Below are 72,089 nucleotides of genomic sequence, written 5' to 3'. Positions count from 1 at the left end.
AATTTCTTAATGTTCTTTTTTGGAGTAATACAAGCTCTTTTCAATATCCCTAGAAATAAACTTGAATAAATTACTTGAGCTGGGCCATCTTCCTTGGAGGATTCAGCATAGTTTAATTGAACAACCCAATAGTCAAATGTCCCTCCATTTCCACTCTACAGCCTTGTGTACCTTGGTTGTGTCTCTGAGGAGAGAGAGGCTGTTCTAGCAGAGAACAGCCAGCCAGCATACAGGAAGCCGTCCAACTGTAAATAAAGAGGCCTTAAAAGCTAATTCCTTCTCAGTCACTCTCCTGAGGAAGGAACCACACTGGCCAAGTCCAATCGCAAATCCAATGGATAACAATTATTACACATTCAAAGACACACTTCCCAAAGAAAAGTATAAAACGGTGGGCGTAAAGTAAATACCAACATTATAAAATAGCATTTTGGGTTAAAATGATATGTCCTAGCACTGAATGGTGGAAGTGAGTCACTATGAGTGACAACAGGAGACTGAATTGTCAGGTGTCACTAACGATTTACATCAAAGTCCATTCAGTGTTGAAATACTTGGGTTTCAACTTGGATCTTCTATGGTTTCAAAATGGAGGTGCTTTTGAATCTTTTGTACAAACTTTGAACAAAGGTTTTGAAGGAATTGACATTAAAAGTCCTCTTGTGTAAGTTATTTTCTTGTATAACAGGCATCCAATAATAAACAAACAACTTTTTGGAGAAACCTTTCCCCCACGCCACCACCTCATGGTATAAATATTAATTCACTACCTAATTAAAGATGGTTGTTGCACCATTTTTCAGAAAAACCTATTATGAGTTCTCACCTCCAGTGTGGTACAGTACTTAGTGTAACGATTGTCGTAAGGAGTGGACCAAAACGCAGCGGGAAAATGTATACTCATCTTCTTTTTTTATTTGAAGAAGGAAAAACTAAATAAACACGTATACAAAACAAACGACTCCAAACAGTCCCGTCAGTTGCAACAAACACTAAACCAGGAAATAACTACCCACAAACCCCCATAGAACAAACACCCCTATAAATAGGACCTTCAATCTGAGGCAACAAAAAGCAGCTGCCTCCAATTGAAGGTAAACCCAATAAACACCACATAGAAATAGACCAACTAGAAATAACATAGAAATACACTAACATAGAACATAACCCAAACAACCCCAAAACAAACACCCCCTGCCACGCCCTGACCAAACTACAATAACAAACAGCCCCTTTACTGGTCAGGACGTGACACTTAGGGGGATCTTGGAAATACTGCATTGAGCAGATTCAAGCAGTCAGTACAGCCATCGGCATAAATGAATCCAGATTTAAAAGAAAGCCATTGAAAATGATCCTGTCAAAACATGAATCAACTGTAACAATGCCAAACTAAGCCCCTCTGCATATGGTTGCATAACTGAACACTCTCCATACATACTAGGTTTAGTCAGGACAGCAAGAACAGTGCAGTACCAAAACATCCCAATTCTGTCACGGTTGTCGTCGGTGAAGGAGGACCAAAACGCAGCAGGCATGCGGTTGTTCATTTTGAACATTTATTAAATCAAAAGAACACTCCAAAACAACAAAACGAAACGAACTACAGACAGTCTGGCAAGGCACAAGGCTAAACTCAGAACAATCTCCCACCAGTGACAAACACAAACACACCCTCATATATGGGACTCTCAATCAAAGGCAAAAGGGAAAACACCTGCCTTCAATTGAGAATCCCAATCCCAATTAACCAACCATAGAAAAACACTTACTAGACTACACATAGAAATACATAAACATAGACCATAAACCAAAAACCCGGAAATTCTAAATCAAACACCCTTTTACCAAAACACCACCCTGAACCACATAAAACAAATACCCTCTGCCACGTCCTGACCAAACTACAATACCAATTAACCCTTATACTGGCCAGGACGTGACAGTACCCCCCCCCTTAAAGGTGCTAACCCGGGAAGCACCTTAACAAAAATAACCCCAAACAACAAAATAAAAATTCCCCCCTACTAAAGGGAGGGAAGGGAGGGTGGCTGCCGTCAACGACGGCACTGTGCTACACCCCCCCTCCCCAACCCACCTATATCTGGAGGTGGCTCCGGCTCTGGCCGTTCCTGGCAGCTCGGGGCAGTCTGGCAGCTCGGGGCAGTCTGGCAGCTCGGGGCAGTCTGGCCGCTCTGGCAGCTCGGGGCAGTCTGGCCGCTCTGGCAGCTCGGGGCAGTCTGGCCGCTCTGGCAGCTCGGGGCAGTCTGGCCGCTCTGGCAGCTCGGGGCAGTCTGGCCGCTCTGGCAGCTCGGGGCAGTCTGGCCGCTCTGGCAGCTCGGGGCAGTCTGGCCGCTCTGGCAGCTCGGGGCAGTCTGGCCGCTCTGGCAGCTCGGGGCAGTCTGGCCACTCTGGCAGCTCGGGGCAGTCTGGCCACTCTGGCAGCTCGGGGCAGTCTGGCCACTCTGGCAGCTCGGGGCAGTCTGGCCACTCTGGCAGCTCGGGGCAGTCTGGCCACTCTGGCAGCTCGGGTGACTGTTGACTGGCGGGCAGCTCTGGGGACTGTTGACTGGCGAGGCTGGGTTTACGCACTTGAAACCTGGTGCGTGGTGCTGGTACTGGGCGTACAGGACTGGGGACACGCACCACTAACCTGGTGCGGGGAGCAGGAACGGGCCGGACAGGACTGGGGACACGCACCACTAACCTGGTGCGGGGAGCAGGAACGGGCCGGGCCGGACTGGGGACACGCACTGCTGACCTGGTGCGGGGAGCAGGGACGGGCCGGACAGGACTGGGGACACGCACCACTAACTTGGTGCGGGGAGCAGGAACGGGCCGGACAGGACTGGGGACACGCACCACTAACCTGGTGTGGGGAGCAGGAACGGGCCAGACAGGACTGTGAACACGTACTGGTGACCTGAAGCGTGGAGCCGGTTTAGCCACTCGTCCTGGCTGGATGCCCATCCTAGCATGGCATGTGCTGGGCATGTCCACCGGACGCACCGGGCTGTGCGGACGCACTGGCGACACAACGCGCAACTCCACATACCATGGCTCCTCCTCCAGATCTTCCCTCTGCAGGTCCTCAATCAACTGTCTCATCTTCGTCTCCTCCTCCGCCGTCATCCCCCACGAGAGCAGTGGCCTGGGCTCTTCCTCTGCCCTTCCGGACCACCCCATTAGCCCCCCCCCCAAAAAAATTATTGGGCGTGTCTTCCGGGCCTCCTTGACCGCCGCCTGCGACTCCGTCCACCGGCTGGCTTTACCTCCTCGACCTGGGAATCCTTCCGCCAGGGTCCTTTCCCCGACTTGATCTCCTCCCAGGTCCAGAACTCCTTCCCCTCGCAAGCCCATCTCTCGCGCTCCTTTCTCTGCTGCTTGGTCCATTGTTGGTGGGAGATTCTGTCACGGTTGTCGTCGGTGAAGGAGGACCAAAACGCAGCAGGCATGCGGTTGTTCATTTTGAACATTTATTAAATCAAAAGAACACTCCAAAACAACAAAACGAAACGACCTACAGACAGTCTGGCAAGGCACAAGGCTAAACTCAGAACAATCTCCCACCAGTGACAAACACACCCTCATATATGGGACTCTCAATCAAAGGCAAAAGGGAAAACACCTGCCTTCAATTGAGAATCCCAATCCTAATTAACCAACCATAGAAACACACTTACTGGACTACACATAGAAATACATAAACATAGACCATAAACCAAAAACCCGGAAATTCTAAATCAAACACCCTTTTACCAAAACACCACCCTGAACCACATAAAACAAATACCCTCTGCCACGTCCTGACCAAACTACAATACCAATTAACCCTTATACTGGCCAGGACGTGACAAAGAGGGTCTGCCTCTGTCTTCCTCATGGAGCACAATGCAAGTGTCTCGCTTTATGTCTCCAGAGGCCTGGGTTTCAATTAGACGATGCTACAGCACTATGCGTGCACTACGTGTTAACGGAGCTTACCTTTCAAACCCAAGTCCATGTTAATCAGGCATCCAGTGTTGTCTGATCCTAGAGCGTGTAGGCTAAACAATAGGATCACAACACAACAGGAAGTTAAAGGTAAAGTGAAGTGGATGTGGGAATTAGACTGTGGACTTGGCAAGGAACAGTGGAAGCTATCATTAACATAAATGCCTTCCAGTAGCAAGGTGCTCATTACCATGATTGAAAGGGCCAAATATACTGTAGTCCTAATCCAATGCCGAAGGGTAGACAAACAAATCACAGTGCACAGTGCAATTACAGATGCACTTACACGTACAACGCTTCATTATTACTACTAAAACATTAACTATGGACATGAAATCCAAGGCGTTTTCTGACACTTAACATATGATCCTGTGAGAAGCATTAAGTATGCTGCAGTGAGGCTGTGACTGAGAACCATGGCTGCAGGCTGGAGGATGTCAGGGGAATCTGTGGAAAGGTCACAAGCCTGTACTTTCTCTATTTGAGATGAACAGCAATGGAGAAGAAACTCACGTTAGAGAAAAATAAAGTGTGGTTGAGACTGAGGCTTGCAACCTCTTTTGTTTAGTTGTATAGAGCAGTGACAATTGTGTGAGCAATTTCTCTTCCAACTTAGCTATGTATGTGTAAGTACAATTTACTATACTATTGCTGACGATTGAAGGATGACATCCAGCGGGACCTTGCAGCATGCTTCTATACAGGAGTATTTATGTAAAGGGACTAGGCAATACACATACGTACGCAGTCAATACAGTACATGCATACAGTAAATTCATAAATTGCAGTGGCTAAGGAAAATGATGGTTCCGGTTGTTATAAATTTGTTCCTTGTCATCTGGCGCTTCCCTTATAATCCAAATGCAACTTACAGCTAGAGGTTTATAGCCAGAGGAGTCAGCCAGGGTCCACTCACTGAGGATTTCATTTGGATCGGATGAGTAATCACTGAACTTTCACTAGAGTTTTTCCTCCTTGGTCACACTAACTTTAACTTCAATAGCCTTTAACCTGGCCTGACTTAACCCACCAAATTTTCCCAAATTCGAGATATCCTGCAACTATGTAACGGTATGAAACTCCATTGAACATAAAGGGCCAATTTTAGTCCTGTGAGTCCGGGAACCGGTCCAGAATATCCGTAACCCTAAAAGTTAAGAGACATTGTAGCTGTATGGATATGTGCCCCAATAAAGCAGCACAAGTAGACAAGATATTCCGCTTAATAAAATAACTTATGGAGTGGTTTTTGCCTTATGCAGAATATATCAAGCTTAATGTTATAATTTAAATGAAATATATTCTATTTATGAGGAACGGTAGGTGTCATTTTGTATGGCTGAGCAGAAAAGGGAATACTGTTAAACTCCTGCAGTAGTGTAGAGTGTAAGTAAGTCAGTAGGAGGAAAAACTGTTTAGTCATCCAGCGATGCGTCACGACTGTAGTGAGGGTGAGGACTGTATACCTCTTGTGTTTTACACTGTGTTTTAGTGTGTAGGTGGAAGTGGGGAACACATAGTCAAGGTGAAGAACAGTAAGGGAACACTAGTAAACAAATAATAGAGCAACAAAAGTGTGGCTCATATGGTCACATGTCATTTGGTCCCTGCAGTTATTTAATACCAATGAGTAGCATATTGCAAAGTAGGCAGTACATATTATTTTACAATTACAACGGGCCATGAAAATGGTACCTCAGGGCATACCCACTGGGCACACACTGATTGAATCAATGTCGTTTCCACATCAGTTCAATGAAATTACGTTGAACCAATGTGGAATAGACGTTGAATTGACGTCTGTGCCAAGTTGGTGTTTTGTCAACAAGTTATTCAAGTGTTTTTTGCAGATAGCTAATCAGAATATTTTTGGACACAGTGGACATTATTCTACTGTAGAGGCCTTACTGCAGGTACAACTACTGACTCAGTCCTACTGTATACTGTGGTGGGTGTTTTGATGTTTCTGAATCAAATCTTAAGTAGCCCAGAACCATTTGCCTATCTTTTGAAGTCTGTTTATCAGATTCCGCTGAACAAGAAAGTTGCATCCCAACTGATTGTAGAGTTTTAATATTGGTATAGAAAACTGTCTCGGCGCAGAATTAAGCCCTGCAGAAGCTCAGAACTTTGTTACCACAAAGTATCTTTTGACGATAGAGCTTCAAGACACAACTAACTGAGGCCTCTACTTGGAGCCATTGTTTGGGCCTATTGATTTACCAGCACCTTTGATGTAGGTTTTCTCACTTTGAACAGAACACTCCCTCTTGAATCACAAGAGGCCTCCGATTACGAAAAGAAGAGAGTTCTATCCCATACATCATTCCAAATGTGTAGTGGAAAAATGAGAGAAGGTGATACTCGCGACTAGCAACTGGCTGGTGTGGGAGCACAGCATGAGGCCTCAATAAATTGTTTGGATGGATGGCTGTATATTTGCATCTCACAGGAGAGAACCCCAATTTAGCCGTCGAAATCTCCGGGGAAGAGACGTTCCCACAGAAGTCCTGGGGTCACTGATGCCAGGGGGAGACGTTTAATCGACAAAATGAATGTTACTGTGTGAATGAAATTGTCATGTTTGGTTTGTTTTAAGAGTTCATAAAGAGCTACAATTTGTTTTATGTTTTATTGTACTGTAAGCGATATGGATTTATTGTTACAGGGAAACTGTGTTATTCTGTTCGTCGGACGGTGGATAGTTCAAAAGAGGTATCGACACAGGAGTGGAATCCTATCATTTTAATTGAGTTGATTCGATTAGAATCTGAGTGTGTTGTTTCTGCCTTTTGTTTAAATTAGCACAGTGCAAAGAAATGTTCATTCTGGTTTAGTGTGAGTTTCTACCTGAATTTGCTTAAATGGGTAGTGAATTCGCTCATACTTGGAGAACTTGCTTCCAAGCTCCTGTGTGTATCAGACTCACATCGTTTTTTGTTTTAGAGATTATTCTGAACTGAAAACACGTCTAACCACATCAAGTCTTATTTAGTTGATAGTCATTTACTCTGGGTATTCTGTAATGTATCATGTATTTAATGTGCACTGTGATTGTTTGAGTGTTAATTCTTTCATGACTAATAAATTCCATTAGTTGAATTGAGTAAATGCATTCCTCCATGTTCAGAATAATAATTTGATTGACTATATGCTCAGAATTTAGTAAGTCTATTGGTAAATATTATTTATACTACACATAGTACAGTAGGCTTGGGTTCCACCTTGATCTTCCTGGACTACTTGACTCAATAAATTAATGCTAGAACATTGGTCGCCAGGATTAGCTATTTGTATCTAGCCTCTTAATAATTGCAAAACGGTGACACGTGTTCATTCTAGTCATACTGAGAGGTGATGAGAGGCTTGCTACCTTGACTAGATCCTCCAGACACGCACAAGGCCTGTTGCATTTATTCACAAAATAATGCAGTCAGATTGATGAATGTTGTTTATTATTATATTCAATAGAATTCTATAAATGTACACAAATCAAACTGGAAAGAAAGCAGCAGCTCCTGTTTTATTTACCATCGTTTTAATCCTACGACTTCATGAGGACATGTTTAACATGTTTTGCTTCATCCTCATTTGAATGTTCCTTCACTAAAGATGTCCAAATCATTAGGGAGATGTAGTCTTTTCTCCAATAACCATCTGGTTGCCCTTTTCCTTAACTACATGTTATGAGACTGAAAAGCTCCAAGACAGAAGGTACTAGCAGACGGTCCTTTATTCTTTCCTGTCTAACAAACAAAAATTGCCGGCTGTCAGCGAAAGCATCACTCAAACTCTGCAGAAATAAACTACGTACATTATGATTCAAAATGTAACTATTTGTGTTCCAAGCAAAAAGGGACGCATTTCATCAGGGGTGCAATTTTTACTGGAAACGGGGAGGACATGTCCCCCCCACATTCTGAAATTGCACCCCCCCCCAGTTTTATCATTGAAATGTGATACAAAACAGGGCAATGGTGTGCTTCAGGACCATGCGGACACCTCCGAGCGGTCGGGTAGGCTGTTTGGTGTGCTTCACCACTCATAAGCATCTCACATATTTTCTAGTGTAGGTAATAATGCCTAGCTACTGTACCTCCCCACCACATCAATAATGTTCCAGGCTCAAGGTTAATCTAAATAAGCTCATGATCTGTCTTTCAGAGTTTGAGCTCATGCTCAGAGAAGTACTGAAAAAGCCACAGTGTCCAGGAAAAGTTTGCTGTGTATATACAATGTCCTCCCTCTGCAAAAATGTATCTAATTCTCAAGTCTGAGTCAGAAAATGAAATACCACCAGCCCCAAGAAGATTTCAACCCTGCCATGAGGATTCAATCCCCACCGAAACAGATAAGGAAATCCTTCTCACATGAAAAATATCATCTCACATTGCCTTTTACTCCAGTGGCCGATATCCCTACCTGTGGGTTGACTGTAGAGCTTGTAGTTCCATATCTGATCATGTTCCTGGGGATGTACGGTCATGTAGCACAGCAGGTGACCCGCGCCTCACGACAGCTCTGTATGAGATGGCTCCCACAGCTAGGAGAAGGGGGCTGTGACATCCCATCAAAGCCCATCACCCTGACACATCAAAGAGCCAGACCCAGCCTCTCTCTCGCCTCCGTGGCCCCTGGGTGAAGTCACAGGCCTGTATGATGGAGCGATAATCACATCCACCGGTGGTGCACCACAACACTTGGAAGAGAACATTGAAACCAGGGGCTCAAAGAGGGAAATCAAACACATTCACATGACATCTACACAGCCTTTACACCAGCCAGGTATGGGGGGAGGTTGGATCAAACACATTCACATGACATCTACACAGCCTTTACACTAGCCAGGTCTGTAAGGGAGATTGGATCAAACACATTCACATGACATCTCTACGCAGACGACACCATTCTGTATACTTCTGGCCCCTCTTTGGACACTGTGTTAACTAACCTCCAGACAAGCTTCAATGCCATACAACTCTCCTTCCGTGGCCTCCAACTGCTCTTAAACGCAAGTAAAACTAAATGCATGCTGTTCAATCGATCGCTGCCCGCACCTGCTCGCCCATCCAGCATCACTATTCTGGACGGCTCTGACTTAGAATACGTGGACAACTACAAATACCTGGGTATCTGGTTAGACTGTAAACTCTTCTTCCAGACTCACATTAAGCATCTCCAATGCAAAATTACATCTAGAATCGGCTTCCTATATCGCAACAAAGCATCCTTCACTCATGCTGCCAAACATACCCTCGTAAAACTGACCATCCTACCGATCCTCGACTTCGGTGATGTCATCTATAAAATAGCCTCCAACACTCTACTCAACAAACTGGATGCAGTCTATCACAGTGCCATCCGTTTTGTCACCAAAGCCCCATACACTACCCACCATTGCGACCTGTACACTCTCGTTGACTGGCCCTCGCTTCATACTCGTCGCCAAACCCACTGGCTACAGGTTATCTACAAGTCTCTGCTAGGTAAAGCCCCGCCTTATCTCAGCTCACTGGTCACCATAGCAGCACCCACTCGTAGCACGCGCTCCAGCAGGTATATCTCTCTGGTCACCCCCAAAGCCAATTCCTCCTTTGGTCGTCTTTCCTTCCAGTTCTCTGGAACGAACTGCAAAAATCTCTGAAGCTGGAGACTCATATCTCCCTCACTTGCTTTAAGCACCAGCTGTCAGAGCAGCTCACAGATCACTGCACCTGTACATAGCCCATCTGTAAACAGCCCATCTATCTACCTACCTCATCCCCATAGTGTATTCATTTATTAATCTTGCTCCTTTGCACCCCAGTATCTCTACTTGCACATTCATCTTCTTCACATCTACCATTCCAGTGTTTAATTGCTATATTGTAATTCCTTCGCCACCATGGCCTATTTATTGCCTTAACTTACCTCATTTGCACTCACTGTATTTAGACTTTTTGTTTTCTTTTGTTCTACTGTATTATTGACTGTATGTTTTGTTTATTCCATGTGTAACTCTGTGTTGTTGTATGTGTCAAATTGCTATGCTTTATCTTGGCCAGGTCGCAGTTGCAAATGAGAACTTGTTCTCAACTAGCCTACCTGGTTAAATAAAGATGAAATAAAAATAAAAAATAAAAATCTACACAGCCTTTACACCAGCCAGGTCTGGGAGGGAGGTTGGAGGAAGGGGATGATCTGATTGCTATGGGTAGACACAGTTACCTAAAGCAATCAAGCTTAGTGATGCTCTTCTCCCTGGTTATGGTCTAAATATAACAAGCCTCATTGTAGGTTATGGGGATGACTGTAGATATTTAGATCAGAGAAAAATAACACAAGACAATATGTCTACCAAATGGAAATGAATACGTTGACAGGTACAGGCTATCTCTAAAAGTGGAGTGTGTGCGTGTGTTCCGTAGTGCGTGGGTGTTGTACAGTGGGGTCAGAGATAGCGTCGGCCCACTCCATTGTTTTGGAACAGATGCCAAGTGGATTCCTCCCACTTTCTTTTCCCTAAGTTCTCTTGCTTAAACAGTATGTTCTGTTCTGGTTCCATGTTTGTTAATGGATGCTGCACTTATGTTCTTAATGAGCCTGTCTTGCCCCTTAGTCCAGGTACACTGTCCAAGAGTCCAAGAGACTTTTGCCTTATTTCTACAGTGAGTGTGTCCACACACACACACACACACACACACACACACACACACACACACACACACACACACACACACACACACACACACACACACAGTCTTGTACAGCTAACCTTTTGGGGACACTCAATTCAGTCCCATTCAAAATCCTATTTTCCCTTAACCCTAACTCTAACCTTAACCCAAAAACCTAACCTTAATCATTACCCTAAACCTAAACCTAGCTCCTAACCCTAAAACTAACCCTAGCCCCTAACCCTAACCCTAAACCTAATTCTAACCCTAACACTAATTCTAACCTTAACCCTAAACCTCCTAGAAATAGCATTTGACCTTGTTGGGACCAACAAAATGTCTCCAGTTGGTCAAATGTGTGTTTGTTTACTATTCTTGTGGGGACTTCTGGTCCCCACAAGAATAGTTAAACACGTCCGCACACTGAATTTTCAGGACTTTTCGGGGAGTAAAAATGTATTCCCCATACAAAATCCTATTTTCCCCAACCCCAACGCTAACCATAACTCTAACCTTAACCCCAAACCCCTAAACCTAAACGTAACTTCTAACCCTAACCTTAACCCCAAACCCTAAATCTAACCCTTAAAAAAGTCCTGACTTTTCAAAAATGTTCTTGTTTTCCAACCTTGTCAAGACATTCTGGTGACTTGTCAGGACCTTTTGGTCCTGATAATGTAGGAAAAAATATTCACACACAAACACACACAGACACACGCAAATACACACACACAGTTTCAAATAAACAGTAATTAGTCATTTCATGAAACCTTTGTTTTGTCATCATTTCAGGTTATTCAAAGTCATATTGGAGGCCAGCAGATATTTGAAATTCAAGGTTCTGAATGATTAAAAAGCCCAATCCATGAACAGCTTTGGCATTGAACTGTCATGCATTTCTATGGGACCCAAGATTAAACCATGCAGCCTTGTTTACAAGTTCGAACACTGGAACACTGGAATATGAGATGCAATCTACACCTCGATTAGGATGCTAGATATCCTCATTATTATTTTTGTGTAATTATTTCTATAAAGCCTACACTTTCTTGTTCTGAACATCTAACACCAGTGGGGCGGATGTTGCTTCATGACAATGATTGCAACAGCAGCTGCTCACCGATTTGACGGCTCCAACGTGCCAAAAAATCCTCTATGCGGGTGTTTGCTATTCCTGGTAGCTTGATCTGATTGGCCTAGCGTTTGCTTTTAACCCAAGCAGAAATTTGATTAAGCAGAAATTTGATTATGTCAGTGACTTTTGTGATGGGTCTGTTCACTGTTAATAGCTGTGATATCTTCATAATCGCTTGGCAGGCCGTTTCAGGGGAAAACAATCTCCCAATACACTGAAGAAGCTGACTCAGAGATGGTGTTACACTGCTGGGTGGTGAGTATAGCTATTTCTGTTACCAGGGATTCTTACTCAATCGGAAATAATTTAAAAAGGCAACAGTGAATAAGCTGGGAATAATATAGCCAGGATTTGGCTCCTTTCCCTGGTACCCTATGATATTATGTTTTTGGTCAATAATGATGACAGAAGAACTGTATCACCCACATAGTTCTTGGCAGTCATACAATAAATTATGGTTCAATGCATGCTGTATTAACAATACAGACGGTACTAAATTCATACATTGCCTTGGATTTCTATTTCTTGTTTGTAATGTATCATTATTCTCTACCAGCTGCCTGTGCTAAGTAGTGTGTTTGTGCCCAGAGCTTCTGTGCAAGATGAGATTGTTCTACACCAATTACAAATGGTTGCTTAAGTCTGTTTCTCATGATTCGATGCACCTCTAATCCAGTTGTCAGGTAGCATGTGTAAAAATCACAACTATTTTACAGAGCCTTGGGTGAAATCAGGCCTTGCTCACGCAACAGCTTGTGCTGCGTACTCTCACTTCCACTAGCTCTCTCTGTTAGGAAAATAACTCCTAACCACACATACTTACAGAGGACTAAATCAATTAACAAACTAACAAACTCACACACACGCAGACAGTTAGACACAGACACCCACATAAACGTGCACACACGAGGGCACACACACACACACATGGTTCTCTAACAGAAACATACTGTACTGTGCTTTTGACCATATTAGGTTTATTCCCATGAGAACACACATAAAACAGATGACATTCCACCTATGGGAGAAGTTACTTTCTCTAATAATAAAGGATCTTTATGCAAATGGCATAAATATGATGCTACAATGTCACAGTGAAATAAAATACATTGATGGGACAAGTGTTTGGAGAAATGCAAATAAATGTTATAGAAGGGGGGAGAAGGGAGATTTGTCATCTTAGCTATCATCAACATATTGGTTTACAATATCTGTAGAAATTGTTCATTGTAGTTTGCATGCCTAGAAAATACCCTGTATTATTAGTAGTGTATTAAACTTGCTATGTCGAGGGGACAGTTCATTATCATGCAAGCTCTGTCATACACATCCTCAAAAGAAAACTGTAGAAAATGTGACACACGGGACAAGTGACAGAGTCATACACTCTCTCAAGCAGAGACAACAGTAGCTAGCTGAGTCCAGATCAGGACTATGGGTAGAATAAAACTGAATCTGGACATCTGCAAAATATGTTTACGCGACCAATACAATTGCATTTTATTTAGATTTGATTTAAACAGAACTAACCAAAGGTGAAATAAGACGAATAGCACAAATAGCTTGTATTATGTCACAGTGCAGGGAAGAAATACTTATGAGCGTACATATCATTATAAACCTGCTTGTATCATCAGTAGCCTATACTCAACACCATGCACTAAAGTATGCACCAGTCAGAGGCAGGAGGGGGGACAGGGATGGAGGGAAGGGGGGCATATCAGGGTCACAGGACTTGTGCTTATGTATCATGAGTATCAAAATGAGGTACTGCCCGTTCCTCTGGGTCCAATACTGAGGGACTCTCTGGGTCCTGTGTTTTGCTCTAGTATATTCGTCACACGTAATGCGATTAAGCATGACAGTAGAACCGCGAGGGAGATTGGACAAAATACGAGGGGGATTGGACAAAGAGACAGAGCTTGGTCTATAGCGGCTAGCTGAACTGAGCTGAGCTCTACTTCCTGCCTACAGGAACGAAGGAGGGCTAAAGCGCAGCTGCGTACATATCGCCTTCAGTTAAGAGTTTCCATAGTGGAGTACTGTAATAACAAAGCGTGATGGGATTGGAGATAATGATCTGGTCCGCACATATTCTGTCCCTGTGTTCGGAGCAGCAGGGAGCAATGTTGGGAGATATTAGCCAAGAGATGGAATCAATACTCAGTCAAATCAGCGGAATCAACAATCTCTAAATTTAGGATATTGGATCATTTGTAAGCTGTGATATTCGTTCGTCATGGCTACCTGTTCCACTTCAGCTTACACAGTTTATCACTTGAGCTATTACTACTCTAATGGAAATATGTGGTCGCCTCAAATATAAAAAGACAATATGACCAATCTGGAGTATATTATGTGTATTATGTGTTTGTATAATTGTGTGTGTGTGTGTTTGTTGGTGTGTATTTGTGTCTGCAAAACAAATATATACTACAGATTGACACTCTAGAGAATTATTGCATGGGGGGGAGGGTATCTTTTATCTCCAAGCAATGCAATGGAACAAGCTGGCCATTGACTAAATGAGGCATAGTCTTTAGTAACTTTGTCTCTGGTTTGGCTTATCTGAAGTAGTCAGTCCAGTCCGGGCTGGTCTTCCAGAGCTGCAGCCGAGCCGTTGATCTCTCCCCTCTCCCCTTCCTCCCCCTTGTCCACCTCTTTGGTGAGTGGGTTGTGGGTGGACAGGGGTTCCAGGGTGTAGGGTTTGGGGGGCTCGGGCGTCAGCGAAGAGAGCGTGGGGAGCAGCTGGCCCTCTCGTAGTGTAGCGGCTAGCTCTTTAGCGCTGCATGACGGCGTGTTGGTCTCGTAGATGTCGTGGAAGCTGTTGTAGTCCACCTCGTAGAAGCCCTTCTCCAGAGACAGGACCGGGGTGAAACGCCAGCCCCACAACACCTCTTTGTCCAGATAAGAGCTCCGGGCCTGGCAGGTCATCCCTGTTAACACACACAGACACGATCACACGTGCACCCACACAAACGCACATGCACACACAGAAATACACACACACACACACAAACACAGAAAAGGAGAGCCAGATGGAGGGAGGGAGGAAGAGGAATAGTAAATTATTCACAAACAACACTCAACTCCAGAGTCAATAACGGTCTGAGGTCTCAGGATCAACAAACAGAGAGGATCAGTGAGAATAAGATATGAGGAGCATCAGGACTGTGAGGTCCAAGAAGATATATTCCACCTGGGATTCTCTGTGTGTCTATGCTAATGTCCATACCTCTGGAGAATCTGTCTCATAACCTGATAGGAATCCAAAATGTGCTCTACAAAGCATTGTAAGTTAGATCTCACTAACCATACAGCCTGCTGTAGTGTCCAACTTAATTGATGAGGAATACAGTATCTATCCAAATTGAGTATGTAGCATATACTGCCCTACCAAGCAAAAGGGCAGTAACTGCACATTTGGTCAAAAAACATTTTTATACATTTAATACATGCTTTATCATGTGGACAAATATCCTGCCTCCATTGTGTTGTGTTATGGAGAAAATGGGGGAGGGGGTCATCACTTACGTCTGTTACTGCCTTTTTGGTTTCACCGATCTTTGGGCTGCAGTGTCTATGGTTTACCTTGGCATTATTGATTGTTCTTTGCCTATACAAGTATCAAACTATATAAAACTGACAGATATATACAAATAAATCTATGAACACAAGTTCATAAATTGTAATAGAAACGTATTCCAGTGGGTGTACCAAGGTCAAAGGTCATGTCAGAGGTCAGGGTCAATATGAATCAACAAATAAGACAAGAAATAACCACATATCCAGTGATCTGCCTACAACTAACTTGGTTGGACAATAAAAAAACTTTAAAGCCATTTTTATCAGTTCCACTCAATTAGCTGCTCTTTTTCTTGGTAGGGCCGAACACTAGAGGGTCCTCATGGTAATTGACATCACACAGCGTCCTTGATACACAATCAATTGATCTGCGAAGCCAACTGCTTCTTTAGGGAACTGGCATAGGATCATTTTTTCTTGGTGAATCACTGAATAAACATCTCTTGGTCTGTTGGGGAAAACAAAGACCACCTATCTGCTGTGATCTGGAGCTAAATAACAGCATCTTCAGGAGCCTGCTACACTCCTGCTGTGATTACATCAGGGCATAGTAAATCCATTACTCTGAGTGGGAAAAAGAAGACAAACACTATCTATTCTATGGGAAGAGATAGAAAGATGCGATATGGTCCTGTTGACTCAGCCTGGTCTTATAGACAAGAAGTAACATAGTAAAGGTAAATCCGGGACACTCAAATTAGTATGATATGCTACGTTTGGTATTGTTACATAAGACAGATGATTACTTAAGGCAAAACAAAGGTTGCTAACGTTAGCCAACTAGCCACCTAGCTAGAATTCGTAACATATCATACATACATTTAACAAATTTGTACCATCAAATCAAATGTTATTTGTCACATGCGCCGAATACAACAGGAAATACTTACTTACCCTTAACCAACAATGCAGTTCAAGAAATAGAATTAATAAAATATTTACTAAATAAATTAAAGTAAAAAGTAACACAATAAAAAAACAATAACGAGGCTACAGTTGAAGTCGGAAGTTTACATACACCTTAGCCAAATACATTTTTTTTGGTTTAATTCACAATTGCTGACATTTAATCCTGGTATAAATTCCCTGTCTTAGATCAGTTAGGATCACCACTTTATTTTAAGAATGTGAAATGTCAGAATAATAGTAGAGAGAATGATTTATTTCAGCTTTTATTTCTTTTATCACATTCCAAGTGGGTCAGAAGTTTACATACACTCAATTAGTATTTGGTAGCATTGCCTTTAAATTGTTGACTTGGGTCAAACGTTTCGGGTAGCCTTCCACAAGGTTCCCACATGAAGTTGGGTGAATTTATGCCCATTCCTCCTGACAGAGCTGGTGTAATTGAGTCAGGTTTGTAGGCCTCCTTGCTCACAAACACTTTTTCAGTTCTGCCCACACATTTCTATGGGATTGAGGTCAGAGCTTTGTGATGGCCACTCCAATACCTTGACTTTGTTGTCCTGAAGCCATTTTGCCACAACTTTGGAAGTATGCTTGGGGTCATTGTCCATTTGGAAGACCCATTTCCGACCAAGCTTTAACTTCCTGACTGATGTCTTGAGATGTTGCTTCAATATATCCACATCATTTTCCTGCCTCATGATGCCATCTATTTTGTGAAGTGCACCAGTCCCTCATGCAGCAAAGCACCCCCACAACATGATGCTGCCACCCCTGTGCTTAACATGGTTGGGATGGTGTTCTTCGGCTTGCAAGCCTCCCCCTTTTTCCTCCAAACATAACAATGGTCATTATGGCCAAACAGTTCTATTTTTGTTTCATCAGACAAGAGGACATTTCTCCACAAAGTACGATCTTTACCCCCATGTGCAGTTGCAAACCGTAGTCTGGCTTTTTTATGGCGGTTTTGGAGCAGTGGCTTCTTCCTGCCTGAGCGGCCTTTCAGGTTATGTTGATATAGGACTTGTTTTACTGTGGATATAGATACTTTTGTACCTGTTTCCTCCAGCATCTTCACAAGGTCCTTTGCTGTTGTTCCGGGATTGATTTGCACTTTTCACACCAAAGTACGTTCATCTCTAGGAGACACAACACGTCTCCTTCTTGAGCGGTATGACAGCTGCGTGGTCCCATGGTGTTTATAGTTGCGTACTATTGTTTGTAGAGATGAACGTGGTACCTTCAGGCATTTGGAAATTTCTCCCAAGAATGAACCAGACTTGTGGAGGTCTACAATTTTTTTTCTGAGGTCTTGGCTGATTTCTTTTGCTTTTCCCATGATGTCAAGCAAAGAGGCACTGAGTTTGAAGGTAGGCCTTGAAATACATCCACAGGTACACCTCCGATTGACTCAAATGTTTTATATTTTACCTTTATTTACTAGGCAAGTCAGTTATGAACAAATTCTTATTTGCAATGATGGTCTAGGAACAGTGGGTTAACTGCCTTGTTCAGGGGCACAACGACAGATTTTTACCTTGTCAGCTCGGGGATTTAATCTTGCAACCTTTTGGGTACTAGTCCAACGCTCTAACCACTAGGCTACCTGTCGCCTGTCGCCTGTCAATTAGCCTATCAGAAGCTTCTAAAGCCATGACATAATTTTCTGGAATTTTCCAAGCTGTTTAAAGGCACAGTTAACTTAGTGTATGTAAACTTCTGACCCACTGGAATTGTGATTCAGTGAATTATATGTGAAATAATCTGTCTGTAAACAATTGTTGGAAAATTTACTTGTGTCATGCACAAAGTAGATGTCCTAACCGACTTGCCAAAACTATAGTTTGTTAACAAGAAATTTATGGAGTGGTTGAAGGTTACCGGTACCGAGTCAATGTGCGGGGTATAGGTTAGTTGAGGTAATTTGTACATGTAGGTAGGCGTAAAGGGACTATGCACATACTATATACTTAGTCTATACCATATTATACGTTTTGCAAAATTGTTACATATTGTACGTTTACTAAATTTGTAACATGCTGTATAATATAAATTGTAACTCGTTACATATCATATGAAATGTGTGGTGGACATCCACAAATTACCTACAGAATAATACAAAATGCTCTGAGACCTGGTTGGTTGACTCTGCAACCAGTGTTTGTTCATGTTTCAAATTAAGCAATAAACCCACTTTATAATGTACAATGGATGTTTTCCATACAATTTCAAAATCTAGGTTAACATGTGAATTATATGTGGGCTGAGTGTGCGTTATACAAATGTGTCTGGACTGCACGAGTAAACTGTATGTGATTATATGCAAATGTTACATTGTGTTAGATAATACAACAACAATATACTATATTTAACATATTCATGAATCTGTTCGTAATTCTGTTTTAAGTTTGACGCACTCTTCTTTGAAATCACACAGAAGGAGAGATATTGGGGGAGAATGTTCAGTAAACAGACAAAACTGTATTTTATCTCTCTCCCCTCCCTCCCTTTCATATGCCTAGGACTACGTTTCTTCTCTCTTTTAAAGCGATGCATACCCAAGGATATCTTTATATAGATTTCAACATTTACACAACAACAAAGATGTTGGATAAAGGAATAAAACAGGCATATTTGGTCTATAAATAAGGGGAAATTGTTTCATCCCCCAACTCTTCTGAGAACATTAAAAACAACAGCAGTGCATGTAGGCAACAATAAACACAACAGGAAGCTCTTTGATGACTAGGGTCTTTGGGCGTAGCAGCTCCACTAGCTACATCATTATCATCAGGGCATTCTTATTTGTGATTAAACACAAAAATACTGAATATTCCACATTTAAAAAAATGACTTTAAAGTAAACCAGTGCATGTTGTTCACCACCATTTTTCAACAGCTCTTCTCAGAGTTGGGATTGGAACAATCCATGGACTTTTATAACACTACGCCACGGGGGTCTCTACACACCCCTCCTACCCCTCCTCTCCATCCCCCTCCACAGTCACTTCTCAGGGCCATCAAGCTTGAAGAGGCATGTGTGGGAGAGAGATGTCACCTCTCTGCAGCATTCATTTAGCATCCAGCAGCAGCACAACAGAGCCCATTCACCCACATACTGGACCTGGATCCCTCTTAAGCCTGGGAGTCAATAGAACACTGGAATGTGTTTCTGGCCCCTTAAAAACACCGGCCATCACCTCAAGGCCAGGGTTCCTCTGGCTATTTTTATCTAGAGAGCTGTGTGTGTGCTGCAGTGAGTTCAGCTGATACAATGGAACGCTCGTACGCGGGCAAACGTGCACACACAGCACTGGGTAACACAGTTTCTCTGGACCAAATAATATAGTCAGTCCACCCTCAAAACACTAGCTTACTAGGGATTGTTTCATTATAAAGTGTACTTATCTATAGCGACTTTATATACCATATTTAATCAAATCAAATCTAATTTATTTGTCACATACACATACATACAGCAGGTGTTAATGCAAGTGTAGTGAAATGCTTGTGCTTCTAGTTCCGACCATGCAGTAATATCTAACAAGTAATGTACCAATTCCAAAACAACTACCTTGTACAAACAAGTGTAAAGGAATGAATACGAATATGTACATAAAAATATATAAATGAGTGATGGCCGAACGGCATAGGCAAGATGTAATAGATGGTATGGAGTACAGTATATACATATGAGATGAGTATTGTAGGGTATGAAAACATATAAAGCGGCATTGTTTAAGGTGGCTAGTGATACATTACATCAGGATGGCATAGAGTACAGTATATACATATACATATGTTTAAAGTGGCTAGTGATATATCTAATACATCAAGATGGCAAGATGCAGTAGATGGTATAGCGTACAGTATATACATATGAGATGAATAATGTAGGTTATGTAAACATTATCTAATATAAATAATATAAAGTGGCAAGTGATAAATTGATTACATCAATTTTCCCATTATTAAAGTGGCTTGAGTTGAGTCAGTATGTTGGCAGCAGCCACTCAATGTTAGTGATGGCTGTTTAACAGTCTGATGGCCTTGAGATAGATGCTGTTTTTCAGTCTCTCAGTTCCAGCTTTGATGCACCTGTACTGACCTCGCCTTCTGGATGTTAGCGGGTGAACAGGCAGTGGCTCGGGTGGTTGCTGTCCTTGATTATCTTTTTGGCCTTCCTGTGACATCGGGTGGTGTAGGTGTCCTGGAGGGAAGGTAGTTTGCACCCGGTGATGCGTTGTGCAGACCTCACTACCCTCTGGAGAGCCTTCCGGTTATGGGCGGAGCAGCTGCCGTACCAAGCGGTGATACAGCCTGACAGGATGCTCTCGATTGTGCATCTGTAAAGGTTTGTGAGTGTTTTTGGTGACAAGCCGAATTTCTTCAGCCTCCTGAGGTTGAAGAGGCGCTTCTGCGCCTTCTTCACCACGCTGTCTGTGTGGGTGGACCATTTCAGTTTGTCCGTGATGTGTACGCTGAGGAACTTAAAACTCTCTACCCTCTCCACTACTGTCCCGTCAATGTAGATAGGAGCTGCTCCCTCTGCTGTTTCCTGAAGTCCACGATCATCTCCTTAGTTTTGTTGACATTGAGTGTGAGGTTATTTTCCTGACACCACACTCCGAGGGCCCTCACCTCCTCCCTGTAGGCCGTCTCGTCGTTGTTGGTAATCAAGCCTACCACTGTAGTGTCGTCTGCAAACTTGATGATTGAGTTGGATGCGTGCATGGCCACGCAGTCGTGGGTGAACAGGGAGTACAGGAGAGGGCTGAGAACGCACCCTTGTGGGGACCCAGTGTTGAGGATCAGCGGGGTGGAGATGTTGTTACCTACCCTCACCACCTGGGGGCGGCCCGTCAGGAAGTCCAGGACCCAGTTGTATAGGGCGGGGTCGAGACCCAGGGTTTGGAGGGTACTATGGTGTTAAATGCTGAGCTGTAATCGATGAACAGCATTCATACATAGGTATTCCTCTTGTCCAGATGGGTTAGGGCAGTGTGCAGTGTGATGGCGATAGCGTCGTCTGTGGACCTATTGGGTCAGTAAGCAAATTGGAGAGGTTCTAGGTTGTCAGGTAGGGTGGAGGTGATATGGTCCTTAAACTAGTCTCTCAAAGCACTTCATGATGACGGAAGTGAGTGCTACAGGGCGGTAGTCATTTAGCTCAGTTACCTTATCTTTCTTGGGAACAGGAACAATGGTGGCCCTCTTGAAGCATGTGGGGACAACAGACTGGGATAAGGATTGATTGAATATGTCTGTAAACTCACCAGCCAGCTGGTCTGCGCATGCTCTGAGGACGCGGCCGGGGATGCCGTCTGGGCCTGCAGCCTTGCGAGGGTTAACACGTTTAAATGTTTTACTCACGTTGGCTGCAGCGAAGGAGAGCCCGCAGGTTTTGGTAGCGGGCTGTGTTAGTGGCACTGTATTGTCCTCAAAGCGAGCAAAAAAGTTGTTTAGTCTGTCTGGGAGTAAGGCATCGTGATCCGCGACGGGGCTGATTTTTCTTTTGTAGTCCGTGATTGACTGTAGACCCTGCCACATACCTCTCGTGTCTGAGCCGTTGAATTGCGACTCCACTTTGTCTCTGTACTGACGCTTAGCTTGTTTGATTGCCTTGCAGAGGGAATAGCTACACTGTTTGTATTCGGTCATGTTTCCGGTCACTTGGCCCTGATTAAAAGCAGTGGCATATTTAGCTGCTATTTAGCTGCTATTTATAAACCTTTTATAAAAATTACACATCAAATAGCCTAACAATGTGGGAAAAAGTAGTCGGCTTGATGATATTTTCAACCACTATTTATCGTTGAATTTATCGGGTTTTGTCTGGCTAATAGCCTACACAAACGGGCTGCAATAATCAAGGTAAATTAAATTACATTAAATTAAATCCAACTTGCTTTTTTGTGTGCAAATGTTTTCACCACCGGGCGCAAGACTGTTTTCTATACTGAGTATTGCCAACCCAGATAGTCTTTCCTGAGACATTATAGGCCTATGTCCATTGCGCTACACACAATTTAAACTTAGTGTTGAATAATGCATCCCAAGATATACCAGAGATAAGGGACTATTGATATTTGCAACCACACAATTCAAACACTGGTTCACCAGTATGAATGAAATCAAGCCCTCAAGAACTGTTGTCCGTAAGTATGATAACCTCCTTGCATCTGCTAATTTATTGGCTGTCCCGTGTCCAGACAACCTGTCCCCAGAGCTTCCTATACAGTTAATCTCTTTCCATAACGTGTTGAGGCCAGCAATTAAAGAGAATGAGATGCTCAATTAAAGATGTTGCAAAACTGCTGTATTTGAAGCACAACTCCCTTGTACCCAGTTTCCCTGATGGTGCTGCTGCAATCCAGCTGTTTTTACCATCCCTGTAACTTCTTCAGAGAGATTGTTTTCTAAACAAAAACTCATAAAGAACTACCTAAGAAGCATTAGGCTCTCGGTCTGAGAATGAAAAAAATCACTTTCAAGGCCTGAGGCACTTTTCCAGTCACATTCCTGAAGCACAAGAAACAAACACTTAGCTTCCTAGTACATATGGAAATTAAAACGTTTTATGAATGATTTCTTGGAGGGTTACTATCAAAATGATTTAAAAAACAAAATAATAATAGACATCGATGATAGGCTCGTGGGCCCCCTGCCGTTCAGGGGCGTCCGGTACGACAGTGACACATGCACCCCCCCACACACACACACTCACACACACACACACACAGAATGGTTGGTAACACACACAGAACGGCTGGTAACACGATTCAGGCTGCACGGGGACACAAAACAGCCTGTTTTCTCTTGTACATTGCAATACCTGCTGATGTGTGTTTTCTGTTCAGTTTGTCAAGGAGGATTAAAAAATAAGCTTATTCGCTTAGCTAGGCTTGAGTTGTAAATGGTAGAGGGTCTCATACGATGTTGATTTGTAATATTGTATTTGAAGCAGGTTCTAATAAACAGTGTACTGACATATTAATAATGTGCTGAGAGAATGATAATCAGAGTATCTTACAAGACCATTTGATGTATTCCCTTTATATATGTTGCTGTTGCATTGACAAAGATATGGATATAATGTTATTTGACAAGATAAATCATCGTCTTGTTTTCTAGTTATCTGAAATGCTCAAGGTGAGAGAAATTACTTTTGTCAGTGATATAAGTGGCTGACTCAGTGTTTTTTTATCATCAGGGTGGTAGGTTGTCAGTGGTATAAGTGGCTGACTCAGTGTTTTTTTATCATCAGGGTGGTAGGTTGTCAGTGATATAAGTGGCTGACTCAGTGTTTTTTTATCATCAGGGTGGTAGGTTGTCAGTGATATAAGTGGCTGACTCAGTGTTTTTTTATCATCAGGGTGGTAGGTTGTCAGTGGTATAAGTGGCTGACTCAGTGTTTTTTTATCATCAGGGTGGTAGGTTGTCAGTGATATAAGCAAATGTCAGATTTTATTTTTGTCAATGAGATTATGCTTATGCAATCAGATGCTTGCTGCAGGGCTATACATGTCCACTGTGCAGAAATTGTACATGAAAAGGGCAGTTTACTGTACTTCAAGAGATGGAGATGTGTTTTGCATTGGGGGCTGTTTAGCATGCCCTCGGCTTGGCTATAGGAATGGATCCCACCAACCATCCAGATGATTCCACTATTAATCTGAAAATCATTACGATTTTGTCAACAGCACATTAACTACAGTACAAGCCTAGTAATTTAGCACTACAGCAGAGAATGTACCCCATCTAGAAGCTATCTAGCCATAATAGAGCAGAATAACAAACTCATACATTTATAATGACAAGTGTGGAAATAAATTCAAAGTTGCTGCAGCATGGGGGTTACTGTAATGGTGTCTTTGACCTTATAATACATCCACTGGTTGTTAACTCTGAGTAACGAATCAAAAGTGAGCTATCGTTACCCAGTCCAGGTACTGTGGGCTTCGATCCAACAGTAAGAGTTGTAGGCTTATGCTTTCTCTGGCTTGTAGCCGGCACCAAGATGACTGATCACTTGGGCCATTCGTCAGATGCAGTACTTTGTAATTTACACAAAGTCCACAAAATCAATGTCATTAGCAAGAGCCGACCATATTGATTTCCTCTCCTGCAGATGAACAACATTTAATGCAAAATGATTGAAGGCCACAATTCCCAGGTCAGGAGAGGTCCTTCTGTTAATTCCTGTGAGAAAAGCTTGTGATTGCTTGTGTAAGACCCCTTTAGTATCATGACATAGTGGAGGAGGGATTACTCAACGATCAGTGGACCCAGCGTGCCATGCTCCTACTGGTCAAGAGGAAAGCGATGCGATTTACTGCCTGAGTCTAGGCATCAGGCACGGTGTGAGTGTGAGGATTGACTACTGGTGGTATGGAAAGAAAAATGAAATAAATAAAAATCCTAAAAGAACTAGAGCAGAAATGTTCAGATGCATGAAAAGCCGTGCCAAATCAAATTAGAGGTTGGAGATTTCTGTATTTTAAAAACAGGGGAAGATGAACTGTAAACTGAAAATCCTCTGTCCACCGATGAAAATATTCCTAATTATGCTACTATGTATTTCTTGTAGTCACTGCATTTACACTGTATTTACAAGATGGGGAGAGATACATTGCATTCAGAAAGTATTCAGACCCCTTGACTTTTTCCACATGTTGCTACGTTACAGCATTATCCTAAATGTGATTAAATCTATACACAATACCCAATACTGTTTTTTAGACATTTTTGCAAATGTATTAAAAATAAAAAAAACTGAAAATCACATTTACGTAAGTATTCAGACCCTTTACTCAGTACTTTGTTGAAGCACCTTTGGCAACAATTACAGCCTCGAGTCTTCTTGGATATGATGCTACAAGCTTGGCACACCTGTATTTGGGGAGTTTCTCCCTTTTCCTCTCTGCAAATCCTCTCAAGCTCTGTCAGGTTGGATGCACAGCTATTTTCAGGTCTCTCTAGAGATGTTTGATCGAGATTTTTGATCAGGTTCAAGTCCGGGCTCTAGCTGGGCCACTCAAGGACATTCATAGACTTGTCCCGAAGCCACTCCTGCGTTGTCTTGGCTGTGTGCTTAATGTCATTGTCCTGTTGGAAGGTGAATCTTCATCGCAGTCTGAGGTCCTGAGCACTCTGGAGCAGGTTTTCATCAAGGATTTCTCTGTACTTTGTTCCCATCTCCACTGAAGGACTCTAGAGCTCTGTCAGAGTTACCATCAGGTTCTTATTCACCTCCCTGACCAAGGCCCTTGTCCCCCATTTGCTCAGTTTGGCCGTGCGGCCAGCTCTAGGAAGAGTCTTGGTGGTTCCAAACTTCTTCCAATTAAGAATGATGGAGGCCACTGTGTTCTTGGGGACCTTTCAATGCTGCAAAATAGTTTTTTTTACCCATCCCCAGATCTGTGCCTCGACACAATCCTGTCTGGGAGCTCTACGGACAATTCCTTCGACCTCATGACTTGGTTTTTGCTCTGACATGCACTGTCAACTGCTGGACATTATATACACAGGTGTGTGCCTTTCCAAATCATGTCCAATCAATTGAATTTACCACCTGAGGACTCCAAATAAGTTGTAGAAACAACTCAAAGGTTCTCATTGCAAACATGATGCACATGAGCTCAATTTCGAGTCTCATAGCAAAGGGTCTGAATACATAAGTAAATAAGATTTTCACTTTGTCATTATGGGCTATTGTGTGTAGATTGCTGAGATTTAAAAAAACAAACATTTTAGAGTAAGGCTGTAAAGTAACAAAATCTTGAAAAAGTCAAAGGGTCTGAGTACTTTCCAAAGGCCCTGTATGTCTGTTATAAAAAGATGTTCTGCATTTTTGACAAAGATCAACTGTACTAGTTGTTCACGCTCTGGTCTTGCCCATCTTGATTACTGTCCGGTAATATGATCAGGTGCAACAAAGAAAGACCTTCCAAAGCTGCAGCTGGCTCAAAACAGAGCAGCACACCTTGTCATTAATTGCACACACAAAACGAACATCAACAACATGCATGATATTCTTTCCTGGTTGAGGAGAGGTTGACCACTTTTCTTTTTGAGAAACATTTGTATGTTAAAAATGCCTACTCACTTGTATAATCTATTTGCATACATTTTAATAATTTAGCAGACACTTTTATCCAGAACAGCTTACAGGAGCAATTAGGGTTAAAATCAGGATAAGGTAAGACCCAGATGCAGACCGTGTCGAAGTAACAATATTTATTACAGCAACAGAGCTAATGTATCGGACGGCAGGCAGGCTCAGGGTCAGGTCAGGCAGAGGTTGGAAATCCAGATAGGGGTAAAGGTACAGGACGGCAGTCTGGCTCAGGGTCAGGGGCAGGCAGAGTGGTCAGGCAGGGGGGTTCAGGGTCAGGACAGGCAAGGGTCAAAAACCAGGAGGGTGAGAAAAAGAGAGGCTGGGAAAAACAGGAGCTGATAATGACAAACGTTGGTAAGCTTGTCAAACAAGACGAACTGGCAACAGACAAATAGAGAACACAGGTATAAGTACACAGGGGATAATGGGGAAGATGGGCGTTACCTGGAGAGGGGTGGAGACAAGCACAAAGACAAGTGAAAGAGATCAGGGCGTGACAGTACCCCCCGCTCTGGGGTGCCACCTGGTGTCCTACCTGGGCGCATACCTGGTTGACCGGGGTGCCGGCGGTGGAAGTTGGCGATGAGGGCTGGGTCCAGGATGTCTCTAGTGGGGACCCAGCACCTTTCCTCCGGGCCATAACCCTCCCAGTCAACCAGGTACTGGAAACCTCTGCCCCGTGGTTGAACACTCAGGAAGCATGTCACCGTGTATGCCGGGTGGCCATTGACGACACAGGGAGGAGGGGTAGGCCTAGAAATGGAAGACAAAGGGCCATGAGACATGGCCTTAATACAGGACACATGAAAGGTGGGGTGTATACAAAGGGTACGGGGCAATCGAAGACGAACAGCCGAGGGGCTAATGATCTTGGAGATGGGGAAAGGGCCGATGAACCAGGGGGACAGTTTGCGAGACTCCACCCGGAGGGGCAGATCCCGGGTGGAGAGCCATACTTTCTGCCTGAGATGATACCGGGGAGCCGGGGTCCAATGGCGATCCGCTTGTCGTCGATACCTGGAGGTGTTCTTGAGGAGGGCCGACCGCACTTTCCTCCAGGTACAACAACAGTGGTGGACAAACATCTGGGCAGAAAGTATTCCAAACTCTTCTTGCTCAGGGAAGAGCGGGGGCTGATACCCTAGGGTACACTCGAAGGGAGATAGGCCCTGGGCAGAGCAGGGAAGAGTGTTGCAGGATTATTCAACTCACACAAGCTGCTGGCTCCATGTTGTGGGGTTTGCGGAGACCAGTTCCGCTGGTGACAGCCCAGCTCTGCCTAGTGGCATAGGCTCAGGAAGTGGTGACTCGGCTGTCTTCAGCAGCCCTCGGGGCAGGACAGGAGGGCTGCTGGTCCTCTCGGCAATGAGACCGTCGGGAGCTTCCGGGTTGACTCGGAGGCTAGGTTGGTTCCCTGGGCATGCGAGCAAAATTGAATTTCCTCTCCCTCTGTCGTTCCCGTAGTCGCCCATTGATTCGGATGGTCAAAGCAATGAGGGAATCGAGATCCATAGGTAACTCCCAAGCAGCAAACTCATACTTGACTTCCTCCAAAACGAAGTGCAGGAACATATCGAACAGTGCTTCCTGGTTCCAAGCATTCTCCGCTGCCAACGTGCGGAAATCCACCGCAAAGTCAGCCACACTGCAGGAGGCCTGCCGAAGCTGGATTAGCCTCCGTGCAGCTTCTCTCCCGGAGAACGGGGAGTAAAAAACCTTCTTCACCTCTGTCAAGAATTCCTCCAGACTAACACATATGGCCAGCTGCTGTTCCCATACAGCAGTAGCCCAGGTGAGAGCCATCCCGGACATCAGCGTGATGAGATGGATCTCTCCAAGATAGCCTGAGGGGATGGAGGATGGCTGAAGCTCGAAAAGGAGGGCACACTGAGCAAGAAACGTCTGACAGGTGCCCGATGAGATGACGCTGGGTTACTGAGGGGCTGTGGGGTTACCAATGCCCAGTCATGGCATTCAGTCAACGTTTGGACCCCCTCCATAAAGCCACGAAGCAGTTCCTCGTGCCTCCCGATGGTGGCTCCTTGGGAGGAGATGGCGTCGTGCAGCTGGCCCGGGTCTGCTGGGTCAGTCATGGCCAGTTCGTACTGTCAGGATAAGGTAAGACCCAGATGCAGACCGTGTCGAAGTAACAGTGTTTATTACAGCAACAGAGGCAAGGTACCGGATGGCAGGCAGGGTCAGGTCAGGCAGAGGTCGGAAATCCAGATAGGGGCAAAGGTACAGGACAGCAGGCTGGCTCAGGGTCAGGGGCAGGCAGAGTGGTCAGGCAGGCGGGTTCAGAGTCAGGACAGGCAAGGGTCAAAAACCAGGAGGGTGAGAAAAAGAAAGGCTGAGAGCAACAGGACAAACGCTGGTAAGCTTGACAAACAAGACGAATTGGCAACAGACAAATAGAGAACACAGGGCGACGGAGACAAGCACAAAGACAGGTGAAACAGATCAGGGCGTGATAGTTAATAGTCTTGCTCAAGGGCACATCGACACATTTTCCACCTAGTCGGCTCAGGGATTCGAACCAATGATTTTCAGTTACTGGCCCAAACCTCTTAACCATTAGGCTACCTACATACACTTCAAACAGACATACCACAATGGGTTTCTTCACGGTACCCAAACCAAAACCAGATTTAATGAGTTGCTCAGTTATTTATAGAGCCATGCCATCGTGAAATGCTCTGCCGCAAGAGGTTACTCAGGCAAAAGGCAAGTTAATCTTTACATTTTCGTAGCACAGCTCCCATCCACTTTCTACTGTATATAACAATATTAATATGCACACTACCGTTCAAAAGTTTGGGGTCACTTAGAAATGCCCTTGTTTTTGAAAGAAAAGCACATTTTTTGTCCATTAAAATAACATAAAATTGATCAGAAATACAGTGTTGACATTGCTAATGTTGTAAATGACTATTGTAGCAGGAAACGGCTGATTTTTAATGGAATATTTACACAGGTGTACAGAGACCCACTTTCAGCAGCCATCACTCCTGTGTTCCAATGGAACGTTGTGTTAGCTAATCAAAGTTTACCATTTTAAAAGGCTAATTGATCATTAGAAAATCGTTTTGCAGTTATGTTAACACAGCTGAAAATTGTTGTTTTGATTAAAGATGCAATAAAACTGTCCTTCTTTAGACTAGTTGAATATCTGGAGTGTCAGCATTTGTGGGTTCAATTACAGGCTCAAAATGGCTAGAAACAAAGCACTTTCTTCTGAACCTCGTCAGTCTATACTTGTTCTGAGAAATAAAGGCTATTCCATGCGAGAAATTGCCAAGAAACTGAAGATCTCGTACAACGCTGTGTACAACTCCCTTAATAGAACAGCGCATGCACATCTGGCTCTAACCAGAATAGAAAGATGATTGGGAGACCCCAGTGCAAAACTGAGCAAGAGGAAAAGTACTTTAGTGTCTAGTTTGAGAAACAGACACCTCACAAGTCCTCAACTGGCAGCTTCATTAAATAGTACCCGCAAAACACCAGTCTCAGAGTTCCTCTGTGTTCTTTTGCCCATCTTAATCTTTTCTTTTTATTGTCCAGTCTGAGATATGGCTTTTTCTTTGCAACTCTGCCTAAAAGGCCAGCATCCCGGAGTCACCTATTCACTGTTGAAGAAACTAGCCACTAATGTACTTGTCCTCTTGTGGTTACATGTGGTTACCTAGGTCACAGAAATTGTCTCACAGCTAAAACTTTGCCTTTTTCAAACACAATTTTCTCGTTGTCTGCTTGTTTTTGTCAATTACAAAACTATATTTAAGAAAAGTACATGTCTAAATATTACTTTCAACATTGCCTGCTCCCAAGAGTTCTCTCTACTTAGAAAAACACGATATTGTAGAGCTTCCCTCATGTCCCTTTTCATTAAGGTGCTAGCAGCCACATGAGTGAGTGCTAGCTAGCTAGCTAGCCACCGACCGGAACATTAAGCTAGCCAAGATCAACAACACAAGCAAACAGACTATACAACTACACCTTCTCTCCATTAAATCGAGTTAATGAGGAAATCGACGCCTTTGCAGCCTGAATGGAGAATGTTTTATATACAAACCAGTCCACGGGATACGAATGTATAGCAGGCTGCATTCATTTCCTTTGGACAGTAAGATGAAACGAGTCAATATCACCATCTGCAGGACTTTGGGCTCAGCCTTCATCAAGTAGTACAAAAATATAATTGTATCATTGTAGCTTTGTACTCCCTGACGAAGGCCATACTGCCGAAACATCTCAGAGTTTTTTAATATTTGTTCAAATCAAATCATAGTTTCTTTGTCACGTGCGCCGAATACAACAGGTGTAGACTTTACAGTGAAATGCTTACTTACAAGCCCTAACCAACAGTGCAATTTTTAAGTAAAAAAATAGGTATTTGGTAAACAACAGATAAGTAAAGAAATTAAAAAAAAAGTAAAATGACGGTGAAAATAACAGTAGCGAGGCTATACACAGGTCGTACTGGTACAGAGTCAATGTGCGGGGGCACCGGTTAGTTGGGCTAATTGAGGTAATATGTACATGTAGGTATAGTTAAAATTACTATACATAGATGATAAACAGAGAGTAGCAGCAGCGTAAAAGAGGGTTGCTGGCGGGTGGGGGGTGGTGGGACACATTGCAAATAGTCCTGGTAGCCAATGTGCGGGGAAACCGGTTAGTCGGGCTAATTGAGGTAATATGTACATGAATGTATAGTTAAAGTGACTATGCATCGATGATAAACAGAGAGTAGCAGCAACGCAAAAGAGGGTTTGGGGGGGGGACACATTGCAAATAGTACCTGTTCAGGAGTCTTATTCCATTGAACATGCCATGCAAATAAAGGCATTGTAATTACATGAAGAGTGCCTTGTTTCTTCTGTCTTTTTAAAAACATTAACATTCACGAAGAACAAGAAAAAATATGACCCTACTGAATAAAGTAAGCAAGTGACCTGTATAATGCATCGTATTTAGATTAGTGCATTATAACCTGTCCTTGAACAAAGGCCAGTATACGATGTGTAAGGCTTGCACGTACAGTGTTTACCTGAGTGAAATAATACACCCCAGGAACATATTAAGACAAGCAAATAATGAAACCAGGGCTCGACAAGTGTCTACATTCCCTGTGCTACTGTGATAAATAAGCAGATTTACTCAATCAATATTCCATAGAAGGATTTCCAATGCTATCAGGAAGCTAGCTGGGGGATCTCGTGAATGCAATTAATTAAAAAGTCTCTGGGACGCAACTTCGGCATCTGCCCCTCATTAGGCATAGGACAGGTCTTTTACAGCTTGAATTTAAATGTTGCGAGAGAAAAAAGGGAAATCTTCTTATCCTTATACATCTGTATTAAAAGGTGGTTTTGTGTTTTTGGTAACTTTCCAGAGAAGAGAAGGCGTTGATAATGCTTTGGCCATGCCAGTACTGTCTGAAACCCCCCTGGAGCGATTGCTTTCATCATTGCACCGCCTCTCCCCAAATACAGACCGCCTCTCCCCAAACACAGACCAGCATGGGCAGCTAATGTTCTTTCCATTTTGGAACAAACATCTCAAAGAGGCCTCTCTGATGCACCAACATAGGGGAGATGTGGGCCTACGTATGGACGTGGAAACATATGCATAACTGTAACAACCTTCCTAATAAAGACCCTACCCATTGTTTTTTTTTGTTTGGTAATTTGTCTTTGTGGAAAATTACAAGGATGGTCATGGCAACAAGATATAACCTATTGTCATGGATCCCTCCGGAAATGTCATTACGCACACCTGGTCCCTATTCCCATTTGATTGTATAAGTGTGCCCTTTGTTCGCCATTGTCCTGTCGATTATTGTTCCAATGTCCGTTGGCCGTGTGAGTACCTGTGCTGTGTTGTTTTGGTTTTCGTGCCGCGTGTATTGTGCAGATGATTACGGGTCTCGTCCCATGTGATAATCATTGTACGATTGTGTATTTATTCAAGGTACTCCTCGCACTTTTGTTTGGGTCTCAACCCTGCATTTTGTATAGTGTTTGTTTGGTCTTTGTCACCGTGCCTGTACATGGCACGCTGTAATTTGGGTAAATAAAAACCCCTATTACGCATTCCTGCGCCTCTCTGCCGACCCTTTATACCAACGTGACACCTTTGCTCTCAAAAAGTGTTGTTTCTATTTTTATAATGGTCTTATGAAACTTATAACAGCTATATTTACCTGAGTTGGTAAATATATTTATTATATGCAGATCCGTACCACATGATGCCTCTAGAAATTGTGTTTGTATGGATGTGAAATTGTCTGGTTTGTTGAATGAAAGATATTACATTATCAATGAATATGAAGAACCTCAATGGCTTAACTGAACAGACAAGAGTTGAAATGGAATTGACCAAGGCCCTATCCAGAATAACCCCTAGCTAGCCCCTACTCCTTACGCACTTGTGTAGGTGTAAAAAGATTGGACAATTCCACCAAGCCTATCAAAAGACAAGGTGGAGCTACTGCCATATTGCTTATGCCTATCTAATTATTTCAGGCCTACATGAAGGGTCTATGGGCTAGGGGTCCTGCTGACCTATTAGCCTTGTTTCAAGAGGACGTACCTGTAGCTTCAACCATGCCCTCCAGGATGACCACGATCTCAAACTCCTCCTTGTCCATTTGGGCCTGGGACAGCTCCCAAAAGGGGCTCTTCTCGTTGATCTCGTGGGAGATTATGAGTGGGGACACCAGGAAGAGCCGGTCGTCTCCCGTGTCGAAACCGATGTTGATGTCCGTCTGGTTGAGAGGGATGAACTCCCCCTCCTTGGTCTGCTGTGAGCGGATCAGCTTGGCCCGGATGGAGGCCTCCACGATGTGGGAGTTGCGCAGGTCCCCGACTCTGAACATCAGACACAGCTTGTTGTCCCGCACAGAGATCACCGCCTTGTGGGAGAACATGAGCGTCTCGGCACGGTTCTTTGGCTGGGAGATCTTCACGAACATGCAGCCCACCATCATGGCGTTGACGATGGAGCCCAGGATGGCCTGGATCAGCAGCAGGATGATGCCCTCAGGGCACTTCTCTGTGATGACGCGGTAGCCGTAGCCGATGGTGGTCTCCGTCTCGATGGAGAAGAGGAAGGCAGAGACGAAGCTGTTGAGGTTCTCTACGCAGGGGGTCCAGCCCTCCTCGTCGCTGTGCCACAGATCCCCTCGGATCAGGGCGATGATGTACCACAGCAGGCCGAAGAACAGCCAGTTGACCACATAGACCAAAGTGAAGATGAAGAGGCTGAAGCGCCAGCGAAGGTCCACCAGGGTGGTAAACAGGTCGCTAAGGTAACGGTAGGTTTCCTGCACATTGCCGTGGTGAACGTTGCATTTGCCGTCCTTCTGGACGTAGCGTTGTCGGGGCTTCTTGATGGAGTCGGCGATGAGGTGCGTGCGCTCAGTGGAGATCTGGGCCTCCCGCATGTGTTTGGGAAGCTTTTTCACCTGGAGAGATAGAGAGGAATAGAGACAGTTCTGCTGAGACCTTGGTCACATTATCATTGTCTTCAGAAGTTCATGTGTGTAGCCAGGAGTGACCTATTCAGGAAACACTCCGTGCTCTTGTTACAGTCTATTGCTACAGGCCATTGTTTTCCTGGTCAGGTCAAAAGGTCAACAAAAACGTACGCCTCTATTCATGTGCAATGTTCTCATATTACCCTTGTTGCTACAATGTGTGACATTTCCTCATATTACCCTTTTTGCTAAAATGTGTGAAATGTCCTCATATTACCCTTGCTACTACAATGTGTGCATTACAGTGCTGTCACACTGTCATGTAATATGAGAAAATACACATTCTCAACCTTTTAAGTAATTGCTTTGCTTTCATCCTCAACCACCTTTAAATCCTCGTTGACCATAAATAAACTGTAAATCAATGCTACAGATACAGTTGAAGTCGGAAGTTTACATACACCTTAGCCAAATACATTAAAGCTCAGTTTTTCACAATTTCTGATATTTAATCCTAGTAAAAAATTCCCTGTTTTAGGTCAGTTAGGATCACCACTTTATTTTAAGAATGTGAAATGTCGCAATAATAGTAGAGAGAATATTTTATTTCAGCTTTTATTTCTTTCATCACATTCCCAGTGGGTCAGAAGTTTACATACACTCAATTAGTATTTGGTAGTATTGCCTTTAAATTGTTTAACTTGGGCAAACTTTTCAGGTAGCCTTCCACAAGCTTCCCACAATACATTGGGTGAATTTTGGCCCATTCCTCCTGACAGAGCTGATGTAACTGAGTCAGGTTTGTAGGCCTCCTTGCTCGCACACACTTTTTTATTCTGCCCACAAATGTTCTATAGGTTGAGGTCAGGGCTTTGTAAGGGCCACTCCAATACCTTGACTTTGTTGTCCTTAAGCCATTTTGCCACAACTTTGGAAGTATGCTTGGGGTCATTGTCTATTTGGAAGACCCATTTTACAACCAAGCTTTAACTTACTGACTGATGTCTTGAGATGTTGCTTCAATATATCCACATCATTTTCCTACCTCCTGATGCCATCTATTTTGTGAAGTGCACCAGGCTCTCCTGCAGCAAAGCACCCCCACAACATGATGCTGCCACCCCCGTCTTTCACGATTGAGATGGTGTTCTTCGGCTTGCAAGCCTCCCCCTTTATCCTCCAAACATAACAATGGTCATTATGGCCAAACAGTTCTATTTTTGTATCATCAGACCAGAGGACATTTCTCCAAAAAGTACAATCTTAGTCCCCATGTGCAGTTGCAAACCATAGTCTGGCTTTTTTATGCCGGTTTTGGAGCAGTGGCTTCTTCCTGCCTGAGCGGCCTTTCAGGTTATATCGACATAGGACTCATTTTACTGTGGATATAGATACTTTTGTACCTGTTTCCTCCAGCATCTTCACAAGGTCCTTTGCTGTTGTTCTGGGATTGATTTGCACTTTTCACACCAAAGTACGTTCATCTCTAGGAGACAGAACGCGTCTCCTTCCTGAGCGGTATGACAGCTGCGTGGTCCCATGGTGTTTATACTTGCGTACTATTGTTTGTACAGGTGAACGTGGTACCTTCAGGCGTTTGGAAATTGCTCCCAAGAATGAACCAGACTTGTGGAGGTCTACAATTTTTTTCTGAGGTCTTGGCTGATTTCTTTTGATTTTACCATGATGTCAAGCAAAGAGGCACAGAGTTTGAAGGTAGGCCTTGAAATACATCCACAGGTACACCTCCAATTGACTCAAATGATGTCAATTAGCTTATCAGAAGCTTCTAAAGCCATGACATCATTTTCTGGAATTTTCCAAGCTGTTTAAAGGCACAGTCAACTTGGTGTATGTTATCTTCTGACCCACTGGAATTGTGATACAGTGAAATAATCTGTCTGTAAACAATAAAAAAAATGACTTGTGTCATGCACAAAGTAGATGTCCTAACTTGCCAAAACTATAGTTTCTTAACAATAAATTTGTGGAGTAATTGAAAAACATATTTAAATGACTCCAACCTAAGTGTATTTAAACAACTGTATCTCTGCTACAACAGTGCTGGGCGAGGACTGCATACGATGCTCTGGTTAAATGAAATGAAGGGCCCTGATTCTGTAGCTGCACTGCTCCCACAATATTGTGTGAGAGAGTGTCTCTCCAAGCACATGGTGCGCCATGAATGTGGGAGGAAGAAGAAAGGGAAAAAAGGGAAAAAAGGGAGAGAGCGAACATAAGGGTACAGGTTCTTCCTTCCTCACTGCTGGCCCAGCTCCAGCCAGGCGATCTGGCTCCACAGCTGTGCTTCCCCTGTCCCTAGTGCTGTACCTCACCCCCTATGGGACACTGGCAGGTCTGGATTGGAACATAGGAACACCCCACTGTCCCATCCCTCTCAGCTCCTACTCTATCCCCCAGCACACACAGGCCAAGGGTACATTGGCACTCTGTATCCTGATTGTTGGAGACGACAAGCTTAGTTGTCAATTGAAATGTGGTGTTGCCGTAGTGGTGTTGCCCCTCCTGTGCCCTCTGAAAATCAGGGTGTTAATCAGACACCTGTGATCACTGCTCACTCTCTCCCCAGAGTGGCGTGACATCCGAAACTGCCACACTACTCTTTTTTGTTTTACAACCTGTATTGAGTATTATTCAGCTCCAGCTCCAAAACTGAAATAATGGCTCCCGATTGAAGGAATTCAAATTAAAGACACAACCTTCTAAATACATGCTTTAGTCCTGCAAATGATTTAAATAAAGATCTGAATACTCTAGGCAGGTTTCCTTTGACCCAGGTTTATTCGACAAAAGCAATGCTCAAAATATATCTTTGCAACGTGTAATGGAAACAGTAGATATTGGGGAAATTTTGTAAAAAATGTTTTACATTAATTTATCCATTCAACGGGTGGATTTTTCTTTTGTCAAAGTTTATTTATCGAGACAAATTATGATGGAAACAGTGTTTTTTAAAAATAAATGATGGTTGAAGAATACGCAGGGCACGTGATATCAACACATAACTATGAAGCTCCACTCCACATATAATTCTAAATGCCTACTGCCTGCTAAATCTTTTTTCAGCTAGAAAAATAATGTTTGTTTGCAGGATCCTTGTCCTGACTTTCAAGAATGGCGGATTTGTTTCGACTTGCTTTCTGATTTGCTGGACGCAAGTTTCCCCATCCAATTATGTCAGATCTACAGGAGTGTAAGTTTCACCATGGCATGGACTGTGACAATAGATTGACACAAAAATTATTACAATATGGCAAATATTTGTAAATTCTTGCATTCTATCCATGCTGGCTTTTGCGGCCTACCTGAGACATGAAACAGATAGGTGGGAGGGCATACAGCCTGTCACCAATTTATTCATCCGCAATTTGCCTAAATGGGTAATGTAAACACATCAACCACTTCATTTGTATTCAACACAGTTGTTTTTTTCTTAGGTGTGACATCATTTCGGCCAGCTGTTTTTATCGACACAAGATAGCAGGTAATTGTTGAATCTGTTTTCTATGAAAATGTTCTAAATGTCGCCAAAAAAAATCACTGGGCAAGTTAATGGAAACATAGCTACTGTTTGAAATTCTAGCTAGGGTCTCTTCATTGTAGTTCTCTGTACACACACATTAGGAGAGTATTCCATGTATCAGATGTTGCTTTATTTATGTACATATTGATCTTTCTCTAGATTATACGGTAATGAGAGGTTTGACAGTGATGTGAAAGACAACACCCATTGACAATTACAGCAATTAGTCACTCAAAGACATTGCGATCTTTGACCTGTGTTTGGGAGAACGCATGGGTCACTTCAACATGTATTTCCTTGGGAGAAGGTAGCTTTTAGACCCCTTCCTACAACAAGATCAGTTTATGTTTCCTCAAGGCCTTTAATTGTACAGATGTGGGATCTTAATTTGAAACAGTTTGCTACAGCAGGAAAATAATCCTGCAGCAACAGGAAACGTGAATTATTATGTGGATTAGAATGGACATTTTTAAACCTTCAACACACTACAGGTTTTAAATGTCCTGCATTGCAAGTTTTCCTGACAATGGACCTTTTTGTTTCTATTTGAGAGTGTTGAAGAAATTCCTAATTGAGTGATTGATGAAGCCATCACAGACAGTGCTACAGTAGTTCAGCGAGCCCACTTTTGGCCATCCCAGAGTCAATGATGTCCGCAGCTGACACTCCATAAACACATTCATTAGCAATTGCTGTGTGCTGGTGTTTTTCCACAATTGGTTTGCCTCACCACACTCGGTTAGGAAGAATAAATTCAATCGTCTCTGGAATGAAGACAAATAACCTGGACTATTTCACCATCCATTATCAGGACGTGTGAGACGTTTTCTCACAATCCTCTCCATGGTAGTGGGCTGAACCATCCATCCATCCTCTTCTGCAGAGACAGACAGGCACACACACATGATCACCCTTCTTATAGGAAACTCATGATCCACAATGGTTCCCTCTCGTCCCCTTATATTTTTCCCTTACACCAGACACTTCCATCTTTCACCACCCCCTCTTTCTTTCCCTCTTCCTTGCTCTGCCCCCTCTCTCTCTCTCTACCTCCCAGCAGTGTTACACAGGACAATTGGGGGAGGGAGAGGACTGTATGTGCCTATGGAAAACATGTTCTTACCGCTGTGGGTGTGACTCCTATCTCCATGTCGTGGTCCATGTGGACTTGAGAATCTCCTGCCATCCTCAGGTGGAGCTCAACACCTGTGGGGAGAGAGGGAGGTGGAGGTTCAACAAACTGTGAATCTCCACTATAGTCAGCATTTCACTTTCATTAATGTTCAGAATTATGCATCAATCAACTCTCAACAATGGATGATTTTTCACAAAACATCCCATATGATCACTCAGGAAAATTCTGCGTAGTCAATACTACATTGATTGATAACCCCTCAATAAATAGGTTTCCACACATATCATGTCAATCACTTTAATGAAATCAATACTACTATGCCAGTCATCTGTTTGAATAGGAGCCACTACTAACAGTGAGCCTGAATCTTAACAATGCATGCTCAGGTCTCCATTTTCATGTTAAATCTAGGCTAAAACACTATGTTCCAACAACCATACTAGCATGCCAATAAGAATGCATAGCCAGTACATTAATTCATTCATTACTCCATGCTACAGTAGGTGGTATGTGAGGACAGTGAAGTCAGTAGTGAGGAATTAGAACAGAGCCTCAGTTCATCATAATAAGACAGACCTTTCTCACCAACACAGAATGCTAATGTGTGGATTATCTCTGAACTCACATGGGAAATGGGACTCTGTTCAAAATGTGCATCACTCTGTTAGCTAATTTGTAATCTCTGAATGAAGCAGTCTCAGCTGTCTGTAGCTACCGTGTTCAACCTTTGTTATCCCCCCGAGGAGGAGTGGAGGAGAACACATCAGTGCCAGTACGCTGCCTGGGCTGAACACCAACCCAACTGTTAAAAGCCCTGATGCTGCATGGACACGCTGACCATTACTTGAATCACAACGATCACCAGCCTGGACCTTTCACATTCTGTCCACAGCACATTTTAAAGTCTTCATTTCTTTGTTTAAACTTCCCATGTGACTACAATAATAGCTCTTTGGCTTTTTAAAATAAAGTAACACTATGAAAGGTGATTTGATGTAGTTTCGAAGACTTCTTTCGAATACTAAATGTGGTTTCTTTGTTGCTATTTTAGGTATGTTGGTGTAATACAGTGATCTAGTGACAGACTGCAGTATCTGTGATCTGATTTTAAAGTGCTGGAAATTTTATTTTTAAACATCAATTACAATGACTCAAACTGACAGAGGGAAAAAAAGAAAAAAAGATATTTTGGCAATAGGATGAAATAACACATACAGGAAGTCAGCACTACAGATATGAGAGGCGGAGAGGGCACATCGATAGGGACTAATTTTAGCAGCAATTTCATAACAACACCTTTTCAGTTATATAAAAGCATAATAACTGATAGGGTCACTGGTGTTTGAAAATAAACCAATAGAGTGACAGAGAGTATGAACTGTGTGTTCCATAATCACCAATCAGAAGAGGTGTGGACTCGAGTCGCATGACTTGGACTCAAGTCTGTCTCGAGTCATAAATTCGATGACTTGAGAATCAATTTGATAGAAGAAAAAAATACTTGAGATTTGACATGGACTTGGAGCCTCAAGACTCGGGACCCGACTTTGACTTGAGACTGTGGCCTTCAAATTATCTGGCCACGTTTTGTCACTCATTTTGTGGCACAGAGTCTCCATGGATTACTCTCCACACAGTCAGAGACCGTAGACGCAGCATGCAGTTGCAAAAAAAAAAAACCTGCAACAGATTGGCTAGTGAAATGCATGCTCGGCCCTCTGATTGGACCAGAAAACTATCAATCAACACAGGTCGGGTGAGCTAGCGCAATGGTTTTCAAAGTGGGGAGAAGGTTTTGGGGGGCTGCGAGTGTGAAACTAAATGGGAAAATACATATTTTAATAGGTTACACATAGCCTACCATTTGTATTTATATACACTACATGACCAGAAGTATGTGGACACCTGCTCCTTGAACATCTAATTCCAAAATCATGATCATTAATATGTAGTTGGTCCCCCCTTTGCTGCTATAAAAGCCTCCACTCTTCTGGGAAGGCTTTCCACTAGATGTTGGAACATTGCTGCGGTGACTTGCTTTCATTCAGCCACAAGAGCATTACTGAGGTCGGGCACTGATGCTGGGCGATTAGGCCTGGTTCGCAGTCGGCGTTCCAATTCCTCCCAAAGGTGTTCGATGGAGTTCAGGTCAGGGATCTGTGCAAGACAGTCAAGTTCTTCCACACTGATCTCGACAAACCATTTCTGTATGAACCTTGCTTTGTGCATGGGGGCATTGTCATGCTGAAACAGGAAAGGGCCTTTCCCAAACTATTGGTAAAAGGTTGTAAGCACAGAATCGTCTAGAATGTCATTGTATGCTGTAGAGTTAAGATTTCCCTTCGCTAGAACTAAGGGGCCTAGCCCAAACCATGCAAAACAGCCCCAGACCATTATTCCTCCTCCACCAAACTTTACAGTTGGCACTATGCATTGGGGCAGGTAGTGTTCTCCTAGTATCCGCTAAACCCAGATTTGTCCGTCGGACTGCCAGATGGTGAAGCGTGATGCATCATTCCAGAGAACACGTTTCCACTGCTCTAGAGTCCAATGGTGGAGAGAATTACACCACTCCAGCTGACACTTGGCTTTGTGCATGGTGATCTTGAGCTTGTGTGCGGCTACTCGACCATGAAACCCATTTCATATATATATACAAAGGTATGTAAACAATTTTTTGCCATTTTAGCATTGACATGAAATCAGTCAAAACACCCCAAAACAAGAGATGGCATCAAGAACAAGCTGAAACTAGCTGAAACGAGTCACTTACGATTACCCACATGGCAGTTTCTTGTCATTGTTGGTAGTTATCTGGCCATCCAGAATCACAACTCACGGACTTCTGCCCCATTGAAGTGTGCACATTGTTTTCGTGACATTGTCAGCTAATCCATCTGTAAAATACAATTTAGAAATCTACTACTGAATCATCTATGCCAGAACAATAGGCTACCTGGAGATTTGATTGATCATTTTCATATTTCAGATAGGCCTAGTTTGGGTGGCTACTGGCTATATGTCTAAGGATAGCTGTAACATCTCACTGCCTCCAATATTATGGGATGAATATTGAACATATTCTGTTGAATTAAATACAGTATTTGTGAGGAAGAAAAGGGCTACCCAATTGGCAACGAGTATTCTGGAGACGGGCAGACCTTGAAAGTGATAGTGTTTGGTGTAGACAGACCATGCTTTCCATCCGATCCTGCACCCTCCACTGCATACAGGTAGGTAGGCCGTATGATTCTGCTTGCTCTGGCCTCCAGAGAAGTGACATGATATGCCTTCTTGATATTGGCTGCTAACATGAATGACTTTCAGCTCAAAATGCAGGGGTAAAACATAGTTTATTTCTGTGTCTTACATTTTGAAAATACAGTGCCGTTTATGGATGTAGTGGCAGGCTACGTTTACGCAGCTATTGTGCGTGCATGTACGTGCGTGCACGGGGGGGTCACAAGCTTTTAACCACTGCTTTTTGGGGGTCAAGGGTAAAAAATGTTGAGAGCCATTGAGCTAGCGAACAGATTGCTGATTTGCTATACAGCTATAGGATTGTGTGCAGCGCAAACATCACATTGTATGGAGAGGATTGCCATAAATAAATATGCAGCTCCAAAAATTGCTTGGTGATATTCACTGTTTACTTTGCAAGCTCACCAGCAATGGGGCATCAATCAACAAATACTAGCATAGGCCTACTGGTCTTTTGCTGTGTCAAACATTTCTTGAAATTGATAATTTATTTATGAAGCTTGCATTTGGAATTTGTTGTTAAAATGAATTTTTACATAATCAAAATATGTTTTAGACAAAATAATGAAAAGAGCTATCTGGTAGTCTCAATAAATAGACAAAGATGTGTAGTTGAACAACTCATTGCATGTATAGCTTTTTTTTTACTTAACAAAACGATTTGCTCTTAGAATGTATGACTTGGACTTGACTCGAGACTCAACCCATTATTATTTTATTTTACCAGGCAAGTCAGTTAAGAACAAATTCTTATTTTCAATGACGGCCGAGGAACAGTGGGTTAACTGCTTTGTTCAGCGGCAGAACGATAGATTTTTACCAGCTCTGGGATCTTGCAACCTTTTTTGATATTGCAACCTTTCGGTTACAACGCTCCAACCACTAGGCTACCTGCCGCCCCATTCTAGTTGGGACTCAACTTGAGACTCGGACCTTGTGACTTGAGACTTGCTTGTGACTAAAATAATAGTGACTTGATCCCACCTCTGCCAATCAGAGAACAATCACCAGATTTCTTCTACAACACCATCTGACTTGTCTCTGTCATCCTGCTCTGACATTGCTCTGTTTTGATCAGTGAGATGGAAGGCAAGGCATCATGGAGAGAAATTGCAAAGCAGGGTGGAGGAATGAGGGCTCACGTCACACAGGAGATCCACGCAGGAATACAATGTTGACATTGACGGGTTTAAAGCAAAGGGCAGAGCGACGTGACAGGCATCTGAGATGTAGAAAGACAGACAGACAGAGGAATACAAGACACACAAAGCCCCAGAAGAACCCTGGGTGAATGCATTATAGTGTCACCAGGTCCTGCTTTCCAAGTCAGTTTAGGCTTTCATGCATTAAACATCTCCCCAGTGACTGGTGAACCCAGGACCTGTGTGCATACTCTGCCTGCGTTTGATTGCTGCTTTGCTCTCGCTGCAGATTCACCAGCGGTTGTGCGAACACAGATTCCAGCTCAGTGTTTTATCTTTAAGAGGGTAACAAGCGTTTATCTTGTTACTTGAAGAGCGACAGGATGCTTTGGGTAAATTGTGTTTAGGCTCTGATAGCGTGAGCGCTCATCTGTCGTGTTTAGAGGCAGGGTGACAGTGGCAGAGAAGTAAACCTGCTTTCCCCCTCTCTCTCTCTATCTCTCTCTATCTTTCTCTGTCTCTCACTACAGCAGCTGTGTCAGGCTTCTGTAGTGTTTCCACCTGTATACTTTCACATTATGTTTTTTGAGGACAGTCCAAGTCTTTGTTTGAGTTACACAAACAGCTATTGTAAGGTTTAATTATCTTAATTAAAGGCACTTCTAAAATGTAGTCGATGTCAGCCCTCTGTGCAGTTTGGAAAGGTGAGGGCTAGCCGTGAGGAGCCAGGTGGCCAGGCCAGGATGGGGCTTGTATCAATACTAATTACTGCTCCAATAACACGGCCGTCGCCCAGCAGAGTTAAACCGGCCTCTGGAGGACCGTAGTACAGAGGCCTTAGATTACCCCCTAATCATTACTCTGCCTGAGAAGACAAAGACCTTCATCAACAACATAACTGGGTTTGGATCACTTTATTTTCTTGATTAGCTTACATTTTCTCATCATTTGAAGGTAGTCAAAGCTCTAAAAGAGCAAGTTTAGGGAGTCTGTGAGCCAAACACATTTTCTGCCTAAAAATATCTGAGAGATGTGCATGTTTTGCAAATTGTTTCAAGATAGATCTGTGAACAAGCTACAGTATACCACAGTGCTGTCCATTCCTCAGAGAATGATGAGAGCAGTGAGAAACTGCTAATTCCGCAGTAAACCTTTGGTTTACAATACAAATTCTGCTATTAGAGGGCAATCATCTATATATTCCGAGGTCATACAGAATCTTTCCGTTTTCCACTGAAAGGCAATTCTGAGGAGTCATCAAAACAGAGCACAGATCTGGCAGAGGAGAGAGGGAGAGCTGAGTCTTAAACAGTATCTGCACTGGGAGGATCTGCACAATCAGTGCAAAAGATAGATATCTCCTCTAGTGGAATAATTTGCTCCAATGTCTCTTTCATCTATGTAGCCCAGCATTGGGAGCGTACCGGAACTTTCTCTCAGCAGCGTCATGGTTACCAGGTTCTCATGCGTGCGTTCGTCTCAGGCTAAGACAAGTGGCCCACAATGCAGCGCTTCGTCCCTATCTCTATGACACTTTGAGGTCGGTCAGGGCAAATGACTAAAAACGTCTCCAAAGCCTGCGGATGCCAGCCAGCTTGGCTCCAGGCCCAGACTGCTTTTTCCCCTCCCCATGGCTGATAGCCGGCCTTGAGCGTATACAGTACATCTCTCACGGATCACCTTCTCCAGAGCAATAGACACTGCCTCAGCTAGACGTCCTGCCCACACTGGAGACTATTAGTCTAATGAAATGACAAAAGACAAATAAAACACCACACAGCCTCAGCCAGGAATAGCTGTCGCAAGTTGAGTCTCTGCTGCTTGCTCCAATCTCGTCCTCTCGCGCCCCTGCACCAAGGGTACGTGTATTTATAAAAGTGATGCCCCAGACTCCCCAACACTGTTGAGTGATGCTGGACGGACTGAGCACCAGGCCAAGCCAAAAACACCCACTCTACTGGACCAGAGCAGTCCTACAGGAATGAATGTGGCGGGGGATGGGGGTTAAAGAGAGGAAAGGAGCACCAACACCCTGCAACACCCTGTCCCGCTTTTATCAGGTGGCTCGTCAGCCTCTTGTCATGATTTACAGCCCAGACCCCACATTCCCTCTCTCACAGCTCCATCTCTGTAGGAGTGAGGGAGTGAGGGATGGATGGACGAGAGGATGTAGAGAGCAGGAGATGAAGAGAGGAGGGGGTGCGAAGCGTATGCAGGAAGAGCCAAAGGTCACACAGACCTAATTAGAATTCCTGTGGCACCTCGCTCTGTCCCTGCACCAGTCCTATCAGGAGTCCGTTCCACTCGCCACCACCATACCACATCAGAACATCCATGGTGTCACTTAATAGGCCTTGAGCCTGTCATATTAAACATATATCTCTTTTCTCTGTGTTAATGGGCTATGACTGAGGGCAGCTTGTTCCCTGGCTGATGAATAATCACGCTTGCCTCCATAGATAGATGTGTACGCAAAGAAAAGCTCCCCTGGAGATGGTTAAGTCAACAACATGTTCAGTTATCTCACCTTAATGACAGCTTGGGTAGTAATTATGATTCTCCAGCATAGACACGACTACTGCTTTATACCACTGTCATATTATAGAACAAATAATACATTATTATTGTCATATGAAAGGAAAGTGAAGATTATTCTCATTATCCTCTAAAAGTCTAATTATGTCAGCTAGATTGTTGAACACGTGTGTCAATCGACTCTTAAGGATTTGAATGTCATCAAAGATGTTCTGAAGTAGATAATAATAAAATGGTTTTATCCAAACGGACTTACGGTGAACACGTACTGAGAAAAGATTGATGCACCAGTCTCACCCTGAAAGATAAGGTTCAATTGACTTGACCTGCATGTTTACCAGCTGGCCAGTGGAACTGAGGAACAGTATCGTGGAATCTCCTCTAGAATGCCTTCATCAGGGTTAAGGAGCAACTGCCCCTAAAAACCAACTTCACATTTAGAAAACAGACTATGTGGCATCGATATGAGTCCGAAACATTTATTTTACTGTCAAAATTGATTACAAAGCGTAAATAGGATAATTTTGGTCATACAGTCAGTCGGATACAAAACAGACTTTTGAACGTAAAACAGGTTGGGTTTGTTTCAATCCTGCGCACATGCCCACAGCTTGCGGCACACAAGTAATCATCAATTCGGAGTGCAGCTGCACGCAACCCAATCGTAATGCCCGTGGTAAATGGTTTGACTTTGGATATTCCAATGGGGCTAGTTAGGGATAAAGGACATCACTGCTTTTACAAGGAGCTCTGTCTCTAAAACCTCAATGTCATCCAGATTGTTCTCCTGTCGATGACACTGGACAGATTAGAGCATGGACAATTATTACTCTCGTCCCACCTCCACTTCTGTAATGGCCAATTAACCTGGACAAGGAATGCTCTTCCATTCTGTCTAGGTGAGTGGCTTTACAGGGAAGGAGAAAATTATTGTACTACACTGCCAGACACGGTAGTAAAGACTGAAGGTGATCTGCTAGCTCTGTCTCTGCTGTACGAGGAGGTCTGGCCGTGACAGAGAGGCGAGGGGCATAGAGGACAAAATGGTGATCCCTGCAGCTGCCCGACTAGCATCTGTTTACAGGCTGCTGGAGGTGCGTTTGATCTGCTTACAAGCAGCGTGGACTTCCATGTATCAACTTTATGTTATGACAGAACCAGGCAATAGCAATAGACAGAGCATATATACTTTTAATGTAGGTGATTTTTCCTTGTAAACATGTATGATGTCACTTTTAAATACAGTATTAACACAGAGCTCTTTCCATTTCCAATGGCCGAAGATTGCTGGAAGAATACCTTTAACATTTGAGTCATTGAGGAGATACTCTTACCCAGAGCAACTTACTGAGCGTGTACATTCTTGTACTGGCACCCCGTGGGAATCAAACCCACAACCCTGGCATTGGGAGATACCTAGTCAGTTGCACAACTGAATGCATACAACTGAAATGTGTCTTCAGCATTTAACCCAACCCCTCTGAATCAGAGAGATGCAGAGGGCTGCCTTAATCGGCATCCACAGTGCCCGGGGAACTGTCTTGGTCAGGGGCAGAACAACAGATTTTTACCTTGTCAGCTTGGGGAATCAATCCGGCAACCTTTCGGTTACTGGCCCAACGCACCTACCCACCAGGCTACCTACCGCCCCATGCTCTACCAAGCATCATGCTCTACCAACTGAACCACACGGGACCCTCAATCATTTTCTTCCCGTGCAGGCTTTGGAATTGTATTTGAACAGAACAGAGCTCAGTGTCGACTATGTATTTCAATGATAAAACATGCTACAGGCTAGAGAAATTCTACAGTGGATTACTTTTTAATTCCGCTAACTAATTCAACAGCACAGCAGGTATCAGAAGATAACACTCCTTTCATCCACAGTTGACCATTACACAATATTTAATATATAGTATAGCTTTCTATTCTAATCATAAAGACACACAGTTTAATACAAAGAATTGTTCACGCTTGGCTAAGCTCCTGACACAGATGCATTGCTACAGTGCAATCGGAAAGTATTCAGACCCCTTGACTTTTTCCACATTTTGTTACATTGCAGCCTTATTCTAAAATAGATAAAAAAATAAATCCTCATCAATTTACACACAATACCCCATTTTGATAAACCGAAAACAGGTTTAAAAAAAATCTTTGCTAATTTATAAAAAATGTAAAATAGAAATACCTTATTTACATAAGTATTCAGACCCTTTGCTATGAGACTAGAAATTGAGCTCAGGTGCATACTGTTTCCATTGATCATCCTTGAGATGTTTCTACAACTTGATTGGAGTCCACCTGTAATAAACTCAATTGATTGGACATGATTTTGAAAGGCACACACCTGTCTATATTAGGTCCCGCAGTTGACAATGCATGTCAGAGCAAAAACCAAGCCATGAGGTCAAAGGAATTGTCTGTAGAGCTCCGAGACAGGATTGTGTCAAGGCACAGGTCTGGGGAAGGGTACCAAAAACGGTCTGCCTCATTGAAGGTCCCCAAGACCACAGTGGCCTCCATCATTCTTAAAAGGAAGAAGTTGGAATCAACAAGACTCGTCCTAGAGCTGGCCGCCCGGCCAAACCGAGCAATAGGGGGTGAAGAGCCTCGGTCAGGGAGGTGACCAAGAACCTGATGGTCACTCTGACAGAGCTCCAGAGTTCCTCTGTTGAGATGGGAGAACCTTCCAGATGGACAACCATCTCTGCAGCACTCCACCAATCAGGCCTTTATGGTAGAGTGGCCAGACAAAAGCTACTCCTCAGTAAAAGGCACATGACAGCCTGCTTGGAGTTTGCCAAATGGCACACAAAGACTCTCAGACCATGAGAAACAAGATTCTCTGGTCTGATGAAACCAAGATTGAATTCTTTGGCCTGAATGCCAAGTGTCACATCTGAAGGAAACCTGGCACCATCCCTACGATGAAGCATGGTGATGAAAGCATCATGCTGTGGGGTTGTTTTTCAGTGGCAGGGACTGGGAGACTAATCAGGATCGAGGGGTAGATGCACAGAGCAAAGTACAGAGAGATCCTTGATGATAACATGCTCCAGAGTGCTTAGGACCTCAGACTGGAGTGAAGGTTCACCTTCCAACAGGACAACGACCCTAAGCACACAGCCAAGACAAAACAGGAGTGGCTTCGGGACAAGTCTCTGAATGTCCTTGAGTGGCCCAGCCAGAGCCCGGACTTAAACCGATTAAACATCTCTGGAAAGACATGAAAATAGCTGTGCAGCAACGCTCCGCATCCAACCTGACAGAGCTTGAGAGAATCTGCAGAGAAGAATAGGATAAACTCCCCAAATACAGGTGTGCAAAGCTTGTAGCGTCATACCCAAGAAGACTCAAGGCTGTAATTGCTGCCAAAGGTGCTTCAACAAAGTACTGAGTAAAGGGTCTGAATACTTATGTAAATGTGATATTTCCGTTATTTAAAAAAAAAAAAAAAAAACGTTTTTGCTTTGTCATTATGGGGCATTGTGTGTAGATTGATGAGATTTTTATTTTATTTTGTTTTATCCATTTTAGAATAAGGCTGTAATGTAACAAAATGTGGAAAAAGTCAAGGGGTCTGAATACTTTCCTAATGCACTGTATAATATAAGCGGGGATGGGCTGCTTTTTAACTTATCCATGTCTACCACCTATACAGATGGATGGACTGGTCAGAATGAAGTGATGCCTATATGGATAGACTGGTCAGAATGAAATGATGCCTATATGGATAGACTGGTCAGAATGAAGTGATGCCTATATGGATAGACTGGTCAGAATGAAGTGATGCCTATATGGATAGACTGAGAGAGAAAAAATGCACATTGCATTAAAAGCTCAAAAGGTGAGCATAGAATAAAATATGTGCTATGTGCTACTGGTCTGCACCATCCTTCTCCTATAGCATTTCCCTGTTAGCCCTGCCTTTACACTGCTCAAGGGGAAATGTATGATCACGTATACATTCTGCATGAATACTGAACGCTACTACACCACCTCTGCATTCCCTGCTGAGGACATTCCCGGGAACATTGCGTAGGAAAAAAAATCTTGTTTTCCATGGCCACAGACCTGATTGCCATGAAAGTTTACAGCGACAACTCTCAAGATGTTTTGTGCAGGGTACACTCTTCCAGGACAGCCTATAACAGGAGAGCTTACGGAATCAGCAGACAATAGTACATCACAATGGCACAGAAATCAGACTCTCTAAGGCCCGGCTCAGAGACACATCAATGGTATCAATACAAATGATTTGGTCTAAATTCTTTGATAGTCTCTGATATTCCAGTGAAAAGCTACAGCAAACAGATAATGGCCTCTCTCTCTAGCCCTCTCTCTCTATCCCTCTCTCTCCACCGTTCCTTCTTTCATTGAATGTGTGGACTGTGTTGTGCTGCCACCCTCTGTAGCAAACCCCCACACTGTTGGCTGCTGCACTCGTAAAACTCCTGCATTGTACTATAGGACAATTACAGCATCCTCTCACACCAGACAGCTAGGCAGGCACACAAAGGCAGTAGCATCAGCAGCCTCTCACAGTGGTCTGACAGGGCTGAAAACCCATTGCTTTTTGATTACCTAGCCCTCGCATTGAGGGCAAACAAAAGCATGGGTGATCTATCACTGCAGTGACATTAGTGATATAGAACCTAGGCAGGCTGTGATGGGACAGAGGTCGCAGGCAGGCATGCATGCAGGCAGGCAGACAGGCTAGCAGGCTGGAGGAATCTGAGGCAGCTGAGCTCCACCACAACACACCATATCACTCTCTCTCTTGGGGAGCATAAGAGCCATACTATATTATTTTAATTAACATACACTCTTTGATCTGACATGCGGCTAAATGGACGATGGCAAGGTGAAGAATTACGGAAGGTAATGACAGCACAGCACAGCACTGCATTCAAAGGCAGATCGAACGGCTCAGCTGCAGCCTGAGGGTACCCTATAACCACAGCGTTAGGCTTGCATCAGCGCTATACTTTCTCCACCCCTCTCTCTCGCTCTGCTCCGTCCGTGTCTTCCCACTTTTCTCAGTGTAGCATGAGTCTTACCTTTAGGTGGCCACAAGAGTAGCTGGCAGGCTCCCGTCGAGGCATTTCACGGCTGCTGCTCTCCCCTGGACTCCACTCTCCTTCCCTTGCTTTGTTCAGCAGCCCTCCTGCCTCCCAGCTCTTCTCTTCTCCTCTTCACCGCTCTAGTCCTGTGTGTGTGTGTGTGTGTGTGTGTGTGTGTGTATTTGAGTGTGTGTTTGAGTGTGTGTGAGGTAGAGTGGGAGAGCATGTGAATATGTGTGTGAGTGTTTCCTCCCCCAACCACCCCCCCCCCCTCTTGCTCTTCTCTCACTTCCACACAGAGCTCTTGTCTCTCAGGATTTGTCCTTTACGTGTGTGTGTGTGTGTGTGTGTGTGTGTGTGTGTGTGTGTGTGTGTGTGTGTGTGTGTGTGTGTGTGTGTGTGTGTGTGTGTGTGTGTGTATATTTGTGCAGAGAGCGTCTATGTGTGTGCCTGCCTACCACATGGCTCGTTTCACTCTGCAGGCAAAGGCATAGAGGAATGAGCTGGGAAGAGAAAATACTGCGAGAGAGAGAGGATAGGGAGAGAGAGAGGATAGGGAGATAGAGGATAGAGAGAGTGAAGGAGACAGTGAGGGAGAGAGAGAGGATAGGGAGAAAGAGGATAGGGAGAGAGAGAATAGGGAGATAGTGAGGGAGAGAGAGAGAGAGAGGATAGGAAGAGAATGAGGGAGAGAGAGAGAGATACGCCGAAGGGAAGTGCTGTATAATAAATTCCTCTAAAATCGCAGTTCAGGAAAAGGCCTTAAGGGCTTGAGAGAGAGAGAGACACAGAGAGAGACACACAGAGAGAGACACAGAGAAGGAGACAGAGCGAGAGAGAGAGAGAGAGAGAGAGAGAGAGAGAGAGAGAGAGAGAGAGAGAGAGAGAAAATTAACAGGAAGAGGTGTAGGTGCAGTGAGAGGAGAGGAGAGGAAAGGGAAGATCAGGGGAGGGAAGTTTGGACCTTGTGTTTCCCCAACTCCAGAACTGTGGTGTTATGTAAATGTGTTCTGGGTGACAATTGAGTTGCACTATTTTTGTTAGCTACATTGGATCCCAATAACAAATAGGAAAATACAGTACAAACATCTCCTTCACACATCTCCTTCACAACCAGCGATCATCTGTCTGACCCTTTACACAAGCCTTGTCCTCATTTACCATGGACTGATGGGAGGTTGGGCCACAGGGTTGACGGATGTGTCCCTGGAAAATGTTAATTACCCAGACTTAGGAGGCACAAAATTCTGAATGAGTGAGTTATTTATTTATCTCCATTCTCTCCTTCCTTCCTTCCTTCCTTCCTTCCTTCCTTCCTTCCTTCCTTCCTTCCTTCCTTCCTTCCTTCCTTCCTTCCTTCCTTCCTTCCTTCCTTCCTTCCTTCCTTCCTCATTTACATTCCCCTGCCTTGTCCCAGAGTTCATTAGTTGTTATTGACACCTCAATGAACTGAAGTGTTACCAGCTCCCAAGAACAAGAAGAACCAGGCGGAAGGACCAGGCAGGGGGACCAGGCAGGAGGACCAGGCAGGAGGACCAGGCAGGAGGAGCAGAGCAGGGAAATCAGAGTAAGCCAAGGACTTACACCAATAATAAACTCCTCATCATGGAAGAAACAGGACTATGGAGTAAGGGAGGGAGGGACAGAGGGACGGAGGGAGGGATTGCTTAAAAAATCGAAATAGTATTCCATAATCACTCTGCCTTGTTGGCTAACTAAATAGTGCAGCAGGTTTTAACTGCTTTTAAGGTACAGTCCCTGCGTTAATGTCTACAATATTTATCCTTTTCACTAAATTATAATTTTCATATTAAGCAGAGAGGGCCAACATGAATAGCATGGTAATGATATATTCATAATGAAGCATATCAATTGGCGCCAGAAAATGATTAAATGATTAATTTATCGTCTGTGCTGGGACGGATTTGTTTAACTTCAATAAATCACCTTGTCAGCAAAGCAAACATTTTGGCATTCAGATCGTGTAGATCATTAGACCATCCATTTACCAGCCAACCATCAATATACCCTGAGCAAAAATATCAATGCAACATGTTAAGTGTTGGTCCTATGTTTCATGCGCTGAAATAAAATATCCCAGAAATGTTCCATATTGCACAAAAAGCTTGTTTTTCTCAAATAATGTGCACAAATTTGGTTACATCCCTGTTAGTGAGCATTTCTCCTTTGCCATGATAATTCATTCACCTGACAGGTTTGTTATATTAAGAAGCTGATTAAACAGCATGATCATTATACAGATGCACCTTGCACTGGGGACAAAAAAATGACACTCTAAAATGTGCAGTTTTGTCAGCACGTGTATGGGATCGTGTAGGAGAGCAGTTTGCAATTTGAATGCACAGAGATACAGTGGCGACATCCTGAGGTTCATTTTCATGCCATTCATCTGCCGCCATCACCTCATATTTCAGCATGATAATGCACATCCCATGTCGCAAGGATTTGCACACAATTCTTGGAAGCTGAAAATGTCCCAGTTCTTCCATGGCCTGTATACACACCAGACATCTCACTCACTGAGGATGTTTGAGATGCTCTGGATCGACGTGTACGACAGCATGTTCCATTTCCAGTGAATATCCAGCAACTTCGCACAGCCATTGAAGAGGAGTGGGACAACATTCCACAGGCCACAATCAACAGCCTGATCAACTCTATGTGTTGCGCTGCATGAGGCAAATGGTGGTCACACCAGATACTGACTGGTTTTCTGATCCACGCCCATACCTTTTTTTTAATGGTTTCTGTTACCAGCAGGTACATACAGTATCTGTATTCCCAGTCATGTGAAATCCATAGATTAGGGCCTATGAATATTTTTCAATTGACCGATTTTCTTATATGAACTGTGACTGTGAACTGTGAACTGTGAAATTGTTGCATTTTGAGTTTATATTTTTGTTCAGTACACGTACACATGTTTGATGCACTAACTCATTTATGGGAAAGAGAACTTCTATTAGTGTTTAAATTATGAATTATTCTATGGTGTGTGGACCTACTTCTTTTATGTGGATACATTATTCATCTAGATCTACTCAAGCTCATGTAATTCGGTTTTATCCTATTGTTTAGGACATTTTCAGTTCCTCTATGGGGCTCTTAACATAAATCAAACGGGGAGATAAAAGTTAATATTCCAGGACCACTGAACAGTTGATCTGTGACACCGCAGTTAAAAAGATTGTCCATGTTTTTGAAGTACTGGTTAGATTCTCCAACATTCTACCTCCTATCAAGCACACTATTTAAACTGAGAGAACTGCAACAATTTCTCTGGAAGAGGTTTGGATTTCAACTTAAAAACAGGGAAGCAAGGATGCACTCGACTGGAAGACTAGAGTACTTGCACACGATGGTGTGTTGTGCGTGAGAAGGACAGCCCTGACACACTGACACTGTGTGGAGAGAAGCAGTAGCAGTAAACCATTGAAGATTTGCCCTGACTGCTGCAGTTCTCTGTGTGAATGTACAGTGTGTAAGTATCGCTGCACTGTTGTTGTAGAGGTGAATAACTACAACAGGACAGGCTGTGGCTGTTGGCTGGGCTGGAGAGTTAGGCTTGTTGTAAGCCATCTCTTGAACAGTGTTGTCTATAAAACTGTTCATGTTGTCTGCTGGGAGGTCCTGTCATGCTCAGAGGGAAAAAAACACTCCAGCCGGTGGTTGGTCTCTGGAAGTGGAACAGTGTTGGATTGGCACCAATGTCTGATAGTAATACCTCATCAAGCTGACCAGCCCGGTGGTTCTCAGGAAAGCCTGGCGGGATTAGAAGGATGAATATGTCCACTTTGTAGGCTCATTCTGACCCCAATCAGCCTCGTGTTGTGGTAGGGGAGTGAAGGTAGGGGAGTGAAGTGCTGACAGAGAAAAATAACACAGGCTGAAAGGAAACGTTCAGCAGTGGGATAAGGTGGTCATACAATGTTTCTATTATTTCACAACAACCAGAAATGGAAGCTTAAATGTAAAGGACTGTACCTGTAATTGTAAATAAAACGGGAACTAATTATGGTGCAGTGTTAACTACAACAGCAGACGTGGCAAAACTAAACCAGACAGGGGGGACAATAGAAAGAGCTTGCAACAGGCTTTAACTTAATGTTCTCTCTTACAAATGGTGCTCTTTCCACCTCTTAGTGTCACATAACATTCTACAGATGTAGGATCTTAATTTGAGCCTGTTTGCTACAGCAGGAAAACAATCCTACAGCAACAGGAAATGTGAATTGTTTTGTGGATTATAATTAATGGAAATTTTTGTAGGGGTAGATACATATTTTGTTAGGGAAAATCAAGTCAGAAAGTGGGAATCACAAACTTCAGAAGGCTTTTTAAATCTAAAAAACAACAAGTTTTCCTGCAGCAGGGTGATCAAATTAAGATCATACATCTGTAAGAAATTACATTGGCACTCATACCATAACACACGCCACTGCACCCCTTATAGAACAGAACAGGATGAGAAAGGCCGCTCGAGAAAATAATAGATTTTCAGCTTTTCATAGGCTCAGATTTAATTTAGGCCTTTTCTTTCACTTCAGTGTAATTACTTTCTTCAAGCTAGACGGCTGCTTAATCATCACGAAGCCTTTGGAGGGGAGGACGTGCAAGGGGAGGACATGAGCTAGGTAATGCAAGACAAGGGAGGAAGAGACGTGCACGCACACACCCACACCTCCATGTGACCCTGAGAGTCTATACCTGCTCTTGTTAGATGCCAGCATGGTAACCTGCAGCCATAGCGTGTTTGAGAAAAGCCTGCAAGCCACATCAAGGTCTAACTGGAACAGTACCATTGACATGTACAGCCTCACCCACCTCATCCACACAAAGATATCACAACAGTATGCCCCTGTCCTACAATCATATTGATAAAAGCTTGCTTCTCTGAATGTATACATTTTTCTCATCTGTCAGCTAAAGGTGAGCACCGATGCATACAGACAATGAGGCAGCTACATGCCAAACAAATCATTTTGAAGGACTATTTGTGTGATCAAAAGCAGCCAATCAGTTTTGAGTACCACCCAATTTTCCATGTCAGACATTTGAGAGCATAGCAGCCTACCATTTCTGCCAGAGACTGCGGGGCAGAATGATGTTTGAGGAATATGAATGTCCCTCATGATGACTCTGCAGAAAGCTTCCCTGAAAAAAAACTGACCCCTTGCTGAAAACCATCATGTGAGACAACAGATATTTTGAATCATAAATTAAAAGAAAATCATTTCATATGAAGAAGCCTAAAATATCCTCCAACTTGAATTAATTGCAAGTCTTTGTGGACTTCCTCTGACCTGCTTTTCCGACCAAAACTTCTAAACATTCCATGAAAAAGAGCTGGAAATCTAATTGATTGAGTGATATTGCAAAAGGGGACAGCCGAGTGTTAAATCGCGTAGAGCATAAAAATCATCTGTCCTCGGTTGCAACACTCACTACCGAGTTCCAAACTGCCTCTGTAAGCAACATCAGCACAATAACTGTTCTTCGGGAATATCATGAAATGTGTTTCCATGGCCGAGCAGCCGCACACCAGCCTAAGATTCCCTATGCGCAATGCCAAGTGCCGGCTGGAGTGGTGTAATGCTCGCCGCCATTGGACTCTGGAGCAGTGGAAACGCGTTCTCTGGAGTGATGAATCGCACTTCACCATCTGGCAGTCCCGACAGACGAATCTTGGTTTGGCAGATGCCAGGAATAAGCTCCCTGCCAGAATGCATAGTGCCAATTGTAAAGTTTGGTGGAGAAGAAATAATGGTCTGGGGCTGTTTTTCATGGTTTGGGCTAGGTCCCTTAGTTCCAGTGAAGGGAAATGTACAGCATACAATGACATTCTAGACGATTCTGTGCTTCCAACTGTTTCAGCATGACAAAGCCCCAGTGCACAAAGCGAGGTCCATACTGAAATGGTTTGTCGAGATCAGTGTGGAAGAACGACTGGCCTGCACAGAACCCTGACCTCAACCCCATCGAACACCTTTGGGATGAATTGTAATGCTGACTGCGAGTCAGGCCTAATCGCCCAACATCAGTGCCCGACCTCACTAATGCTCTTGTGGTCCCCGCAGCACAAGAGAAAGTCCCCGCAGCAATGTTCCAACATATAGTGGAAAGCCTTTCCCTATTAATGCCCATGATTTTGGAACGATTGTGACACTCGTCGTCGAAAGGAGTAGACCAAGGTGCAGCGTGGTAAGTGCTCATGATATTTACTTTATTTAACTCAGAACACTAAATCAAAACAAAAAACAACTGAAAAAGAACGTCATGTTCTGAAGGCTATACCAGCAATACAAAAACAAGATCCCACACTGAAGGAGGGAAAAAGGGCTGCCTAAGTATGATTCCCAATCAGAGACAACGATAGACAGCTGCCTCTGATTGGAAACCATACTAGGCCAATTAAAGAAAAAGACAACATAGAAATATATCACATAGACTGCCCACCCCACACCCTGACCTAACAAAATAGAGAAATAAAACATCTCTCTCAGGTCAGGGCGTGACAGTACACCCCCCCCCCCCCCCCCCCCAAAGGTGCAGACTCCGGGCCGCTAACCTGAACCTATAGGGGAGGGTCCGGGTGGTCATCTACCCATGGTGGCGGCTCCGGTTCGGGGCATAGCCCCGCTCCGCCCCCTGATCCCTCTGCTTTTGTGCCACCGGATTGTGGATTGTCGTCGGAGGAACCGTACTGCAGACCGCCGCTGGAGGCTCCGGACTGCGGGCCATCTCAGGAGGTTCCGGACCGGGGACCGTCGCTGCAGGCTCCATGCCATGGATCGTCACTGCAGGCTCCGCACCATGGATCACCACTGGAGGCTTTGTGCTATGGAATATCACTGGAGGCTCCGGGCCATGGATCATCACTGGAGGCTCCAGGCCATGGATTATCACTGGAGGCTTCGTGCCATGGATCATCACTGGAGGCTTCTTACGTGGAGCCGGAACAGGTCTCACCGGACTAGGGAATGTCGCTGGAGGCTCCGGACTGGGGGACGTCGCCGGAAGCTCTGGACTGGGAACTCACCGGAAGCTCTGGACTGGGAAGGCGCACTGGAGGCCTCATGCGTGGGGCTGGCACAGGTTGCGCCAGACTGGTGACACGCACCTTAGGGCGAGTGCGAGGAGCAGGAACAGGACACACCTGGACTGGGCAGGCGCACTAGAGACCTGATGCATGGGGCTGGCACAGGTGGCGCCAGACTGGTGACATGCACCTCAGGGCAAGTGCGAGGAGCAGGCACAGGGCGTACCAGCCTGGATATACTAACTGGAGGCCTGGTACGTGGGGCAGGCACAGAGCGCACCGTCTGTGAATGCGCACTGGCGACACAGTGCGCATCCCCGCATAACACGGTGCTCGCATAGTCACTCGCTCCCCACGATAAGCACAAGGAGTTGGCTCAGGTCTCCAACCTGACTCTGCCAATCTACCCGTGTGCCCCCCCCCAAATAAATTTTGGGGGCTGCCTCTTGTGCTTCCCTCGTTGCCGTGCTCTCGCTGCCTCCACCTGTTCCCATGGGAGGCGCTTTTCTCCTGCCCCTAATTCCTCCAAAGCCCTGGATATACTCCTCCTCATCTCCTCAATAGACCAGGATGCCATCTCCTCCTGGGTGTCTTCCCAGGTCCATTTCTCCGGACCACGCTGCTTGGTCTCTTGGTGGTGGGATCTTCTGTGATGCTCGTCGTCGAAAGGAGTAGACCAAGGTGCAGCGTGGTAAGTGCTCATGATATTTACTTTATTTAACTCAGAACACTAAATCAAAACAAAAAACTGAAAACGAACGTCACGTTCTGCAGGCTATACTAGCAATACAAAAACAAGATCCCACACTGAAGGAGGGAAAAAGGGCTGCCTAAGTATGATTCCCAATCAGAGACAACGATAGACAGCTGCCTCTGATTGGAAACCATACTAGGCCAATTAAAGAAAAAGACAACATAGAAATATATCACATAGACTGCCCACCCCACACCCTGACCTAACAAAACGAGTGTGACAACGAGATGTTCGACGAGCAGGTGTCCACATACTTTTGGTCATGTAGTGTATTATTAACCTTATATCAAGATAATACTGGCTCATACATGCTTATAACAGGTAATAAAGCATTATAGCTTATACAGTTTCAGGAGTAATGCTGGGAAAGGTACTTTTTTTGTTCTGGAGCCTCAGAGTGGAATGAGTTGCCTCTGCCCATAAAAACAACTTCCTCTCTGGGCAGCTTTAAAAATAAAGTACCAAACTGTTTGATGTCTTCTGTGCCCAAGTGAATGTACCCTACGATGTAACTGCAGTGATGAGATAGAGGTTTTTCTTCTTGGTTTTTATGTTTTATTATTTCAAGGTCATACTGTGTGCAACTGTGTTTGATCTTGTCTTAAGAGGACCACAATGGTTTGTGTGTTTGTCATGACTTCCTGTCACGGTTGTCGTAGGGTAGAGACCAAGACGCAGCGGGAAAATATATACTCATCTTCTTTTTATTTGGTGAAGAAAGAAAACACAATAAACGTATACAAAACACAAACGAACTGGACAGTCTTGTCAGGCACACAGCTAAACAAGCACATTCTCCCACAAAAACCCATGAAAAACAAACTCCTAATTATAGGACCCTCAGAGGCAACAATAACCAGCTGCCTCCAATTGAAGGTCCAACCCCAATTAACTTAACATAGAACTACAAAAGACTAGATAGAACATAGAAATATACTAACATAGAACAATGACTAACAAACCCCGGACTAATAAATCAAATACCCCTCTACCTAAACACATACACAAAACACACCCTGAACCACATAAAACAAACACCCCCTGCCACGTCCTGACCAAACTACAATAACAAATAACCCCTATACTGGTCAGGACGTGACACTTCCGCCGAAGTCGGTCCCTCTCCTTGTTCGGGCGGCGTTCGGCAGTCGAAGTCACCGACCTTCTAGCCATCGCTGATCCACTTTTCAATTTCCATTGGTTTTGTCTTGTCTTCCATCACACCTGGTTCCAATTCCATCAATTACATGTTGTGTATTTAACCCTCTGTTCCCCCTCATGTCCTTGTCGGTAATTGTTTCTTGTGGTGCTTATGCACGGTATGCTGGTATTTACCGGGTTTTGTTTGACCCATTTTATGTATTGTTCTGTTGACGGTGGTTTATGGATATTAAACGACACCGTTGTAAATCAGTTTTCGCTCTCCTGCGCCTGACTTCTCTGCTGCCAGTACGCATTGCACTACAGAATTACTGACAAGGACATGAGGGGGAACAGAGGGTTAAATACACAACATGTAATTGATGGAATTGGAACCAGGTGTGATGGAAGACAAGACAAAACCAATGGAAAATGAAAAATGGATCAGCGATGGCTAGAAGGTCGGTGACTTCGACCGCCGAACGCCGCCCGAACAAGGAGAGGGACCAACTTCAGTGGAAGTCGTGACAGTGTTATCCTCAATGATTTTACTAATGTGTATGAATGGCTTTTTCAAGTTTTAGTTGTGCTTGTTTTTTTAAATGGACGATTTAATAAACAAAATTGTTTCTTGTGGCCTTTCTAGGGAGTTTTTCCTAGGGTGTTTTTCCTAGCCACCGTGCTTCTTTCACATGCATTGCTTACTGTTTGGGGTTTTAGGCTGGGTTTCTGTACAGCACTTTGAGATTTCAGCTGATGTACGAAGGGCTATATAAATACATTTGATTTGATTTGAAACAAAAAAAATACCTGGTCGTCCCTAGTTAACCCAGCCACAAAGTCATAAACCCTGCCTATTTCTTCAATTTCTCTTATTAAAATGTGATTTTGAACCTAAACCTAACCTTAACCTCACTGCTAACCTTATGCCTAACCCTAACCAGAAATGAAGACCAAAAAGCTAATATTTGTTTTAATTCATTTTTACAATATAGCCAATATTTACTTTTTGGCTGTGGTAACTAGTGGAAACCATTATACCTAGGAAGATTAAGTAATAATTTATCAGCCCTGATCCCTTCTTGTGTGTCAACAGACATGTAGACTGGCTCTCTAGGAAACACATACATATATAAAGAGGAATATTTATTGGAACCCTTGGAAGATAAAAACGGCACTTTTTCCTGGAAACAATACGAGGTGAAAGACGACATAAACAGCAATTCACACCACATCTGTCACAGGCGTCGTAAGGAGCGGACCAAAATGCAGCGGGTATATTGATCATCTTCTTTACTTTATTAAAGAAGAACACTTAAACAAAACAAACGACGAAAACAGTCCAGTAAGGTGCACGGACTATACCGGAAACAACCACCCACAAACACAAGTGAAAACAAACACAACTAAATATGGCCTCCAATTAGAGACAACAACAACCAGCTGCCTCTAATTGGAGGTCATTGACAAAACTAACATAGAAATAGAAAAGCTAGATAAACACATAGAAATAGATAACCTAGAACATAAATCAAAAACCCTGAAACACACAAAACAAACACCCCCTGCCACGCCCTGACCAAACTACAATAACAAATAACCCCTTTTACTGGTCAGGACGTGACAACGTCACACATATCCTCCACGATCATGAATAAAGATAATACCAGTCTTACCCAAGAGAGCTATCTGCTATCTGATCTAGTACATGGTCTCTTTCTTTCATCTCCTTTCTCTTTGTTAGTCTAACCTATGCATGTTGCTAGGTTTACTTTTCATTCACAATGGGGATGAGCTCACCAGGCCTTAGAAATATTACAGTAATCTGTGAATAAGAAAAGGAGAAAGTGCAAGTCACAGCACTTCAGGAGCTGTGAGCTACGGGTAGATCAGGGGAATTGGGATTGTGCATCATAAATGCAGCATCACTGTTTGACTCAGGTTGACAATTCAATAGCAGATACAGCTCAAATCCTATGTCACACGTCTTATCAGAAAATCTGTCCCTCGATTCAAGATCTTTATTTTCCCCATTGTGTGTGATTGTGTATGTGTGTGCACAGTAAACAGTGGCACACAGCTTCCTCTTGATCTAAACAATGAAAGCCCTGCCCCAGACACGGGTGGTGTAGCAGGGGGTAGTCAGGCTGTACCTGGGAACCAGCGCAGTGTGGGGTAAACACATGCCCACTCAACAGCCCTGCTGGACAGTGGTGGTTCTAGACCATTTCAACTGGGGGGGCCAAGCTGGGGCCAGTTGTGCTGTTAGAGGGGCCAGTTACATTAGACGTTATTGTTGTCATATCGTTTTCTTCACTGCATTGCAGGCATTAGCAGGCAAAAGACCATGTTCATAATCATCATTGTTGCCACTGTCTAATAACGGATGTAAAAAAAGAACGATAGCAAAAATTAGTTATGTAAAAATTGTTTCATACTCCACATTTAGGGGGACCACAAGGGGGTACAAAATTGTTGTCACAGGGGCACTGCCCCCCCCCCCCCCCCCAGAACCGCTAGTGCTGATGGAGGGCTGTATGGGTAGCCTTCTTCATGTTTGTGTGTGTGTGTGTAAACATCACCTGAAGTGATTCCAATCCCATCAGTACAAGGCTTTATAAGAGCACACACAGCTGTAGCACTGAGACACTACAGTTCAGAGGGCACATCATCAGAGACTGGCTGAGAGAGAGAGACAGAGACAGAGGTGATCCAGGGTGCAACACAGTTTCCACACTCACAGGAAAACTCAGTTTGAGTGAGGAGCTCATCTTCTGTATTTGGACCATTATCATCCAGTAAGTACTTGGTATTATCCTGTTATAACAACAGTGTAATGATGATATCTATCATGTTTAAATGCACCCACTTTGAGCCTAGGGTGAGCTTGTCATGTTAGAGCTACTCTCTCCTACAAATATGTGCTGCATATATTTTTAACTTGGCATTCCGCTAATGTTCTTCTTCCTTCCAAGAAGTGCTGCTTCCCAAAACACTATGAGTGAAAGTGGCATGTCTGCCAGTAAGCATATTGTATGTAGTATGACTGATCTGACTCCACTCCTAACTTTGTGTGCAGGTACATGTATAGGCTAGTTTGTTGTCTTGTAAATTGTTGAGGATCTTAACATTAAAAGGAAATGGTCTTGGGAAAATATATATATTTTTATTGTTATTGTTATTTGAGATATTTACAGTAGCCACAGTCTTTCTCACAAAAGGTAAAAGAATTTGCGAACTTTCTGACCTCTCATTGTAGAAGCAAAGTATACAACATGTGTTTACATTTATCAGTGTAAATATTGAGTGAAGTATCTAATTGGCTCAAACATTCAAATCTGAATAAGTGCAGTCATAACATTGCAATTAATCACAAACTGATGATTACAAGGGTGGAAAGGGTCCTTATTACCTTGGCATTGGTTGCAGAACCGTGTGTAATACGCCTAAAGAGTTATTACTGACAATGACAGCTAAACCATACAATACTAATAAAAGCATCACTATTTCAAAAGTATATTATTGAAAAGCATCAGCCAAGCATCGTATCAAAGTAAACCTAAAATGAGCTCAGCATTCATTACATCACGTTACAGTAACAATGGGGAAGAAATAATGATTAGTGGTAAAAGGCTTTGTGAGACCCAAACAAGAAAAGCTTCACAACAAAGCATAGTGTGTGATTATCGGGTTTTTGTTTGTGAAATATAGTACAGGACGTTTCAAAGCTTTGAGCGTAGAAACAAACGCACAAGCTTACGGCACTGGTCATTTTGTACACAACACTCCTTAACAAGCGCACCACCACCCAAATCAGTATTTGGCAAAACTTGGTAGCAGGACTGGACCGATTTATTCAGGAAACTCCTATGCCTTTCATATTGCCAGGGGCAATCCGTCAAATACTTCTGTGCTATACCCTACCAGTGATTACTATGAAAGTGCCAGTTTATATGCAGCTACAGTTGAAGTTGGAAGTTTACATACACCTTAGCCAAATACATTTAAACTCAGTTTTTCACAATTCCTGACATTTAATCCTAGTAAAAATTCCCTGTCTTTGGTCAGTTAGGATCACCACTTTATTTTAAGATTGTGAAATGTCAGAATAATAGTAGAGAGAATGATTTGTTTCAACTTTTATTTCTTTCATCGCATTCCCAGTGGGTCAGAAGTTTACATACACTCAATTAGTATTTGGTAGCATTGACTTTAAATTGTTTAACTTGGGTCAAACGTTTCGGGTAGCCTTCCTCAAGCTTCCCACAATAAGTTGGGTGAATTTTGGCCCATTCCTCCTGACAGAGCTGGTGTAACTGAGTCAGGTTTGTAGGCCACCTTGCTCATACACACTTTTTCAGTTCTGCCCACACATTTTCTATAGGTTTGAGGTGAGGGCTTTGTGATGGCCACTCCAATACCTTGACTTTGTTGTCCTTAAGCCATTTTGCCACAACTTTGGAAGTATGCTTGGGGTCATTGTCCATTTGGAAGACCCATTTGCGACCAAGCTTTAACTTCCTGACTGATGTCTTGAGATGTTGCTTCAATATATCCACATACTTTTCCTGCCTCATGATGCCATCTATTTTGTGAAGTGCACCAGTCCCTCCTGCAGCAAAGCACCCCCACAACATGATGCTTCCACCCCTGTGCTTCACGGTTGGGATGTTGTTCTTCGGCTTGCAAGCCTCCCCCTTTTTCCTCCAAACATAACAATGGTCATTATGGCCAAACAGTTCTATTTTTGTTTCCTCAGACCAGAGGACATTTCTCCAAAAAGTACGATCTTTGTCACCATGTGCAGTTGCAAACCGTAGTCTGGCTTTTTCATGGCGGTTTTGGAGCAGTGGCTTCTTCCTTGCTGAGCAGCCTTTCAAGTTTTGTCGATATAGGACTCGTTTTACTGGTGATATAGCTACTTTTGTACCTGTTTCCTCCAGCATCTTCACAAGGTCCTTTGCTGTTGGTCTGGGATTGATATGCACTTTTCACACCAAAGTACGTTATCTCTAGGAGACAGAACGCGTCTCCTTCCTGAGCGGTAAGACGGCTGTGTGGTTCCATGGTGTTTACACTTGTGTACTATTGCTTGTACAGATGAAAGTGGTACCTTCAGGCGTTTGGATATTGCTCCCAAGGATGAACCAGACTTGTGGAGGTCTACAATTTTTTTCTGAGGTCTTGACTGATTTCTTTTGATTTTCCCATGATGTCAAGCAAAGAGGCACTGAGTGTGAAGGTAGGTCTTGAAATACATCCACAGGTACACCTCCAATTGACTCAAATTATGTCAATTAGCCTATCAGAAGCTTCTAAAGCCATGACATCATTTTCTGGAATTTTCCGAGCTGTTTGAAGGAACAGTCAACTCAGTGTATGTAAACTTCTGACCCACTGGAATTGTGATACAGTGAATTATAAGTGAAATAATCTGTCTGTAAACAATTGTTGGAAAAATTACTTGTGTCATGCACAAGGTAGATATCCTAACTGACTTGCCAAAATTATAGTTTGTTAACAAGAAATGTGTGGAGTGGTTGAAAAACAAGTTTTAATGACTCCAACCTAAGTGTATGTAAACTTCCGACTTCAACTGTATATGGTTGTAATAGGCTAGATGATAATGGTTTTAGGGAGGTTATGGGGATCTGACTGATTTGGGCCAGTGGAGTGATATATTTCAACAATAACTTTATTTCTGTAATGACTTGGGGTCTTAACTATGCCATGTGCCCAGGATTACAGGATTTAAGTGTGGATTAAAAACGGCAAGTGATGCATAGTCACTGCTAGTAACTAGAGCAACACTTTACAGTTAAGTAATAAGACTGAGGGTTGGGGGAGGGGAAATCATTTCATTGATCATAGACTGGCTGAGGCGTTTGTGCTACTAAGCTGTTTCAAATAATGATATTTTGATAGGAATTAAGGTCAGTGGGACTATTACCTTGTGTTTTACCTAATTAGTTTAATAATGATGTGTGAAATTAAGAATTAGAGAAGGTAAAACATTAACTATTTCACAAGTCTGAATCCAAGAGTGAATGTTACACAACTCCATTCTCTCTTACAGCCTCTTATAGACCAATGCTTGGTTTGTCATTATCGCATTTATAAAGTTGTGAAGGGCAGGTATTTCATCTGAAAAACAATGATTTCAAAGGATAAGGACATTATTAATCATTGAATTCTGGTTCATAATATTTGTTACATTCAAATCAAAGCGTCCAAGAGCCTTGAACAACTGGCATAGAGGGAGGGATCGGTTACAGGGTGGGATGCAGGTTTATCTTGGAAGATTAAAGATATTATTGAAAACCCTCTGTGTTCTGTATTAATAGTATTCAGTCTGTATATATCTAACAGTTCTTGGATGACAAGGATATTTGATTTATTTTTCTGGGTATGTAGTAAATTTAAATTAACACATTGTCCTCTCTTACAGACGACAGGAGCTAGAAAATGGTGTTTGGTATCCAGAAGCGCATCCAGGACCACCTGGTGGAGCGAAGAATCCGCAGAACTCGGCTGGTGACCAAAGATGGCCGCTGCAACATTGAATTTGGCAATGTGAAATACGGCAACCACTTTGCTTTCCTCGTGGACTTCTGGACAACCTTCGTGGAGTTCCGCTGGCGCTTTGTCCTCTTCTTCTTCATCACCTCCTTCACCCTGAGCTGGTTCATCTTCAGCCTGCTGTGGTTCTGGATTGCCCGGAACAACGGGGATCTGAAGTGGCAGAACCCCTCAAACGACCACACCCCCTGTGTGTGGAACGTCGTTGGTCTCACTACAGCCTTCCTCTTTTCCCTGGAGACCCAGACCACCATCGGGTATGGTGTACGCGCCATTACCCCTCACTGTCCGGTTGCTGTAGCCCTCATCATTATCCAGACTCTCATAGGGGCCCTCATACACTGCTTCATATGTGGAGTCATCGTATCCAAGATATCCCTCCCTAAGAAAAGGGCCAAGACCATCACATTCAGTGAAATGGCAGTCATCTGTCCTAAGAAGGACTTCCTTTGCCTCATGATAAGAGTGGCCAACTTACGCAAGACCCTGATGATCGGGAGCCAAATCTACGGCAAGCTGTTGAGGACAACCGTCAAACCCGATGGGGAGACAATCATCATGGACCAGGTGAACATTGAGTTCATGATGGACGCTGGGAAGGACAACCTCTTCTTTGTGTGCCCTCTCACACTCTACCATGTGATTGACAAGGCTAGCCCTTTCTTTGACATGGCAGAGGACACCTTCCATAAACAGGAGTTTGAGCTGGTGGTCTTTCTGGACGGCACAGCCGAGACCACCAGCTCAGCCTGCCAGGTCAGGACATCCTTCATCCCTCAGGAGATCATGTGGGGTTACAACTTCCTGCCCATCATCTCCCGCAGCAAAGAAGGCAAGTACATAGTGGACTTCTCCAACTTCTCCAAGGTGGTGGCGGTGACCACTGCACACTGTGCATACTGCTTCCACAACATAGTAGGACACCACCTCCCCTCCATTAATGGAATCGACAACGGTGGATTTGGAGTGATTGGTATCCTAGAATAACTTAATATGACAAAGATGTGAACTTTTGGATGCAAAATGTATAATATGCATAGTTGAAGTCGGAAGTTTACATACACTTAGGTTGGAGTCATTTAAAATCGTTTTTCAACCACTCCACAAATTTCTTGTTAACAAACTATAGTTTTGGGAAGTCGGTTAGGACATCTACTTTGTGCATGACACAAGTAATTTTTCCAACAATGAATTACAGACAGATTATTTCACTTGTAATTCACTGTATCACAATTCCAGTGGGTCAGAAGTGTACATACACTAAGTTGACTGTGCCTTTAAACAGCTCGGAGAATTCCAGAAAATGATGTCATGGCTTTAAAATCTTCTGATAAGCTAATTGACATAATTTTAGTCAAGTGGAGGTGTACCTGTGGATGTATTTCAAGGCCTACATTCAAACTCAGTGCCTCTTTTCTTGACATCATGGGAAAATCAAAAGAAATCAGCCAAGGTTGATCCTTGGGAGCAATTTCCAAACGCCTGAAGGTACCACGTTCATCTGTACTAAAAATAGTACGCAAGTGTAAACACCATGGGACCACTCAGCCGTCATACAGCTCAGGAAGGAGATGCGTTCTGTCTCCTAGAGATGAACGTACTTTGGTCCGAAAAGAGAAAATCAATCCCAGAACAACAGCAAAGGACCTTGTGAAGATGCTGGAGGAAACAGGTACAAAAGTATCTATATCCACAGTAAAACGAGTCCTATATCGACATAACCTGAAAGGTCGCTCAGCAAGGAAGAAGCCACTGCTCCAAAACCGCCATGAAAAAGCCAGACTACGGTTCGCAACTGCACATGGGGACAAAGATCGTACTTTTTGGAGAAATGTCCTCTGGTCTGATGAAACAAAAATAGAACTGTTTGGCCATAATGACCATTGTTATGTTTGGAGGAAAAAGGGGGAGGCTTGCAAGCCGAAGAACAACATCCCAACCGTGAAGCACAGGGGTGGCAGCATCATGTTGTGGGGGTGCTTTGCTGCAGGAGGGACTGGTGCACTTCACAAAATAGATGGCATCATGAGGGAGGAAAATTATGTGGATATATTGAAGCAACATCTCAAGACATCAGTCAGGAAGTTAAAACTCGGTCGCAAATGGGTCTTCCAAATGGACAATGACCCCAAGCATACTTCCAAAGTTGTGGCAAAATGGCTTAAGGACAACAAAGTCAAGGTACTGGAGTGGCCATCACAAAGCCTTGACCACAATCCTATAGAAAATGTGTGGGCAGAACTGCAAAAGCGTGTGCGAGCAAGGAGGTCTACAAACCTGACTCAGTTACACCAGCTCTGTCAGGAGGAATGGGCCAAAATTCACCCAACTTATTGTGGGAAGCTTGTGGAAGGCTACCCGAAACGTCTGACCTAAGTTAAACAATTTAAAGACAATGCTACCAAATACTAATTGAGTGTACATTATGTAAACTTCTGACCCACTGGGAATGTGATGAAAGAAATAAAAGCTGAAATAAATCATTCTCTCTACTATTATTCTGACATTTCAGATTCTTAAAATAAAGTGGTGATCCTAACTGACCTAAAACAGGGAAATTTTACTAGGATTAAATGTCAGGAATTGTGAAAAACTGAGTTTAAATGTATTTGGCTAAGGTGTATGTAAACGTCCGACTTCAACTGTATATATATACATACAGTAGGATCCGAAATTAAAGATACTGTTGATAAAGATTAGCAATAATGACTGTATAAAATAACAAAATAAACTGTGCTATATTGCATCCAACTATTTGGGGGGGAAAAAAACCTATGCCGGCATATCATGCTCAAGGAAAGCACCTCGAGATAACAAGGGCAGTAACTAGAGGGATTCCATTGTCTCTTTTCAACACAATAAAATCGGTCAATCGGCCTTCTCTGTTATAGCTACAGTATACTGGAAGGCAATGCCCATGGACTTGAGAAGCTGCACTGATTATTGTATTTTAAATGTTTTATTTAAAACATGGCTCAAATCTATCCAAACATGTACACGTGAGTTATCTGTGGTTCCTCGTACGTAAGACGACAATTGATGATAGTGTTGTTGTTGTTGTTAGAATGATATATTATTGGATGTAATGTATTTGTATTTTGTATTGCTTTAGTGAGTATTTGTATAGTGGCTTTGTAAAGACCCTTACATGTCCAGGGACTACGGGTGAAAATTAGCTTTTGACTAAACCCGGCACATTTACATGGATGTTTCATTATTGTAATATTGATGTTGATTAATGTGCATTGTCCCCTATGAATAAATAAATACATTTCCAATACAACTGCTCAGAGAAAGAGATTCAGTTTAACAAGTAATATGTTTTTTCTCAATAAGTTACCAATAAGATTGTTATTTGGTCCCAATTCCTAGCATGCAATGACTACATGAAGCTTGTGACTCTACAGACTTGTTGGATGCATTTGCAGTTTGTTTTGGTGTGTTAGTGAATATTTTGAGCACAATCAAAATGAATAGTAAATGATGTCTTATGTCATTTTGGAGTGACGTTAATTGTAAGTAACAATAGATTATGTTTACAAACACTTCTACTCTACATTAATGTGGATGCTACCATGATTATGGATAATCCTGAATGAATCGTGATTAATGATGAGTGAGAACTTTACAGAGGATCAAAGATCATACCCCCAAGACATGCTAACCTCTCACTATTACCATCTTTGACCCTCTGACCCTCTCCTTCGTTCGAGAGACTTAAAATGCTGCAATATTATATGCCTTGCAGAGACATGGTTGGATGACTCTCTGTACATAGAACTCCATGCACTCCATGGTTTCTCCATGCAGCGGCACAATCGGACAAAGGTGGCCTTGAGTAAGTCCAAAGGAGGAGGGGTGTGTCTCTTCATGAACGTTGCTTCCAGTGTGAAGGAAATCTCAAGCTTTTGCTCACCTGATATAGAATACCTCATAGTAAGCTGCAGACACTTTTATCTACCAAGAGAGTTCTCATCCGTAATAAACACCCCTCTGACATTTCAGCTGGAGCTTGTGACTTTCTCTTCCCCCTTCAGGTTCCTAAGAGAGTGATAGCAAAAGACTTGAAAAGCAAAAGGAAACACAAAATATGACAGGTAGTAATGCATTTAGCTATGCATATTCATATATGGCAAGAACCGAAGTTTGATAACATGACGATTCCCACCTTCCTTATCCTTCGGGACACTGTTCTGCTGGGGTCCAGAAAAATGAATGCCCTAAAAAACTTCCTCCTTCTTTCCCCCAGTCTTCCCTGTCAGGTAGAAGGTGGCCGCAGTCAATTAGATTCAAAGACAGGCCCCCCTTTGTACTTTGCCGCCGGCCACAAATATATTTGCACATAAATAATTTCCTCTAACCCAATAATTACTACTGCTTGGCCACTTACATAGTTATAAACATACTAAAATAGTGCTCAAGTCAATTAGTCAGTTTCCATTTCCCTAATTTGGAACAATGATCACTCACATTTCACACGACCTAGAAACCTTATTGACTTTCACAGGGAAGAGGGAGAACACATGTTATAACAGTTTCACACCAACCTTGTTGAGAATGAGATTGGGGCAAGGACCACAAAGGCCCTACTTTCATCATCCCAATTATGGATAGCCCACGCTACAATCTAGTGGATTTTCTGATAACCTCCCTAGACTCAATGGATTCCCACAAATACTTAATTAGTTTCAAAAACCACCTGCAGGATAAGCAGTGCACCCTCCCTTCACTTTGTGCTCTCCTCACAGTTTAGGGGCAGCTGTCTCTCCTTCTCGCCTTTCCAAATCATAATTAGACCGATTGGTAAATTATCCAACCCAAATTTAGAATTACAGTCCCTAGTGCTTCGCGGTGAGTCTATCATTCGAATTTAAGACCGTCAACTTAGCACATACCGACACTGGCAGAATATTAACTTACATATGGGAGATAAATATACAGCATGTACTACTAACATTGACATACAGTATATTAATCTTATTCCCAGCATAAACATTTCTCAGGACAGCCCCCCGTTGATCCACATCCTACGCTTTTGTGAGTTGCATTTTAATGACAGATCGGTATCGCAATGCATTTTAAATCTAAATTACCATCAATTTCACAGTGTGCAGACCCCCACAATCAACCTGATACCCAAATGACCAATTTTGAAGAAGCCTAAATCCATTATGGGCACAGTTGACTCCCCCGTCCCTCCCCGTCTCTTCATTTTCTTCTTCAGATAGCTTTATAGTTCATCCTCCAAATGGCACACATGTAACTCATACCTAAGTCGCCACCACCATCCTTTACGGTCCATTCTGTCTTAAATGCTGTGACACTCTGTAGAGATTGGGCCTTGGGGGTCAGGTTACACTGTAAACTTGGTATCATTTGATTAGTTAAATGTGGTTGGTCTTGGGTTGAAAGGTTACACCTTCAGGTGTTATAAAATTAATTACATGCCTTTGTTCTCTCTCTCTTATCCTGTATCCAGTCCGTGGAGGAAAGTTGTACTGTATGATCGATTCTAATTTCCTTGGCTTCTCGTTCTCTGGTCTAGTAAGCATCTCTTTGTCCATGCTTTGCCTTGTAAGTTAACCTTAGAATCTATATGCCTAGAATAATGCTTTACTAATGTCAGTATTGCCTTGTAACTTAAGCTTTATCCTTCTATGTGAACCCATTAATTTTACAAAGTTATTAAATAATAATTGCTTTGATATTCACTTCTCATGACCATTCATTGATCTTAGGCAGCCAAATGCATAAGACTTGATTGCACATATTGCTAATTATCTTTATGGAGTCAGATAAATATTTGAATAGGCTAATTGATCAGTCTTATTACTTTCACGTCACACTTCAAGTCACACACCTGTTCCCCCTATGGGCATTATACCTCTGATTAAAACAACTATGGCTGGATGCAGCAATGACTCAAAATGTAATAATAACATCATAATCAGTACTCTTTGTCAGTAGTTCAGCTAGTGCTAAATCGGCTATACTT

At 43.3% G+C, this 72,089-nt stretch overlaps 1 protein-coding gene and 1 pseudogene across 2 annotated transcripts; one reads left to right on the top strand and one right to left on the bottom strand.

Moving 5' to 3' along the window:
- Positions 1 to 12,739: 12,739 nt before the first annotated feature.
- LOC115206447 (G protein-activated inward rectifier potassium channel 4) lies at positions 12,740 to 50,748 on the bottom strand. Of its 2 annotated transcripts, none has more exons than XM_029773471.1 (4): positions 50,559 to 50,748; positions 38,546 to 38,628; positions 32,993 to 33,866; positions 12,740 to 14,720 (listed from the first exon to the last, which is right to left on the bottom strand). In XM_029773471.1, exons 2-4 carry the CDS (start codon positions 38,606 to 38,608, stop codon positions 14,362 to 14,364), a joined length of 1,296 nt encoding a protein of 431 aa, XP_029629331.1. In that variant the 5' UTR covers positions 38,609 to 38,628; positions 50,559 to 50,748; the 3' UTR covers positions 12,740 to 14,361. The 2 variants fall into 2 exon arrangements, with proteins under 2 accessions (XP_029629331.1, XP_029629332.1); XM_029773472.1 differs by lacking the exon at positions 12,740 to 14,720 and adding an exon at positions 27,003 to 27,148.
- A 15,232-nt stretch (positions 50,749 to 65,980) lies between these two features.
- On the top strand, positions 65,981 to 67,102 carry LOC115204944 (ATP-sensitive inward rectifier potassium channel 1-like; annotated as a pseudogene).
- The last annotated feature ends 4,987 nt before the right edge of the window (positions 67,103 to 72,089 follow it).

This window comes from Salmo trutta, chromosome 13, assembly GCF_901001165.1.
Source record: "Salmo trutta chromosome 13, fSalTru1.1, whole genome shotgun sequence".
Classification (NCBI taxonomy): domain Eukaryota; kingdom Metazoa; phylum Chordata; class Actinopteri; order Salmoniformes; family Salmonidae; genus Salmo; species Salmo trutta.
This window is presented reverse-complemented; position numbering and strand designations above follow the sequence as displayed.

Coding starts and splice junctions, on each gene's coding strand:
- LOC115206447 (XM_029773471.1), bottom strand. CDS start 38,608: ATGGCAGGAGATTCTCAAGTCCACATGGACCACGACATGGAGATAGGA. Junction 33,867..38,545: donor TAGGAGTCACACCCACAGCG/GTAAGAACATGT, acceptor CTATCTCTCCAG/GTGAAAAAGCTTCCCAAACA. Junction 14,721..32,992: donor GGGCATGGTTGAAGCTACAG/GTACGTCCTCTT, acceptor GTGTGTTAACAG/GGATGACCTGCCAGGCCCGG.